Source organism: Capricornis sumatraensis, chromosome 19 (assembly GCF_032405125.1).
Source record: "Capricornis sumatraensis isolate serow.1 chromosome 19, serow.2, whole genome shotgun sequence".
Taxonomy (NCBI): domain Eukaryota; kingdom Metazoa; phylum Chordata; class Mammalia; order Artiodactyla; family Bovidae; genus Capricornis; species Capricornis sumatraensis.
Window position 1 is genome coordinate 37112148 of NC_091087.1, and position 72089 is coordinate 37184236.

The 72089-nt window shown below is 42.6% G+C and overlaps 2 pseudogenes; both read left to right on the plus strand.

Annotated features, from left to right (window-relative positions):
• Positions 1-2288: 2288 nt before the first annotated feature.
• Positions 2289-4082, plus strand: LOC138094968 (wee1-like protein kinase 2; annotated as a pseudogene).
• A 14486-nt stretch (positions 4083-18568) lies between these two features.
• Positions 18569-52636, plus strand: LOC138094970 (transcriptional adapter 2-beta-like; annotated as a pseudogene).
• The last annotated feature ends 19453 nt before the right edge of the window (positions 52637-72089 follow it).

Below are 72089 nucleotides of genomic sequence, written 5' to 3' on the forward strand. Positions count from 1 at the left end.
AGGTCATCTGAATATATCTACAATCATTAAAGGGATTGAGTCTGCAATTTAGAATCTCTAGAAAAAGAAATTGCCAGGTTCATATGGTTTAACTGAAGAGTTCTAAAAAAGCATTTGAAAAAAAAAAGTCAATATTATGCAATCCATTTCAGAAAAAAACAGAGGAAGGGCTTCCCAACTCATTTTTTGAGGCTAGTATTACCCTGATTCTGAAGCTAGGCAAAAATAGTATAAGAGAAAAGAAAATTACAGACCACTATCTCCCATGAATTTAGATGCAAAAATCTTCAAAAAAAAAATTAGCAGCTGGATCTATCAAAGTGTAGAACGAACTATACACCATGAACAAGTGAGATGCACTCCAGGATGCAGTCTTAGCACAACATTTGAAATCAGCTGATGCAATCCATCATGTCAACAAGTTAAGGGGGGAAAGTCATATGATTTTATCAAGTGATGCATAGGAAATACACTTTACAAAATCTGTCTCTCATTTATGATTTAAGAATTCTTTTTAGCAATTGAGAACTTGGAGGAATTGTCTGAATTTGATAAAAAGCATTTACAGAAAAAAAAAGCCCCACAACTATAGCTAATATTATACTTAATGCTTCTTTACTCCCCTAGGATTAGGAACAGGACAAAAATACCAGCTCTCACCACTCTTATTAACACAGTACTGAAAGTTGTAGCCATTTAATAAATCAACAAGGACCTACTGTATAGCACAGAGAACTCTACTCAATATTCTGTAATAATATACCTGGGAAAAGAATGGATATATGTATATGTATAACTGAGTCATTTGATTATATACCTGAAACTGATCATTCCAACCAGTCCATCCTAAAGGAAATCAGTGCTGAATATTCATTGGAAGGACTGATGCTGAAGCTGAGACTCCAATACTTTGACCACCTGATGCGAAGAACTGACTCACTGGAAAAGACCCTGATGCTGGGAAAGACTGAAGGCATGAGGAGAAGGGGATGACAGACAATGAGATGGTTGGATGGCATCACCAACTCGATGGACATGAGTTTGAGTAAGCTCCAGGAGTTGGTGATGGACAGGAAAGCCTGGTGTGCTGCAGTCCACGGGGTTGCAAACAGTTGGACACAACTGAGTGACTGAACTGAACTGAACACAACATTGTTAATCAACTATACTCCAATATAAAATAAAAATTAATTTTGTTAAAAAGGCAAGAAAAAGAAATAAGCACACTAATCAGAAAAAGGAAGCTATAAAACTATTTCTGTTTGTAAATGATCTGATTATCTATGTAAAAATCCCAACATTCTCTTAAAAACACTCCTAGAATGAATTAGGTCAACAAGGTCCCAGTTTACAAGGTCAACACACAAATATCAATCACATTTTTATATACCAACAATTGTAGAAACCACAATAACACTGACAATCACTCCAAATAGAATGAAATGTTAGGCATGCACATAACAAAACCTGTGTCCTATCTATATGCCTAAAATGACAAAACACTGCTGAAAGATATAGAGAAGACCTACGTTAATGGAGACATGTATCACATTTATGTGTTGAAAAACTGAGCATAGTAAAAATGTCAATTTTCCCAAAATTGATCTATATGTTTAATCCAATTCCTATAAAAACCCTAGCAAGAATTTGTGTAGATATAAACAACTTATTTTAAAATTGATGTAAATAGGCATAGGCTTTAGAATAGCTGAAACAACCTTGAAAAGAGGAATAAAATGAGAGGAAACATTGTACTTGATATTAAGGTTCACTACATAGTAATCAAGACATTGTGTTATTGGGGAGAGATGAACATAGGTCAATAGAACAGAATAGAGAATCCAGAAACAGACCCTCAAAAATATGCTTAACCAACTGTGGCAACAGTGCAAAAGCAGCTCAGTGGAAGAAGGATCACTTCTTCAACAAATGGTGTTGGAGCAATGAGAAATCCATGGGAGAAGAAATGGACCTTTACCTAAACCCAGACCTTACACCTTATACCAAAATTAACTCAAAATTGAATGTAAAACGTTAACTATAAAGGTTTTGGAATAATACAGGAGAAAAACTTCTGAATCTAAGGCTAGGCAAAGTTTTCTTTGACTTGACACCAAAACATTGATAATTCAGAGCTTGTCAAAATTAAATACATTTGATGTAGCTGTTAGTTGGAAGAAGGAAAGCCAGGCTAGCACTGGGGAACTTGACAGCTTACATACTTTTCTTCTCGTTTCTGCAGTTCTGTAGTGTTTGCTTCTGATAGGTTGTGAAGCTCTTTGGCTGAGATGAGTGACAACCAGGAGAACAAAGAACTGAAGCAGAGATTAAACTTCTATCGTGAAGAGGAGCATGAGAACAAAGGGCAGAAGGAGACACAAGAGAGAAAGGAGGTGCCAAGTCAGACCCCAGGGGAATCTGGAGTTTAGTATTCAGAGGCAAAGCTTATACCTCCAGAACTCCCCCTTAGTAAAGCATGTGACTTCCATATATTTCAGGGAAAAGACCAAGTGAGTCCAGGTCAGGGTCTGACGACTCCCGTGCCACACTCTCTCACACGTCCTGAAGCACCAGCCCCACCAGACAAGGGCAAGCCACCACTCTGTGAGAACCTCTTCACTCCCAAAGGCCAGGTGAGCCAGCCTATGCTTTCTTCAACAGGGAAGCTCCCCTCCTGAAGCTCTAAGCATCTGAAGCTCACACCTGGCCCCTTCACTGGTGAGATGACCTCACTGGCTCTGGTCAACATTAATCCCTTCCCTGGAGTCTAGAAAACAATTCCTTAAGTCCAATGGCAAGAGGAAAACCCAAGGTGATCTAGAGAAGCTGGTCGAGAGAAGAGAAGACAAGATAGAACAAGTGTTCCCTGCCAAGAGACGTGTTGTGTGAGAAACCAACATGGCTTCCTGCTATGAAAATGATTTCTTGGAGGTAGAAAAAAATGGGGCTGGGGAATTTGGAACAGTCTCCTAGTGCGTTAAGAGGCTGGATGGATGTGTTTATGCAATAAAATGCTCCATGAAAACTTTGGGAGGATTATCAGATGAGAATTTGGCTATGCATGAAGTTTATGCCCATGTGGTGCTGGGGCATCACTCCTATATGGTACCTTACTACTCTGCGTGGGCACAAGATGACCATATGATCATTCGGAATGAATACTGCAATGCTGGGAGCTTGCAGGCTGCTATATCTGAAAATCCAGAGTCTGGCAATCATTTCCAAGAGCCCAAACTCCAGGATATCCTTCTATAGATTTCCCTTGGGCTTCAGTACATCCACAACACTGGCATGGTGCACCTGAACATCAAACCTCGTAACAACTTCCTTTGTCATAAGATGCAAAGTGACTTTCTCATAGTCCCATAAAAAGGTTGAAAATGAAGCTGATTGGTTTCTCTCTGCCAAAGTGATGTATAGAATTGGTGACTTGGGTCATGTGACTTCAATAAGTAAATCCAAAGTGGAAGAGGGACACAATCACTTCCTGGATAATGAGATTTTGCAAAAGAATTATCAGCACCTTCCTAAAGCAGAAATATTTGTCTTGGGATTGACCATTGTAGTGGCTGCAGAAGCAGTCATTACCCACCAATGGCATCACATCCATGAGGGGAATCTTCTGGACATTTCTCAGGAGCTCTGCAAAGAATTTCACAAAGTACTTAAGAACATGATCCACTCCGATCCATCAGAGAGAACCTCTGCAGCAAAGGTCAAGTTCTCTGTCTCTCTCTGGGGGAAAACAGAAGAGCTTCAGTAGCAGTTGAGCTTGGAAAGGTTCAAGAGTCACACTGGAAAGGGGACTGAAAGAAGCCCAGCTGGCCTGGTCCCTCAAGAAATGCCACAGAGTCCCAGGGGTCACTGGGACCCCCACAGGATCAAGAAGCACCATATGCCTTCTGGGAGAAAAGAGTGCCAAATCAAGTTTCACTGGGGCAGGCTTCCTCATAAGAACTCCTTTCACACCAACTCTCCTTTTCCCCCCACAAATAGATACTGACTGTGTCAACCTTTCTCTTGTAAAGGGAGAAAACAATGGTCTTGAGTGCCAGAGATTTCAAAAGCCACTCCTAATTTAGCATTTTCAGCCAAGATCAGCTCTTCCTAGCAGCACTGGTCACAGGTATTATCACTGGCAGCCATTTCTCTTCTCTCTTGCTACATTCCTAATACCACCTGTCAACGGTTCACTCCTCAGATTTGTTGCTGCACAACAAGAAAGCATGGGTTTCTGGATTGAAAGAAACCCCCTGTGCAGGATTACAAGGCTGCTTACCTACCTACCAAGGATCCCAGGGACACTCCTGGCAAACAGAAAGGAATTCAGTTTTGTTTGAGTTGAGGTAACATCTGACTTTCACGTGCCTGGATATCGACAATGCTTCCTAGGTTAGATGATTTTATTCCTCAAAGAATTTTCAGTCACTTTGAGCAAGTGGTTCTCCTACTGTATTCTCTGAGTGGAGACAATCCCTTTCTCTGATATTAAATAAATGACTTCACCATTATGTGAGGTGGGTAGAAATGACTCTGCATAACTTGAAATTTATGAGCTGTCTATTAACTTATGGAACAAAAACACCAGGTGGAGGGTTTGAGGGAAATTTGATGTGGTTTGTTGTCCCGATATCTATTTGCTTTGACCCTCTTGTAACTGCTATAATTGGTTTTGATTTTCTGAATGTCACCAATTTCTCCTCTATTGTATCAGAATTTGGCTTTGCTTCCTGTGATTTTATCATATCTTATCCAAACCCTTTACTCTGTATATATTTTTAAAGGACTAGAATGTTTTTAAATAAAGGTTTCTATCTCATCCTAAGCCAAAACAAAAAAGGGCAAGATAAATACCCCTGTGAAGAGAATGCATATACAAGCAACAGGCTGATAAAACATTTCCAAATCACATATCTATCAACAGATTAGTAGCTAGAAGATATAAGTTCACCAGTCAAAAGAAAATCCAATTAGAGAATTGGCAAACTATATAAACAGACATGGCAATGAAGCCTCACCAGCCATCAGAGAAATGCCAATTAAAACCACAATGAAATATCACTATAGAACCACAAAATATCTAAAATTTAAAAATGTGATACCACAAAATACCATTGAGAGTGCAGAGAAAATGCTTCACTCATACTTGGCTGGTGGGAATATAAATGGTACAGCCACTCTGAAACACCGTTTAGCAGTTTCTCAGAATACTAGACGTGCAATTTACATATGACCCAGAAATTGAGCTTTTATCTCAGAAAAATGGAAATTAGTGTTCACACAAAAACCTGTCCTCTAATAATTAGAGCAGCTTTATTTACAGCAGCTAAAAAGTGGAATCAGCTCAGATGCCCTTCATCAGGTTAAATAAACTGTGGCTGATATAAGTATACCAGGGAACACTACTTGCTAATAAAGAGGAATTGACTATTAGCACATACAGCAATTTGGAAACTGTAGGAAATTATGCTGAATATAAAAAAAAATCCCCATAGATTATGTACTGTATGGTTACATTTATATAACTTTTAAAACATGATACATTTTAGAAATGAAGGACCTGTTAGTTGTTGCCAGAATTTAGAGATGAAAGTAGGGTGTGAGGAAATAAGTGGGTTTTAAAAGATCAACAGAAGGCATCTTTGTTGTGTTGTAATTTCTTAGTGTGTTGATGAAGGCAGTGGATAAAGAACATACGGGGGTGATAAAATTCCCCTGAATTTAACACACACTCATACAAATGAGAATAAGTAAGATGGGAAATCAAAATAATGTCAGTGGTTTGTATGAAGGTGAATATCCTAGTTGTGATACTATACTATAGTTTTGCAAAATGTTACCATGTTGGAAACTCCTGCAAACATATGAGAGATATCTCTTTATTATTTATTACTACTGCATGTGAATCTATGTTTATCTCAATGAAAATTTCAATAAAAATGATCAAATAAACCTGTCACATCTTTCCCAAAGTGGCTGTATCATTTTTGCATTTTCACCCACAGTATGTATGAGTTTCAGTTGCTCTCCATCCTTGTCAGCACAGAGTATAGCCATCTTTTTGAGTGTGTGATTTTATAGTCATCCCTCGGTATCCACAGGGGTTTGATTCCAGGACCTCCAAAGATACCACCATCCCTGCGTGCTCGAATCCCTTACAGTTGGTGCTTGATTCTTCATGGGCAGATTCAACCAACCACAGATTGCAAAGCATTTTCCATCTTCTTGAATTCTCAGATAGGGAGGCTTGGTTGTAATTTCAATTTCGCTAGTGGATAAAGATAGTAAACATCACATCTGTTTATATGTTTACTTGCCACCCTCACATCTTCTTTAGTGAAATATCTCTTCAGAACTTTTGTCAACTAATATTGTTTGTTTTCTTATTGTTGTGTTTTGATAGTTCTTTCTATTCTGAATGCAAGTCTGTTGTCAGAGATGTGGTTAGTGAATATTTTTCTCCTACTCTGTGCTTTTATTTTCACTATCTGAACAGCTTTATTTAATAGAAATATGTGAGTGAAGATATATCTTTTTTGCATATGGACATAAAATTTTTATAAAACCCATGTGTAAGATGTCTATCTTTTCTACATTGAATTGCCCTTTATATTTTTAAGAATCAGGTGACTGTATTCGTCTGGCTTTATTTCTGATATCTTTGTCTACTGTATTTCGTATCTTTATCCTATTTATCTATATGTCCATCCTTTTACCAATATCCACTATTTTGAATATTGTAATTTTATAGTAATCCTTGAAATATAGTAGTATGAGTAGTCTATGTTCTCCCCCCTCCAATTGAATTAACTAGTTACTTTGCCTTCTGTATAAACTTTAGAATAAGCTTGTTAATATCCTTCCCAAAAACTTACTTTAATTTTTGTTTGTAATTTCATTGAATATATGCTTCAAATTTGGAAAATTGACATCTTAAACAATATTATGTTTCCCAACCCATGAACATGGTATGTCTTTCCATTTGTTTGGGTCTTCATTGATTGCTTTCATCAACATTTTGTAGTTTTCAAATGCAGATCTTGCACATATTTTGTTAGATTCATATTAAAATATTCTATTATTGGTGTTATTTTACATGGTATTGATTTTTAAATTTCAAATTTCAATCGTTCATTGCTTTTATATAGAAACACAACTGACTTTTTAAGGTTGACTTTTTGTACTGTGCACTTGGGAAGCTAATTTATTAGTTTTAGGCGACTTTTCTTGATTCTTTGGGATTTTTCTATGCATATATCCCTATGAAAAGGAATAGCTTTGTTCCTCTCCTCCATCCTTATCCCTTTTTGTTGCTTTATTACATTCGCTAAAACTTTTCATGTTGACTATGTGTGCTCAGTGATGTCCGATTCTTTGTGACCCCATGAACTGCCCACCAGGCTCCTCTGTCCATGAGATTCTCCAGCCAAAAATACTAGAGTAGGTTGCCATTTCCTTCTCCATTCATGTTGACTAGGAACGGTGAAAGAGGCCATCTAAGCATTGTACCCAGTCCAAGGGAAAGGACGTTTTTTTCTTTCACTTTTAAATATGATGCTCGCTGTTTTGTTGTTTGTTTGTTTATTTGTCGATGGTGATCTTTATCTGGTTAAAGAAGTATCCTTTTTTTTATTTTTTAAAATAGATATTAAAGTTTATTGTATATACATATTAGATCCTTTGTATTCTTAGTTAGCTGAGCGTTTTTATGGATGTCATTGTGGATACACTATAGAAAGGAGATAGATCCCAACCAAAATTTGGTTCAGGTGATACAAGACATGTATCAAAAGAGTAAGAAAAATTTATTAATTGCATAATGAAGGCTTTCTGGGTAGAGCAGAGCAGGCTCCCAAGCAGGTCTTTAAGTGGTGGGATTTTTATTGTGCTTAGGGCATGGGGCTATGGTGGGAATTCACACTTAACTAGCCCGTGCTTGCATTGTTTGGACTTTTCACTGACACCAATGGGAGGAACATACAGGCTTTTCTATCAGCTTTCGAAGATGTGAATCAGAAGGAAAAGGGGAAACGATGGAGTCAAAAAGAGTAAATATCAAACACTGTAAATGGAGTCAGACAGTATTACATATGTTTAATTTGTCAAATGCTGTTACTAAATCTATTGAGAAGATCAAATACTGTTCTTATTTAGTCTGTTAATAAAGTGAAATATTTTCATAGATATTTTTAAATGGTGATGACCTTGCATATTGGGATAAAATCCACTTGGCTGTGAGGTATTATTTTTATATATTGCTAGTCTTTTGGAGAAGGCAATGGCAACCCATTCCAGTACTCTTGCCTGGAAAATCCCATGGACGGAGGAGCCTGGTAGGCTGCAGTCCATGGGGTCCCTAGGAGTCGGACACGACTGAGCGACTTCACTTTCACTTTCATGCATTGGAGAAGGAAATGGCAACCCACTCCAGTGTTCTTGCCTTGAGAATCCCAGGGACGGAGGAGCCTGGTGGGCTGCGCAGAGCCCACAGAGCCCCCACAGAGCCTGGGGTCGCACAGCGTCAGACATGACTGAAGCGACTTAGCAGCAGCAGCAGCAGTCTTTATTTGCTAGCATTTTCTTGAGGATTTCACATCTATGTTCATTAGGGAAACTGATCAGTTCAGTTCAGTTGCTCAGTCATGTCCGACTCTTTGCGACCCCATGAATCGCAGCATGCCAGGCCTCCCTGTCCATCACCATCTCCCGGAGTTCACTCAGACTCACATCCATCGAGTCTGTGATGCCATCCAGCCATCTCATCCTCTGTCATCCTCTTCTCCTCCTGCCCCCAATCCCTCCCAGCATCAGAGTCTTTTCCAATGAGTCAACTCTTCGCATGAGGTGGCCAAAGGACTGGAGCTTCAGCTTTAGCATCATTCCTTCCACAGAAATCCCAGGGCTGATCTCCTTCAGAATGGACTGGTTGGATCAGCAGTGCTTTTTTCTTGTAATGTCTTTGTCTGGTTTTGTTATTAGGATAATGCTGGCATCATTAAGTGTTTGGAAGTAATAATAGTTTTATTCTTGAGAAAATTCTATACAACTCATATCACTTTTTCTTTAAATATTTGGTAGAATTCATCCAAGAGAAATCATCTGGGCCTAGTGTTTCTCTTTGGGAAGATTTTAAACTATGAATTTTATTTTTAAATTAAGCATAGAACTACTTGGGTTGTATAGAACTATGGGAGTTGGTGATGGACAGGGAGGCCTGGCGTGCTGCAGTCCATGGGGTTGCAAAGAGTCAGACACGACTGAGAGACTGTACTGAATTGAACTGATTTGGGTTTCATATTACTGATAATCATTCATTTTATGAAATCTGCTTTTCTTGAAATTAATATAACTATGCTGGCTTTCATTGATTTAGTGTTTTCTCTGGGCAGTGCTGCTTGTATATCTTTCTCCATTCTTTTCATTTTTATCTATCTATGTAGCTATTTTTAAGGTATGTTTCTAGGAAAACAACATGTACTTAGGTCTTTATTTTATATCTATTCTGACAATCACTATGTTATTAATTAGTGGTTTTAGACTTTTCACATTTAGTATCATTCTTTGTGTTTGGGAATTATAATCTATCTTGTTTGCTATTTTCTACTTGATCCAACTGTTCTTTGTTTTTGTTTTTCTCTTTTTCTATCTTCTGTCTTGTTAATTCAGAGCATTATATGATTTCAATTTACCATCTCTATTAATTTATTTACACCTCTTTAAAATCTCAGCATTGCCTTAGGCTTTATGTTTGAGTTAATCAGTCTACCTTAAAGTAATATTATATTGCTCCACAAATAGTATAAGAACCTTACAGCAGTATATTACCAATTCCTTCATGCTATTCATTGCAATATTGTCTTACTGTTTAGTTTGGCATATGTTATAAACTCATTCTGCACTGTTATTCTTTGACTTAGACCAGGGGTTGACACACTACAGGCTAAAGGATCGCATTGTGGGTAAAGTTGTATTGTAACATAACCATGCCCACTCATTTATGTATTTTTTATGGATGTAGTATAGCAGCAGAGCTAAGTTTAGCTGAGCCTTGAACAACATGAGGCTCAGGGACACTGACCCTCTATGCAGTTGAAAATCCATCCATTTATAGTCATTCCTCCGTATAAGCAGTTCCTCTGCATCCACAGATTCAATCATACATTCAACATACGGATGATGTAAATACTTTAGCATTACTATTTTTTAAAAATCTGCATATAAGGAAATGCTCACACTTCAAACCTTTGTTGTTCAAGGGTCAAATACAGTTTCAACACACACCGTAGAACTCACAAGCCGTTAAAAATGTGACCCTTTAAAAAAAGTGTCCCAACCCTGCTTTAGCCACTTATCTCTTATTCAATTAAACTTTTTAAAATATACATATTTTCAATTTACCTTCAATCATTCCATTTACAGAAGTCCTCATTTCTGCATAGATTCCACGTTTAGATATGTGGTCATATTCTTTTGCTTGATCACTTTTTTTCCTTTGTAGTGCGAATATGTTGGTAGTAAATTCTCTCAGCTTTACTTTGAGCATATCTTTATTTTTTCTTCATTTTTGAAAGGTATTTTCACTTTGTATAGAACTTTGGGTTGACGGTATTTTTCCCAGCTCTTTAAAGATGTCACTCTCTAGCCTCCTAACTTGCTTTGTTGCTGATGAGTCCACTGTTATTCTTGACTTTGTTCCACTTCTTTATTTTGTTCCTTACACTTGGTGTTTCTTTTCTGCAGCTACCTTTTATAATTTATTTTTCTTTTGTTTTCAGTAGTTTTGGTGTAATATGAACAGAGACATGTTTGTGTGTGCATGTGCACTGATATTTATCCTTCTTGAGATTCTCTGAGCTTCTTGTATCTATGTTTTGGTGTCTGTAATTAATTTTGGAAAATTCTTGGTTACTATTAATTAAAACATTTTTTATTTCTCCATTTTCTCTCCCTTCTTCTGGGATTCCAATAGCATGTATTTTAGAAAGTTCAATTGTCCCAACTTTTTCACTCCCTCCCTTCAGTCTGGAAAATTTCTATTGACCTATCTACAAGTTATTTAATTCTTTTCTCAGCATGGATGGTTCATTAAAGGCTTTCTTTATCCTGTTACTGTTTTCTGTTTTTTCTACTATTTCCATTAATTTTTTTTAGCTTCAATCTTTCTGCTCAAATAACTCATCTTATCTTGTATAGTGTCCACCTTAAATATATTAATCATAATTATACTAAATTACCTTTCAGATAGTCTCAACATCTGTGCCATACTCGTCAGGCTCTGGTGATTTTTGTATGTCTTCAAGTATTATTTTCTCACCTTTTCATTACCTCAAAAAATTTTACCAAAAGATGAACATCTTATGTTCAGTAGTTTTCATGCCTGGATACAAGTAAGTATTTTATTTGATACACTTTTGTGTGGGGATTTGGGTTAGTCTAGATTTGGCTTGATTTAAGATTTGGGGTTGTTGTGGTTACTCTCAGTGAAACCCAAGCTTCAAATTCCAGTAAAGATTCCTTTTGTATAAGGGAAATCATTTTTTTTTTTCCCAGAACAGTGTCTGATTCAGAGTTCAAGTTCTTCCTCTTGAACTTTGATTCACGAAGTGTCTTAACACACATTCTCCTGGAGCGTTTTGCTATCACTTCTCATTTAAACATTGTCATCATAGCAGTGGAAAGGGAGTTAAAGTCTCTGTTGTTCTGATTAAGCCTCTGTCGTGGGCTTGCACTGGGACCCTGGGTCTCAGATGTGTGGCTCTCCTGGTTTTCTTGCACCACCACACTCACCCCCTGAATTAAGTGGCACCTGACTCCCTATTCCCTTCCTACCAGTGTTCTAGAAGAAGCATTTGTTGCCCTTCTGCCCACAAATGAAGGATCTTTTCCAGGATGCTGATGGAGGAGGAAGATTCAGGTGGAATTTCTTGCCCCCTCACATGGTTGCTCATCCGCTGGCTCACTGCGTAACAATAGGTACTTCGGATCTTCTTCTGATCTTTTCTCTGAGTGCCTGGTAGTCTTTACAAAGAGCCCACAGACAGACCCTGGTCTCCCAATTTCTGTGGCCTCTTAGGGATTCCACACTGTCTCATCAGCCCCCGTTTGGTGGTAACTAATTTGTCAATGATACTAGCTGAAGTTTTCTTATCAGGGCCCAGTTGAATAGACCCCAGGGGAGTGAATACCTGCATCACATCTTCCCTTGCAGGCACTGACCCTCCTTAGATTTGGGGTAGTTAGTTGTTCCTTGACCACAGATTTCCAAAGGGTTCAAAATACGCCGTCAATTTGAAGTCATTCTGCCTCTCTTTTGCTGTAAGTGCTGTAGCAGCACTGTTTTTACCGCTCACTTTAGAAGGATTTTACTTGCTTCTGCAGCATCAGCTGGGAGCAATGGGCCTTACAAATAAGAGGTGGCGAGATCCTGACTCCGAGATTATCCAAGCAGCTTGACAACTAGATCTGCTATGTGTTCACATTCACACTGCAGGCCTCACAAGGCTGATGTAAAAGTTAAAGTGAAATCGATTCCTGGGAAGCATGTAGGGTGGAACCAGCCACATCCTCATATTTGAGCAAGCAGCTTAGTTGCATGGCCTTGACTCTTGGGCTGAATCTACATAGGATAATTTAACTGCTAATACTTTACTCATGCGTGCACGCTTAGTCACTCAGTCATGTCCGATTCTTTGTGACCCCATGGACTGCAGCCCATCAGGCTCCTCTGTCCACAGGGATTCTCCAAGCAAGAATACTAGAGTGGGTTGCCATGCCCTCCTCCAGGGGATCTTCCTAACCTGCAGATCCAACCTAGGTCTCCCGCATTGCAGGCAGATTCTTTACCATCTGAGCCATCAGGAAGCCCAAGAATACTGAAGTGGGTAGCCTATCTCTTCTCCAGGGGATCTTCCTGACCCACGAATTGAACTGAGGTCTCCTGCATTATAGGTAGATTCTTTACCAGCTGAACTACCAAGGAAGCCCTATAAAAATAAATTTAAAAATTAACTCCTTAAAATTAAAACTTAATAATACCTATTCCTTCCCATGCCAGTTAAAATAATAGTTCTCGGTATTATAGAAGAAAAATGTTTCCTAAGCAAAACAAAAATGAACAAAAAAAACCATGAGTTGTTTAGTTTCATTTTGTATTAATTCTATCTTTTTTATATTGGAGTATAGTTGATTTACAATATTGTGTTAGTTTCAAGTGTACAGGCAAAGTGATTCAGTTATACATATACATGTATCTAATTCTTTTTAAGTACAGAGTTCCCTGTGCTATTGCTTGGTCCTTGTTGCTTCTCTATTTTATATATAGTAGTGTGTATATATTCATCCCAAGCTCCTAATTTATCCCTCCTCACCCTTTTCCCCTTTAGTTACCATAAATTTGTTTTCTATGTTTGTGGGTCTATTTCCGTTTTGTATATAAGTTCATTTGTATCATTGTTTTTTAGATTCCACATACAAGTGATAGCATATGGCATGTGAATTTCTTTTTATGCCTTACCTCACTTAGTATGATAATCTCTAGGTCCATCCATGTTGCTGCAATAGCCAAGATTTTAATCCACATTTCTGATAGTCTTGCTTTTGTCGAGTAAAATTAATGCCCAAAGAACAACCAGAAACCATAGCAATTTTTTTGAATTTTAACAAGAGAGAAACTAAAAACTCTGTGCCAGCCAATGTCAGAGATGCTCTAGAGTGTCTATGAGCCTTGGGAGGAATACGTGGAGAAGAGAGAGTGTAAAATTTAGACAATCTGTGGGTCACGAGGAAAGGTAACAATACCAGGTCTCAGAAAATCCACCACTTCCATACAGTTCCTGAGGGGTAAAAAAAAAAAAAAAAACAACTTTGAAGGTTTATTCCAGCAGAGCAAGAGAAACATGAAAATAGAAAAAGCATGAAAACAAAGAATTAAAATGTCATAGAAGAGTTGGAAGTTGAACACTGAAACAGTTTGAACATATGGATTTGGGTATAAATAAATGTTGTAAGTATGGTAACAAAGCTGCATGCAAAATTCTTTTTAAAAAAATTAACATTTAAATACTAGCATGTGAATGTTATTAAATATTAACATTTAAATATTAATCAGTCTTGCAACTTTAAAGCAGGGTTGACAGACTGAAAGTATGTCAAGGGAGCAAAATTCTTCCTTGAATATGAGGGATAAAAGTAATTTTGTTTATGATTTTGCTAGAAAAATCTGATCAGATAAATATAGGCATAAGCATGTCCTTTCATTTCTTCAAGAAATATATTGAGGGCCTGGGATTTTGAATGAGAAGAAGTGATATCTTCTTTCTTGGACTAAGTGATAAGCAGGGGAGTTAAACTAACAGCAAAGTAGGAAATTGCAAACTGTGTAGCAGTCAGGGCTTTAAGAGCAAAGAATGCTGTGAGACAAACTCCTGTGTGTCTGTGTGCTTGGTCAGCAAGGTCTTTCTGAAAGGGTGGCGTGTACACTGCACCGTGAAATCTGAGAAAACCCAGATGCACGAAAAGGGTAATGTGTGTTTCAGGCAGGCCCTGAATTTTGAAGAGAACTGAGGTCGGTGGAGAACTGAGCAGCTGGTACAGGGGAAGCCCATCCCATAGCAGAGTGGAAGAAGAGGGGGAAATCTGATCATGCCTGTGCTAGGGGGTATTGGTCTCCACTGGATGCCAGGAGAGTCACTGCAGGAAGTGAGTGTGTGTGTACATGTGTGTGTCAATAATATATTCAAGAAGTTTCAAAAATCAAAACACTTTAATACTTAACCCAATGAAGTGTCTCACTTCGACCCTTGTTCTGGTCTACCCCACCAACCTCAACCTCAAGCAAACATAAATTCTTTTTTCTCCTTCTTTCTTATATAAAAGATGACATACTACAAAATATTATTTTTAACTTGCTTTTTTCATGCAACAGGATTTTCTGGAGATATTTTTATAGCAGCATATGGGACCTTCCTCAATCTTTTTTTCTTTTGCTGCTTCAAGGAATTCTGTTGTAGTGATAGACCACAGCTTATGTATCCAGTTTCCTCCTGGTGGGCTTTTGAGTGGTTTGCCATACTTTGCTGTTTCAATGTAGCTGAGGATAAGCTTGTATTTATTATGTATATCACTGCCCATATGTAAAAACCCATGCAGTAGACAAATTCCCAGAAGGTACTGCTGAATCAAAAGCTAAGTTAAGCATTGTATCGTTTTGATATAAATTCACAATTGCCCTGCTTTCTGTAATGTAACATTCTGCACTCCTGATGTCAACAGATAAAGCCTATGCTTCTTTAAGCAAGGAAGTGACATAATTTGGCTTGCAATTACAAGAGCCCAGTCCACCCTCTGAGTAGAGAATGTTTTGAAAAGTGAATGAGATCATTTGGAAGGCTTTTATAATTGTTCAGAAAAAGAGTGATGAGAAATCAGAGAGATATGAACAAGTGATAGGTAGACATAGAATTTACAGGATTTGTGGATGATTTGGTTGTGACAAGTAAAGAAAAGGCAAACAAGAGGAATGGCCACAAGCAGTGAGGGCCAGGAGAGCAGTGGGGATCCTGAGTGCGTTAGGCATCTGTTAAGTCTGGGTTCCCTGTGGGACATCCAAGCTGAGCTCTCTAGTCAACTACGAAAGTCTGAACCTCAGAAGAGAGATCTCAGCTGGGGATGCGGGTGGGAAATGGAACTCCGAGCATAGAATGAAGCAGGTCACTGGGACAGATGCAGAGAGAGACAAGGAAACATCCCAGGCCTGAGGCAATCTAACCTCAGAGTGAAGCAGGAGAGGGGCACGGCCAGGGGAGCAGTGCGTATGTGTGTCCTGAGAAGTGTCATATGGAGAGAGTCTTGGAAAGACAGGTGGACTGAGCGCCACAGGAGTTCCCTGGGTGGGACAGCATGGAGACCTTCAGTGAGAACCGGCAGGAGACTTCCATCAACCTAAAGGCAACCACTAGGAGCTCAAAGAGAATGTCTCCTTGAACACCACTAAGTATTAGTATTAGTAGCTCACACTAACTCTAAAGAGTTGTGCCCAACTCTTTGTGACCCCATGGACTGTAGCCCGCCAGACTCCTCTGTCTATGGAATTCTCCAGGCAAGAATACTGGAGTGGGTTACCATTCCCTGCTCCAGCGGATCTTCTCGACCCAGGAATTGAACCCCGGTCTCCTGCATTGCAGGCAGATTCTTTACTGAGAAAAAGAGCACATGATAACATTGCACAGAAAAAAAAAATAGAGAAACCAAAAGAGACAGTAAGGAAGGCAATGACAGAAAGCATAACAAGATGCTTGTGTATGGGCAGACAGTCAGAAGCGGGACTTGGCATTCACACTTGGCTCGTGGCTGGAGGACTCAGCTCAGCAGGCCTCACCTTGAGCTGGTGCCTCTTCCTGCAGGGCTGATGGAGCAGACAGTGCCATGGGGCCGCGTAGTGATGTTAGGTCGCTGACACTTCTAGGGCAGTTCTTACAATGCAGGTAAGGGGACGGAAGTCTTGCAAGTAAAAATGATTCTGAGACAAGTGAAGCGGAGGGAGACATACCATTCAATATGGCATATGCATATATATTGTATATATGTGTAGACATATGTAAAATAAAATGTCATTGAGGGCATTGAAAAATAAGTAGTATAAAGAGCATAGTGACCAAAAAGGCAAAGTACAGAACACTCATGGAAAAAGAAAACAAAGATGTTATTATTCATGTTACTCTGCTGAATAATAGACAAGGTTTATCTGTTAACACCTCAACTCAGAAAACCCAAAAAACCAGGCACAACGGCTGATAAAATTTCTGTGACATCTGTAGCTCAATTAATGGTATTGTGTCCATGTTCACGTTCTATTTTTGATAATTGTACCATTATCAACAATTAGGGGAAACTGGGTGAAGTGTTTATAAGAATTTTTGGCACTGCTTTTTCCACATTTCTAATTATAGGATAATTAGAATAAGTCTAATTATTCTAAAAAAAAAAGTGAAAAATAACTGAGAGTATCCTTTTTCTCCCTGAACCTGTCACCTCTGCCAAGTGCCCTGTGTCACCAAGAGGTGCCATCCTTCTCCAGTGTCCAAGCTGTGGAGCTCAGCTGTGAACCAAGTCCTCCTTCTCTCAGCTCCACCCCCCAGTCCCGTCCACTCTGCGCTAGACAGGTCCATGCTCCTGTCTCTCCCCTCCTCCACAGAGCCAGGCTCAGTCCCATGTCATCCACACAAAGACCCCAGCACCTCTGCAATGACAGCAGCGCTGCCCCATCCTCCTGCTGCTGCTGCTGCTGTGAAGTCGTGTCAGTCGTGTCCGACTCTGTGCGACCCCATAGACAGCAGCCCACCAAGCTTCCCCGTCTCTGGGATTCTCCAGGCAAGAACACTGGAGTGGGTTGCCATTTCCTTCTCCAATGCATGAAAGTGAAAAGTGAAAGTGCAGTCGCTCAGTCGTGTCCGACTCTTAGTGACCCCATGGACTGCAGCCCACCAGGCTCTTCTGTCCATGGGATTTTGCAGGCTCTTGCCTGGAGTGGGGGGGCCATTGCCTTCTGCTGTCCAAGTCACTGTTCTGAAACAGACCACATCCTTCCTCTTCCTACCTTACACCGCACATCCTTCAAAGCACTGTGCTCCTGGAGACCCACCTGCCAGTCCACCTTTAAGTCCAGCCACCTCCACCAGGCAGGCGGCCTTCCAGGGGCAGGTGCCAAGACCCTGGTTGCCTAAACAAGCCCCAGGATTCATGGCCATCTGCCGCATTTGTCCTGGACCCCGACCTGGTCTGCCTCAAGCTTCACTCAAATTCTGCCTCACCCCTACAGCTTTCCTCCAGTTCATCCCCCTCCTGGAAGTGTCCATGGCTCTCTCTTCTGTGTTCTCACAACACCAGGGGTCTGTTTTGTTTGCACTGAGACTGGAAGATGGCCCAAGCCTAACTCAGCTTTATATCCCAAGAGCACAGCTCTGACCTGGGGCAGAATAGATTTGCAGAGGAATGTTGTCACAGTGAACATGCGCCAAGGCTTTGTTTGCGTGCGTGCATGCTCAGTCACTCAGTTGTGTCCAACTCTTTGGGACCCCATGGGCTATAGCCCACCAGGCTCCTCTGTGCATGGAATTCTCAGGCAAGAATACTGGAGTGGGTTGCCATACCCTCCTCTAGGGGCTCTTTCTGACCCAGGGATCGTACCCGAGTCTCCTGTATCTCCTGCATTGGCAGGCAGATTCTTTACCACTTGAGCCACCTGGAAAGCCCCAAGGCTTTGTTTACACCATGTTTAATCATATTTCAGAAGTCATGGAGCTTTCTATGAGCCAGAAACAAGCCATTTTCCGCCCTAGGAAGCGACTCTATTATTCACTTCCTCCAATCCCTCTACCAGCCAACAGAAAACGGCCAAGAATATAAAATTGTAATCTACTTAAATATTCTTTACTTTGGAAAAGGACTCAATTCAACATAACTTCGAGTTATCTTCTGCTTCCTTAACAAAATTGGAATCAGTTAAGTTCGCGTTGGCAGGCTGGGGGATTGTGCACATTGATGGCAGCCCAATCACCCTGCTCAGCGGCCCATGCAGAATTCATCCGGGAAGAAGCAAAGCAGCAGAGGAAATGCCACCGTGCAGAATGCAGAGTGGATGGTGGCCCTGTCAGGATCTGCATCCCCAGGACGTGCAGTGGCAAGAGGTGCTGCGGGATCCAGGGGGCTGGAATGTGAGTCCTGTGACTTTCTCTGGATTCTCAGTGTCCCCTCTGCTCCCCACTTCCTGGGTAAAGTCCGGGGAGTGAGCTTGGAGATCCCTCTTCTGATCCTGTTAATCCTGGTGCTCATCATTCATAGTAGATAATCAGAGAAAAAAGGAAGCTTTGTCTCAATCCTGCTTCCATTCTGTCTCTTCCTCCCTGTGCACACCACCCCTTCCCCCAGGAACCCACACACATATGCACATGTCAGCCTTATAACAAGCAGCTTTGCAGTATGCTTCAGCTATTTGATTTGACACAAAATGTGTTTGGTTTACATACCTTTCCAGGGAGGAGTTGTTCTCTGGGGTGATCGACAGGGCTGGCCACACTTGATTTCCTGGGATCTGCTCTGGCCATTCTTGTCCTTTTGTTAACACATGTGGCCACTAGGGGAACAACTGTGGGGGGAAGGACTGACCGAATAGCTTCACAACTGCTGTAGAAACTGCGCTGAGGCTGACCTGAGCGGGTGGAGGGCAGGCGCCCCCGACACTCACACAGACAGTGTCTTGCCTGTCGCTTGGACACATCTATCTTTTTTTTTAAATTTCATTTTATTTTTAATTGGAGGTTGATTACTTTACAATATTGTGATGGTTTACGTTATATATCAACATGAATCAGCCATAATTATACATATATCCCCTCCCTACTGAAGCTCCCTCCCACTCCCTCCCCATCGCACCCCTCTAGGTTGTCGCAGAACACCAGTTTTGGGTTCCCTGCATCACACAGAAAATTCCCAGTGGCTATCTATTTTATGTATGGTAATGTATATGTTTTAATGCTACTCTCCCACATCATCCCACTTTCTCCTTCTCCCATTTCTTTATGTCTGTATCTCCTTTGCTGAACTGCTAATAGGATCATCAGAACCATCTTTCTAGATTCCATACATATGCATTAATATATGTTTGTCTTTCTCTTTCTGACTTACTTCACTCTGTAATAGGCTCTAGGTGCATCTGCCTCATTAGAACTGATGCACATGCATTCCTTTCTATAGCTGAGTAATATTCCATTGTGTGTATGTACCACAACTTCTTTATCTATTCATCTGTCGATGGACATCTAGTTTGCTTCTATGTTGTAGCAACTGTAAACAGTGCTGTAATGAACATTGGGGTACATGTGTCTTTTTGAGTTCTGGTTTTCTCAGAAAATGTGCCCAGTAGTGGTATTGTTGGGTCATATGATAGGTTTACTCCTAGTTTTTAAAGGAATCTCCATACTGTTCTCCACAGTAGTTGCATCAAATTTGCATTCCCACCAATAGTCCAGAAGGGTTCCCTTTTCTCCACATCTTCTCCAGGATTTATTGCTTATAGATGTTTTGATGAGGGCCATTCTTACAGGTGTGAGACAGTACCTTATTGCAGTTTTGATTTGCATTTCTCTAATAATGAGCAATGCTGAGCATTTTTCATGTGTTTATCAGCCATCTGCATGTCTTCTTTGGAGAAGTGTCTGTTTAGTTCTTCTGTCCACTTTTTGATTGGGTTGTTTTTCTGGCACTGAGCTTCATGAGCTGATTATATATTTTGGAAATTAATCCTTTGTTGTTTCATTTGCTATTCATTTCTCTCATTTTCAGGGTTGTCTTTTAATCTTGTTTATTGTTTCCTTTGCTGTGCAAAAGATTTTCAGTTTAACGAAATTCATTTATTTACTTCTGTTTTTATTTCCATTACTCTAGGAGGTGGGTCAAAGAGGATCTTGCTGTGATGTATGTCAGAGTGTTCTGCCTATGTTTTCCTCTAAGAGTTTTATAGTTTCTGGCCTTACAGTTCAGTCTTTAATCCATTTTGAGTTTATTTTTGTGTATGGTATTAGGAAGTGTTCTAGTTCCATTCTTTTACATGTAACTGTCCAGTTTTCCCAACATCACTTATTGAAGAGGATGTCTTTTCTTCATTGTATATTATTGCCTCCTTTGTCAAAGATAAGTGCCCATAGGTGTGTGGAGTTATCTTTAGGCTTTCTATCTCATTCCATTGGTTTATATTTCTATTTTTGTGCCAGTATCATACTGTCTAGAGGACTGTAGCTTTGTAGTATAGTCTGAAGTCAGGAAGGTTGATTCTTCCAACTCCCTTTTTCTTTCTCAAGATTGCTTTGGCTATTTGGGGTCTTTTCCATCTCCATACAAAATGGGAACTTTTTTGTTCTAGTTCTGTGAAAAAGACCATTGGTAGTTTGATAGGGATTGTGTTGCATCTGTAGATTACTTTGGGTAGTATAGTTATTTTCACAGAATTGATTCTTCCAATCCAAGAACATGGTATATCTCTCCATATGTTTGTGGCTTGGGCACATCTTAAGAAAGAAGAGCTTCTGGTTAAAAGAAAGAAGTCTTGAACATAGAGGAAAGAGCACAGAGCATTTAGCAATAAAGCTGGAGTTAGGATCACTCCAGCCTTTACCAAGAGGCAGCCTCTGCTTTGGGGCAGAGATGTTTAGGGGGCGCCTGGCAGAAGGCCTGGGAAACACAGCATCATGCACTCTGCTCAGATTTTCTATCATCCTGTGCTAACCTGAAGCCTCATTTGTAGCCACTGTACTGGCAGGGAAATTTTCTGTTGGCAGATATAAGTAGAGTTCCCTAGACAGAGTGAAGGCTCCCCCCCTGGGGATGTAGCTAAGCAGCTAGACCAGTCCTTCCTGGGCACAAGGATGGAGGCCCAAAGCAGTGTTTATGACTGATTTGCACACCCATGTTTGCAGCCCTCTAAGTGAGCTGTTGCATGTTTTCTTCTGCCCACTGTGAATTAGCTGGATATATGCACCTGGATTCTCAGCTGACCACAAACGTGCAGTGGAAAAGGAAAGGTATCCAGGAAGGCTACATGTTTGGCAAGTTGGCGTCCTTCTCACGGGCTGTTTGCAGGGGCTGCTCTCAGGGCCCAATTTCGTCTCTGCCACACTAGTGTGCCATCCTTCAAAGACCTTTCTGAGCAGACAGCTAGAAAAATGCCTCTTTGTGCGCTCACACTGACTTCATTCAATTTTCTGCCTTTTCTCAGCTAATCTTCAGCCTGTAATTTCCTAATGACTTTCCCAGGGCTATTCTGTTGATCGCTAAAAGGCATAGCTGGCCAAGATCCACTGTGTGTCTATAGTTGGAATTCTGTCAGCATTTCCTTCCTAATTATGAGCCAGTGTCAGGATGTCCCTGGGCATGCAGCATTCTCTAACAAAGAATAGGGCTTGGTAGGGACCCCAGGCAACAGACTACAGCGAAAACTTGGGGCACCCAACCCTGAAGAGTCCCCAGGGCCTTTGCGCTCCCTCCACAGCACTCAGAGAAGCAGGCTTGCCTCTGGACCATCTTTATTCCCTACTCAATCTTAACCTGCACAGAAGAGCTTGGAAGCAATTTGCCAAAGCGAGGCCCACCGAAGTCTTCACTTATATCTGCATACTTGATACCCACTGGCATGTCTTTCCCCTTGACCCTTCCTAAGCAAGACAGCCAGGTCAAAATGCTAAGTAAATGTTTCCTGATTACATTTAGCAATGTCAAGCTATGAAATGTACAAGTGGCTTCACATTGCACTTTGTCCATATGGCAATATTTCCAAGTTAATAATATTACAAGCCTTAGGCTGACATACCATGTCCTAAAGGTAGCCATTAAGGAAAGCTGTTAAAAAAAAAACCTTATTATTAATATTATTTTCATCTAATTGGGAAAAGGTCCTCTTGCTCCTCACACACAGGTGAAACATGTGACGAAATACATGAATCCAAGATGAACCACGGAACAGAGGAGCCAGCCACACTCTCAAGCTCTGAGTAGCTACTTGATCCTGCGTGGGAGCCCAGGAGCCCCGACCCCTCTTCCACTACCTGACCGACCAGGAAGCAGGTTTCATGGAGCCCTCACATCCCATGTGCTCTCCACGCCTGCTTCACAGCAGCCTCACCTCCCTCTAGGACTGACGCATGGTGATGGCTCTACAGTCTGTCCCCACTTGGATTGCTGTGTGTAGGACAAAAAATCAAGCAGGCTACTGAAAGACTTAAACCCTTCTGTGATCTCAGGTCTTCAGGATCTGGCTCCTGCCCACCTTTTCTAATCCTACCTGTGTCATTCCCATCAGCACTAGGAATCCTACACCACCCACTAAAATCCAGGGCTGGCCCCACCTCCATCCTCAACACATGTGTCTACTGTAGCCTGAAAAGAAAACCTTCCTTCTGTGAACGAGGTCCCATCTGTGAGTCCCCAAGCCCATTCAAGATTCAAATGGATCCCATTTCCTCTATAAACTCCCCAAGAGAAGCAAGATACTTTGCACCCATGACCCATGAATTCCCTGCTGCCCAATAAACAGACTAGAGAATCATGGTAGGCTTCATGTGTGTCTCTGCCAAAAATCAAACAGAAACCACATCAGACATGTCCTAAAATGCCTGATTGGATACCAGAGTCACAGCCTGGCACTAGTGGGATCACAAAAACTGACGGCTATTACTCAGCTCACTCTCCTTTCTGAGAACGTGGAGAACTGTTTGGAATGAAATAAAGATTAAGAAATGGCCCAGACCGGGACATAAAAAGAGTGTCAAAGAGCAAACAGTCTGAGACTCTCAGACTCACAGGCACTCTCCACGGCCCAACCCTGCCCTCCACAATAGCCTCAGACAAAGACCCCAGCATGAAGGTCCCTGTCCTCACACAAGCTGAGTCTCAGGGCAGATAATCATGGAAGGCTGGTGGCAGTGACCTTGCCATAAACTGGCTGTCACTCTCTTCATCTCTTAGTTGAACACCCTCTATTCGACCACTTTCCACTCATTCTGTGTTAAAACACACAATTTCAGAGCCTGAGTATATTCAGATATCAAATAACTACTTTTAAATGTAAATTTAAAAATTCAAAAGGCTGTTTTCCAAAACGTCCTTTCCAGAAGATGCAGCAAGGGGGATGGATCGTAGAGTGAGTTCCCCCAAGGCAGCAGGGACTCTGGAGGACTTTGGTCATTTAAGCTGAACCAGATAAGATAGGGCATGGACATAATTAGCTGCAAAATGCAATGTGAGATTTAGTTTCTGACACATTTCAGAACAGACACGCAAGTCCCCACCCTCGCTCTCTAGGAGAGGCTCTTTCCTGGACTCCCCAGAGCCAAGGGTGGCACAGGGCTGAGGGGTGTGTGCTCCCTGGGTTCTGGGTCATGAGCGTCGCTGGGGGTCCCCCTGGGAGTGTATCCCGGAACAGAGGGCACTGTCCTGGGCCTGACAGGGTGGGTGTTGGTCAGCGATGATCCTAACACACATCTTTGGATCCCATGGGGTTCTTATACCCTTAGAAAGGAGAAGAAAATAGATATATAAGAACACTGACGAGAAGAATAACATCAGCATCTCAGGAACTGCAGGGCACCTGTGAGCCAGGGCAGGACCATAGCACAGCCAGCCAGCAGGAAGGACTGTGGTCTGGATGCTGCAGGACCCAGAGAAGTGAGTTCCAGACAACAGCACCTCCGTCAGGTTTGCTTCGCATCTGAACTGTCCTGGAGTTGCAGGAGGGGATGTCTCTGGTTGGCTTCCTTTCAGTCAGAGGGTCCCAGAGAATCCAGCTCCTCAGCCCCCTCCCACACAGACCCTTGTCCTAAAGGAGACAAACAGAGATGGAGCACTGGACACCTCTGCTGGCCAGCAGGGAAACAAGGGCAAGTCCTGATTTAACTCAAAACAACAAGTTAAAATTAAAGCATCTACAGCCCAAGTTAGCTGTTTTGCTCTGTAATCATGTGATAGCACACACACACACACATGCACACACAAAAGTTTTGTAAATGCTTGTTGTATAGTTGGGTTTGCACTTTTCTGTACATTTTAAAACTCTCCCTGCTTTTTTTGAAGTATAGTTGATTTACAATGTTGTGTTAGTTTTAGGTGTACAGCAAAGGAATATATATATATATATATATATATTCAGATTCTTTTTCCTTATAGGTTAGTACAAAATACTGAGTATAGTTCCCTATACAGTAAGTGATTATTGTTTATCAAGTTTTATACATGGTGCAAAATATATGTTTTATACATAGTAGTTTGTGTCTGTTAATCCCAAACTCCTAATTTATCCTTCCCCTTTCCCTATTGGTAACCATAGGTTTGTTTCCTGTGGGGTCTATTTCTGTTTTATGGATAAGTTTATCTGTATCATTTTTTTAGATTCCACATGTAAGCAAAATCACACATCTGTTTTTCTCTGTCTGGCTTATCTCACTGAGTATGATAATCTCCCTGTTTTTAATGATGTTCATGCCTTCCGCTTGTCTGGAGATCTAGGTCAATGAGTAACTGGTGGCTACACCTCCATCTCTATTCAGAAGGGATCCAAGATGAGACAGGCTCTTGCAACAGGCAATAGTCCCTATCTAGCAAGGCGATAGCACCGCACTCCAGTACTCTTGCCTGGAAAATCTCATGGACGGAGGAGCCTGGTGCGCTGCAGTCCATGGGGTCGCTAAGAGTTGGACACGACTGAGCGACTTCACTTTGACTTTTCACTTTCATGCATTGGAGAAGGAAATGGCAATCTACTCCAGTGTTCTTGCCCGGAGAATCCCAGGGACGGCGGAGCCTGGTGGGCTGCCTTCTATGGGGTCGCACAGAGTCGGACACGACTGAAGCAACTTAGCAGCAGCAGCAGCTGTGGAAGAGGTGACAAAGGGCCTGCTTTCCTGGACAGAGGGAGCTCTGCCACCTGGTGGCTGAGTCAGGAGATGCTGTGCTCAGCCAGGAGACCTGGGAACCGAGCTCAGTCAAGGCGGGAGGGGAAGCCACAGGGCAGGAGGGGACTGCTGCTACTGCTAAGTCACTTCAGTCATGTCTGACTCTGTGCCACCCCATAGACGGCAGCCCACCAGGCTCCCCGTCCCTGGGATTCTCCAGGCAAGAACACTGGAGTGGGTAAGCTGCTTGCTTTTTTTATTGATGAGATATTTTTGTTACAAATTCACATTTTAAAATAAAAGTTTCATGGGTGGGAAACAGGTTGCTAGTAGGCAGATAGTGCTTCTAATCCCTCATCTTAATCATGATCCCTGTCACAGCTGGTGCTTAATAAAATTAATGGCCCTGACTTTCAGACAACTAACCTTTTTACACCGCCCCTCTCATGACTCTCAATGTAGCAACAGCTCATTTTTTTGGCCACCTGATGTGAAGAGCCGACTCCTTAGAAAAGACCCTGGCGCTAGGAAAGATTGAAGGCAGAAGGAGAAGGGAACGACAGAGAATGAGATGGTTGGATGGCATCACTGACTCTGTGGACATGAGTTTGAGCAAGTTCTGGGAGCTGGTAATGGACAGGGAAGCCTGGCGTGCTGCAGGCCATGGGGTTGCAGAGTCAGACATGACTGAGAGACTGAACAACAAAATAGTTGGGAAAAATTAAAAAGAAAACAATATGATTGAGGTGAAGCATTCAGACATATTGACTGCACAGGAAGCTACAGAATTTCAAGGCCCGACACCCGACGTGCTGGCACAGTCTGTCCTTAGCCTTGGTCTTGGATTTGTTGCTGTTCCGGGTGGCTGGGCCTGCGGGACTAGACCCCCAGGGAGTTGGTGAACCTACACAGGGTGGACACCCTGCACGCGGGTTTTTGGCAGGACGAACATCACACTTGGAAACTGGAGGCCCGTCCAAGCCCACGTCTGTGTGGGAAGATGGGGTCAGGGAGGAGGCTGGGAGGAGAGCAGGGATCTACCCCCAAGGAGGCCCCGGGAGCTCTGTCTGGGCCCCACAGGGAAAGGGAAGCAGATGAAGGGGCAGTTTTAGTGGCGATCTGTGAGATGTGAGCTGGGAGTCGTGCTGCTTTGGGGACAACATTGAATTGGAGGAACAACTCTCCTCCACATTCAGGCTTGGATGGCAGCGCCCGACAGGGCCTGCCGCCTCCCCAGGATCTTGGCTTTGTCTGAAGCCTCCGCAGGCCCAGGAGACGAGGCCTGCTTGGGATGCCTTACCCTGCTGGGACTCCCCACATGAAAAGGGTGTCTTTGAGGTGGGGGTTGATCCCTCAGAGAGGCTAAACTCAGGAATCTTCCAGCACAAGTGTGCTAACAGGGCCATGAGCTCATAGAGATGGAGGGAATGCAGGGACCCTTAAGGGGCCAAGACCAGGATGGGGCCTGAATCCCACTCTGCAGAGGGAGGGCACCCCCACACCGGTGCCCCCAGCAGGTGTAAGTCAAGGCTGCTGGGTGCCATGCACACAATGCTATGTACATGTACCAGGCTGGGCACACAACACTGGGCACGTTTGCCAGTGCCCAGGCTGTGAACACACACTGGGAAACACAAGGTGTACATCACAGGGCGTGCGTCACCAGGACACAGCACTGGGCACATACACTGGGCAGGAAATACTGGCCACACACTTACAGGCCCACACTCCAGGCACGGGAGAGTGGACATATGTGCCAAGAACACATTGCCAAACAGGCAGCACCAGCAACACAACACTGGCACACAGCTCTTGGCAAACAAGGCCTACAGTGGCAGCCTGGCAAGCTGGGCACACATGCCAGGGACACACACCTGCACACACACCAGGGTCATGCCTGGCACCCACAGCAGGAACAGAAGCTGATACACACCCCAGGGACACGAAGCGAACACACAATGCCAGGTATACGTGGCAAGAGCATATGCTAATAACACAAACCAGACATGCCGAAACACAATGGTGTCGGGGGCACAAAACATTGACACACACACAAGTGTGTGTCAGGCACACACTTGGGGCACACAGGCCTGGCACATGCTCAGAGTATGCCAGAAAATCAAATAGGGTACATATGCCATGCACACACAGTTAGCACACTGTCTGGCACTACGCACAAGACCCCAGGGGATAGACACACACATCAGACACCCCCTGGGAGGCACCCCAGATCAGGCCCGATCTCTGGGACCACAATACTGAGCTCATAAGACGGCAGTTCATGCCAGGTGCACACATCTGATGCACACAGCAGGACCCAAATTCTGGGAACACAGAGCTGGGCATCCGATGCTGGGCACACACTCTCAGCTCAAAATGCCAGGTCCAGACTCTGGGAACACAATGCCAGACATGCAACGTCAGGCAATACCATGCTGTATATAAGGCTGGGCACACTAACCTAGACACACAGCGCCAGTCAGAGACTCTGAGAACACAACACCAGGCACACAGCCCATGGCACACAACAGTGAATACACAACCCTGGGCATACACACACACCATCAGCAAAATGCTGAGCACACATGCCAGATACACACCCTGGATATACGACATGTGTCAGATGGATAATACTGAGCACACAACTTGGCACACAGAACCACACACACACACTGCCAGGCATATGGAGCTGGGCAAACAACAACCAGCATGCAGCGCTGTAAACACAAAGTCAGACACACAGGGCCCAGTGCCAAATGCCAGGTGCATTGTATATAAGGCTGGGCACACTAACCTAGACACACAGCGCCAGTCAGAGACTCCGAGAACACACCAGGCACACAGCCCATGGCACACAACAGTGAATACACAACCCTGGGCATACACACACACCATCAGCAAAATGCTGAGCACACATGCCAGATACACACCCTGGATATACGACATGTGTCAGATGGATAATACTGAGCACACAACTTGGCACACAGAACCACACACACACACTGCCAGGCATATGGAGCTGGGCAAACAACAACCAGCATGCAGCGCTGTGAACACAAAGTCAGACACACAGGGCCCAGTGCCAAATGCCAGGTGCATTGTATGAGCACAGCAAGTCAGCCACACAGAATCAGGATGCATGGTGGGCGCTCAGCAGGAACACACTGGCCACAGATGCAGGAGACACAATGGTGGGCACACTACACTGGCACTCAAAGCTGGCTATGAGGAATGAGGTGTACGGAGAAGGCTCACTGTTCACCCAGAGCTCTGGGCAAGCCTTGCTCTCCTTCCCCACTACCCCAGGGCCCAGCCCCACTGCCGCCTGGGATCTGAGTGTCATTTGTCACCACTGCAGAGCCTGGACAACTGGTTGGAATTCTTTGTGTGGATGTATGTTATCAGGCTCCTGTGATGAGAATGTGAGTCATTCTGAGTCCTTTGTTATAACGAAAAATCACGCAGTGCCTAGTATGTCTATGATGGGGATTTAGTCACTAAGTCATGTCCGATTGTGACTCCACGGACTGTAGCCTGCCAGGCTCCTCTATCCATGGGATTCTCTGGGCAAGAATACTGGAGTGGGTTGCCATTTCCTTCTTCATAGTATGTCTATATATTATTATCATTTTGCCAGAGAATTTTTGGCTTGGTTCCCTAGAATACCAGGGCAAAGGACAAAAGCACATGATTCTGGGGCTTCCCTGGTGGCTCAGTGGTAGAGAATCCACCTGCCAGTGCAGGAAACACAGGTTTGATCTCTGATTCTGGAAGATTCCACATGCTGCAGAGCAGCTGAGCCCATGCGGCACAACTGTTGAGCCTGTACTCTGGAGCCCGGGAGCTGCAACTGCTGAGTCCATGTGCTGCAAATACGGAAGCCTGCCTGCCCTAGAGCCCTGCTCAGCAATAGGAGAGGCCACCACAGTGAGAAGCTCACACACGGCAACTAGAGAGTAGCCCCTGCTTGCCACGACTAGAGAAAAGCCCATGCAGCAACGAAGACCCAGCGCAGCAAAAATTAAAATAAGTAAAATTATAAAAAGCACACGTGATTTTGCTCGATATTGCCGCTTATCTCCATTGAAAGTCAGAACATGCCCAGTAAAACGGCCTACAATTGTAGTGACATTCAGAGCTTGTACTCTTCCCAGGTCCCAAATCCCAAATCCCAGAAGCCACCTATCCCTCCCACCTCTCCGCCTCCCCTTCCTCTCCGCATTTCTATCCCTCCCTACCCCTAACTCCCCTGGACCTTGAGATGAGCAGTTTGGACCTTTTGCCATTAGGTGGCGCCCCAAAGTAACAGTTTAAGCAATGTGATGCCTTTGACCTTCCTCTCCAGAGATTTTTTTTTCCTCCTGAAGATTCTGAAATTTAGCCCGAAGGAAAACTGCACCTCCAGAATCTGGCAAGTATGGCAACATCTTCAAGCAACTCTAAATGCTTTGTATACAAGTCTTTGCTTTCCCTGATGGGAAATGCAATAACATAGACTCCTCTGCAGATCAACATTCACCCTTCAGGGCCAGGTGACCTTGTTTCCTACCCAGCACCTGTGTAAAGGAGAACTAGTGGTTGGCAAATGTTTACTAAATCCATGAGCAAAAGGGTAAAACTGTTTAAAACGTCCTTTCCTGAGCAACTCCCCCGGCATGCAGCTGCTTCTTGGCAAAGCAGCCATGGGCCTGCAGGGTTTCAGGGTGGACAGTCCAGGCTTGCTGTGCTCTGGGGCAGGCACTGGGCATCACGGCCTTATCTCTGTGCCCTCCTCAGCTCTGGAAGCACCAACAACATCCTCAGTGAGTCCCTGAGGGACCTCTCTACGTGACTTCAGAGAGAGCAGGAAAGCCAGACCCCTGGCAGGCCAAAGCCGGACTGCAAAACTTGAAATTCCCTTCCTTAGGCCCAGGCTGCTCGTTGCTTGATCTGCATGACCTGCTGGAGTTTCCCAGAACAGATGACAGGGGGCAGTGCTGAACACCCGCAGCCACACCCTTCTCAGATGTGAGAAGGCTGCCAGGGCCTGAGTACCAGCCCCTAACCGCTCCCCACAGGACAGGGCAGCTCTGGAATTGCTCAGGTATTGATGACAGGGGCCTAAAAAATTCTTAGTGGGGGTGTTGCAGACCTCACACTCTACGGAACTATCTGGTAGTTTTTGGTCTGGCCTTTGTCTTTCAGCCCTGCAAATTTAACAGCACAGGGAGGGAGGCAACGGCCAAGGGCACAGGCCCACTTGAGGGAGCAGGAGCCTTGAACCAGAAAACTGGGCAGCTGGACTTCAGCCCGTGGGCCTCAGCTTCCTCGTGGGTGAAAAGATAAAAGCAATTTCCCGAACAAGGAGAAAGTTCCTGGCTCAGCCCAGGTACTTAAGTAAGGTCCTGCAAGCCCAGCAGAAGGGCACAGGGCAGAGGGTGCCCCCAGAGCTGAGCCTTCCTGCCGAGCCTCTGCTCCCTCCTTCCTTCTTCTGGGTGATGTTGGCATCGTCCTCTCCTCCATCTTGTTGATTGTTCAGGTGCTTGGCCCACAGTGAGTGCAGAGGGCTGTTTCAATCAAGAAGGTGACAACCTCAGCTACACAGCACTTCTCCGTCTGGGGAAAGTGTCTTGACTCCCCACAGCCCTCTCTGCCTTCCCCAATCCCCAGATCTTTTGTAGATGATTCCAAGAAGGGCTCAGGGCACTGAGAGTCCATCATCTCACTTAATCTACTTCCATAAAGCATTTTAAGGGGAGGAAATATTGTTCTTTCTGAGCACCTGCTATGCTCTAGACCATGCAACATTTAAGTTAATTTTGATCCTTTATAACAGTTCTGCTGTGTCAATGGCACCAGCCCTTTTTAAATCTTTCTAAAAACTCTGCACAACCCACTGTGACTTATAAGAGGAAATATATATTTGGTGTCATTGTGAATTATGATAAGAAATATGTATTTGGTCTCCATCTCTGTTTTGGGCACAGAGGTTCTAAAACCTTTGGAATTTCTTAAGTGATAAGAGCTATAGAGATCTCTTGATATTCATAACAAAACCTTTCAACACACATGTGTTTATGTTAATGAAGTGACTTTTGGAAAGCCCCTAGAGATGGAGGTGGGGAACCATCCCTGTGATTAGAAGGTTGGGACTTTCAGCTCCACCCACTAGGGAGGGGAGGGAGCCTGGGGATTGAATCAGTCTCCAATAACCAGTGATTTTAATCATGCCTATGTAATGAAGCCTCCATAAAAACCCAAAGGGCTGGGTTTGGGGAGCTTCCAGTGTGGTGACTGTGTGGAGATTCTAGGAGTATTGAAGGCTCAAAAAAGGCATTGGACCCTCGGTGCTTTCTCAGCACCTCACCCTGGGCCATCTGGCTGTTTCTGAGTTATATCCTTTTATAACAAACTAATAATCTAGTAAGTAACTATTTCTCTGCATTTTCTAAGCCACTCTAGCAAATTAGTTGAATCCAGGGTGGGGAGCCTTCTGGACCTCTGATCTATAGCCAATGGAGCAGAAGCAGAGCTGACAACTTGGTCTTGACTGGCATCTGAAATGTGTGTCTGAGCAGGGGGAGGGCAGACTTGCAGGACTGAGCCCTCTTCCTGTGGGACCGGATGCCTTCTCTAGGTAAAGAGTATCAGAACTGAACTGAATTGTAGGACACCCAGCTGTACAGAATTGCTTTGTGGTGTGGGGGTAAAACCCACACACAGGAATTGGTGTCACGATAATAAACTGAATTCATTGCTGGGATGAATAACAAGACAACAGAAGCAGGTAGATACGAAGGCAAAGTACCTTTACCCAGGCTCCATGGCACATTTTGCATCTGCTCCTAAACAGGTGTGGGTACAAGAGGAGCATCATTCCTGGACAGTTTTATATAATCAGTCATCTTCTGTCTGGAGGAAATTCTGCTTGGTTTTTTAATGCAGGAGGAAGACACTGTTTTTCTTTACTGAAAATGTGGCTGTGGGGTCCAGATTTTTGAACCCCAGCCCAGCCCTTCTGGGAACAGGAGTCACTTTTCTTAGTAGCTCAGTGTCACTGGGACAGAGCATTGATCACCTGTCCAATGAGGGTCAAAGAAGTGTCCAGTGCAGGGCTATTGAGGGCCAGTGGAGACAGTGGTATGGAGACGAAACGAAGAGGGTAGATGGTAAGCTCTCAAGCTCTGTGAATTTTGATGACCAGCAGGCCAATCCCCAGCCTCTCCATCTGCTACAAAAACACACATCAGGATGTCCCCATCCTCATTCCTCCCTGGCATCCTCATCACCTGAGGGCTGGCGGGGGTGCGGGGGGGTGCGGGGTTGTCTCTGCTCTGGCAGTTTATCCACACAGGTGTCACCGCTGCCAGGACACCGTGTAATGTCTGGGTCTGGGATCTCCTGGGGAGTTTGGAGAGACATTGCAGGTCATCACCAGCCCAGCAGGGCCATCACAACATCAGGCTCTGGAGCCAAACCAGCTAGGTTCCAGTTCCCACCTGGAGCCAAACTTGCTGGGTTCAAGTCTGCACCATCACTTGGAAGCTGATTAAATGTGGGAAGCTATCTTACTTCTCCTCCCCACAGTATCCGCACCTGTAAAATCTGTGAAGGAAACAGCAGCTCCCGCCTCAGAGGGTGGTAGAAAGGATCAGGTGAGTCATAATGCCTGCCATACTGGGAAATGGACCCAACATGCAGTCCAAGTGGGCCAAGATTTGTTGCCCGGTTACTTGTAAACATTTGATGAACATTAGCTTATTCCAGTTTTTTTTAAAAATCTATTTCTGAAAGGTCGGGCAAGGTCAGGCATGTTGAGGCATGCTCAGACATGTTGAGGCATGCCCCGGAAAAGTGCCGCAGACAAGTCCTGGAGGCGGGCTGACAACCAAGCCGTCCAATCAGGTGCTGACACGGAGCCCTTGGACACCAATCACCGCTGTAGCCCGCGCTTTCTTCCTTATATGGGAGCCGGGCCCTAGCTATAAAACCTTTCCCCACCCCTCATACCTCCCAGACTCCCTTCGCTTCCTTGCTCACCCACCCCCCGGGAGTTCTGCCTGAGAGCGACCGCCCAATAAAGGCCTCCATCAACGGTCCATAGAGGTGGCTCTTTCCTCCCGTGGTGTTTCTTACAATTTCCTCAATCAATTTTGGGCACTTAAAATTTATTAATATTTATAAAACCAGTTTTGTATAAATTCACATTTGTTGAAATAACACCTATGTATTGTATACCTTTAATATATTTCCTTTTATCTATAGGTATATTTCCTTTTCTCCAGTGTGGTCATTGTTGCAGTATTATTGTTGTTGTTGTTGTAGTTGTTATTAGTTTGGATCGAGGTTGCCAGGGTCTAGTTTAATTTTGGGGGGAGGGGGGAAGAATCCTTCCAAGAACCAGTTTTTGGTCTTATTGACTACTTTTTTTTTTAATTTCATGTTTCTACTTTAATTTTTAAAAATTTGTATTCTATTATATTGACACAAGCCAAAGACTATATTTAACATTTATGTAGCTACAACAAATGATAATCAAACCAATACTGAACTGTGAACCAACCTGACAACTTAAGAAACAAGGCAGACGAAGTACACTTGGTTCCTCCTTGTCTCCTGCACCCTCGTTCCAAACAGAGGAAAGGACCGTCATTACCATTTTAATCCTTTGTTCCTTGAAAGAGTGCTCACCGTAAAGCATGTATCTCTAGCCCATATGCCATTCAGTGTTAGTTCTTTGTTGTTGCTTAGTTGTTGCTAAGTCGCTTCAGTTGTGTCTGACTCTGTGCGACCCCATAGACGGCAGCCCACCAGGCTCCCCCGTCCCTGGGATTCTCCAGGCAAGAACACTGGACTGGGTTGCCATTTCCTTCTCCAATGCATGAAAGTGAAAAGTGAAAGGGAAGTCACTCAGTCGTGTCCGACCCCCAGCAACTCTGTGGACTGCAGCCCACCAGGCTCCCCCGTCCATGGGATTTTCCAGGCAAGAGTACTGTAGTGGGGTGCCACCGCCCTCTCCAACTTCATTGTAGCTTTGCCTAAGTACTCCTCTGTGTGTGCATGCTCAGTTTTGTCCAACTCTTTGCAACCCCATGAACTGTAAGCCCTCTAGGAATTTACATTTAAGAATCCAGGCTTCTCTGGCCGTGGGATTTCCCAGGCAAGAATACTGGAGTGGGTTACCATTTCCCCTTCCAGAGGATCTTCCTGATCCAGGGATTGAATTCCACATCTGCACTGGCAAGCAGAATCTTTACTACTTGAGCCACCTGGGAAGCCTTTAAGTATCCCTCTACTGGAAACTATCTTCTTATTTTCACTTACCATTATGTTTCTGAGATTTGTGTATATTGTTTCATGTAATTCTAGTACATTAATTTTAACTGCTGTGTAAAATTAATGTGTTGTTGTGGATGTGTCTGGTGATGAAAGTAAAGTCCAGTGCTGTAAGAACCATATTGCATAGAAACCTGGAATGTTAGGTCCATAAATCAAGGTAAATTGGATGACAATATACAGCCTTGATGTACTCCTTTCCCAATTTTGAACCAGTCTGTTGTTCCATGTCTGGTTCTAACTGTTGCTTCTTGACCTGCATACAGATTTCTCAGGAGGCAGGTAATGTTGTCTGGTATTCCCATGTCATTAAGAATATTCCACAGTTTATTGTGATCTACACAGTCAAAGGCTTTAGCATCGTAAGCAGATGATTTTTTGAATTCTCTTCCTTTTTCTATGATCTAGTGTATGTTGGATCTGAATGCAGAGTTTCTGAGAATACCAAGGAGAGATAAGGTCTTCTGAAGCGGACAATGCAAAGAAATAGAGGAATACAATAGAATGGGAAAGGCTAGAGATCTTTTAAAGAAAATTGGAGATACTAAGGGAATATTTCATGAAAAATAGTCACAGTAAAGGACAAAAACAGCAATGACCTAACAGAAGCAGAAGAAATTAAGAAAAGGTGGTAAGAACACAGGGAAGAACTGTACAAAAAAAGATCTTAATGACTCAGATATCTTAAAGAGATGGGATCACCTTAGCTGCCTCCTGAGAAACCTGTATGCAGGTCAAGAAGCAACAGTTAGAACCAGACTTAGAACAACGGATTCATTCCAAGTCGAGAAAGGAGTACATCAAGGCTGTATATTGTCATCCTGCTTATTTAACTCATATGCAGAGTACATCATGTGAAATGCCAGACTGGATGAAGCACAAGCTGGAATCAGGATTTCAGGGAGAAATATCAATAACCTCAGATATGCAGATAACACTACCCTAATGGCAGAAAGTGAAGAGGAACTAAAGAGCCTCTTGATGAAAGTGAAAGAAGAGTGTAAAATCTGGCTTAAAACTCAACATTCAAAAAACAAACATCATGGCATCCATTCCTATCACTCCAAGACAAACAGATGGGGAAAATGAGGAAACAGTGTCAGATTTCATTTTCTATGGGTTCCAAAATCCATGTAGACTCAGACTGAAGCTACAAAATTAAAAGACACTTGCTCCTTAGAAGAATAGCTATGAGGAAACTAGGCAGTGTATTAAAAAACAGAGAAATCACTTTACCAACAAAGGTCCATATGATCAAAGGTATGGTTTTTCTAGTAGTAATGTAAGGATGTGAGACTTGAACTATAAAGAAGGCTGAGCGTTGAAGAACTGATGCTTTTGATGGTGCCGAGAAGACTCTTGAGAATCCCTTGGACAGCAAGGAGATCAAACCAGTCAATCCTAAAGAAAATCAACCCTGAATATTCATTGGAAGGACTGATGCTGAAGCTGAAGCTCCAATATGTTGGCCACCTGATTGGAAGAGCAGACCCATTGGAAAAGACTCTGATGCTGGGAAAGATTAAGGGCAAGAGGAGAAGGGGGCAACAGAGGATGAAATGTTGGATGGCATCACTGACTCAACTGACATGAATTTGAGCAAACTCTGTGAGACAGTGAAGGACAGGGAAGCCTGGCATTCTGTAGTTTATGGGGTCACAGAGTCTTGGTAACTGAACAAAAACAGCAAAATTCTATTGTGTGAAAGTTGTAATACATCTTCTGTTGTTTTGTTCATAAACGTTTGGATTGTGTGCACATAATCACAACCAATGCTGCAATGCACATCTTTGTGTATGCTTTCTAGAACAAAGTCTTAAAGACACGACCTAGGAGTGGAGTCTGATGGTCGTAAGTCAGTGTGTGCAAAGCAGAGTCAACAGAGGAATAGTCTTGTTCTATAGATACTAGAACAAGAGGACCTGCATTTGGATGCTGGCTCTGCCACTTATTTGATGTATCTCGGGCAAAATAGTTGATGCTTCTGTTCCTCAATGTCTTCAACTGTGAAGTAGCACTGTAAGCAGCAAGTACTTCAGAGGATTGGAGGAATTAAATGAGTCAGACTCTGGAAAGCACTTAGAACAGTGAATAGCACAAAATAGCGCTTTATTCATGTGGTCAGATCAATTTAAATATAATTTAGGCATGTAAAAGGTAATGCCAGCTATTCTCTAAATTGGTTGAACCAATGCGAGCTGCAATAGAAGTTCTATCTACTATGTTCTTAACCATTCTTAGCATTGTCACACTTTTTAAAGATTTACATTATAAATACAATAGTACAATGTATTGAATTCACAAAAAGTCAAAATATGTGAAGCAAGAAACAGAAGTTTTTCTTCAAATTCAGTTAGATGTATAAATTACATGTCTGGCATATTTGTGTACAGTGTTAGTAACTTTGTAATTTTTTTAGTTTTCAGTATAAGTCCTGCCTGTGCTCTGTTAGCTTCGCATCTAAGTACTTCATTTTTTTTTTCAATGACCATAACTGGTATTTGACTTTCAATTTCAGTTTCCACATGTTCATTGCTAGTATATAGAAACACAATCTTTTTGGTGTGTATTAACTTTCTTTCCTGCAAACTTGCTAAACTCTCTTACTCTAGAAGGGTTTTGGGGTATTTTTTTGGCAAATCCCTTAGAATTTTCTACCTTATCCATCATGTCATCTGAATTATAGACACAGGTTTCTTTCTTTATGGTGTACATGCCTTTTATTTCCTCCATGTGCCTGACTATATCAGCTGGTGCTTCCAGGACTACTGAGTAACCATGGTGAGAGAAGATCTTCCTTCTCCTCAGTCTAAGGGGGAAGCATTCACTCCTCTATCCTGAAATGTGCTATTGACTGGAGGGGTTTTGTATATAGTCTTTATCATGTTGAGGAACTTCCTTCTTTCCCTAGATTGCTGAGAGTTTTATCATAGAGTGTTGAATTTTTTCACTTGGTTTTTTCTGCATGATTTAATATGATCATGTAATTCTTTTTCTTTTTTAGCCTGTGAAAATGGCATTAATTGATTTTTTTTAGTATTAATTGACTTTGATTATGGAACCAGCCTTGCAACTCTAATCTAGATTCCCCATGGTTATGCTGTATAATATGTTTTATACATTGATTCTATTTCTAATGTTTTTTAAGGACACTTGTGTTCATATTCATGATTGATGTTGGTCTGTAGTTTTCTCTTTTTTTGTACTGCCATGGTCTAGATGATATCAGGGTAATACTGATCTGGTAAAATTAGTTGGAAAATCTAATTCTTCCCAAACTTTAGATAAAATTCTCCCAGTGAAACCACCTGGACCGAAAGATTTTGGGAGGGAGAGCTTCAAATTACAAAATAAACTGCCCTAATATTTATGGGACTATTTAAATATGTTTCATTTTGGGTAGATTGTAGTAATTTGTGCTTTTCAAGGAGTTTGTCCATTTTATCTAAGGTCAAGTTTATGGATGTAGAACTGTTTATAATATTTCCTTATTATCTTTAAGACACTTGTTTGGTCCATATTGATATCCCTCATTTCATTCCTGATGTTGGTAATTCTTTTTTCATTCAAGGTGTTTTTATGATGGCTGCTTTAAAATCCTCATTAGAAAATTCTAACGTCTTTGTCATCTCTGTGTTGATGTCTACTGATCATTTTTACTCTTTCAAGTTGAGACTTTCCTAGCCCTTGGTATGATGGGTGAATAAACCTGAATATTTGAAATATTATATTGTGAAATTGGATCTTTTCTAAATCTTTTGTTTAGAGGTTTCTTCTGACATCACTTCTATGGATGGAGAGGGTTCAGCCTCGCTAGTGCCAAGTAGGGGTTGAAGTTCAGGTTCCCACCTGGCCAATCGTCACTCCTGGAAGGGAGGATTCTTCATTACTGCTAAGTAGTGGTGGAGGCTCAGCTTCTCATGATGCCCGCTGTTATCACCATGGCAGAGAGGCAAGGTGCCTTGTTATGAACCCATGTGATCTCCACTGGCACCTCAAGGGGACCGGACCTAATTAGCACTGGTCAGGGACTGAAGTCCTGACCTCCCACTTGGCCTTCTCCAATACAACCCAGGTGTAGGGGAGCAGGTGTGTCATCTTGTTGCAGCTGGGCAAGCATGGAAGGCTAGGCCCAGAACCTGGCCCTTGCCTTCAAGGGTTACCTGGACCTTCAAGTCTTTCTGTAAAGTTGTGCTGAAGTAGGGTGGTTATTGTCTAGACCTTTCTGTCTTGCTAGACTGACCCTTTCCTGGTGAATACTCATTGGAAGGAATGATGCTAGCGCTGAAGCTCCAATACTTTGGCTACCTGATGCAAAGAGCTGACTCATTAGAAAAGACTCTGATGCTGGGAAAGATTGAAGGCGGGAGGAGAAGCGGATGACAGAGGATGAGATGGTCGGATGGCATCACTGACTCGATGGACATGAGTTTGAGCAAGCTCCGGGTATTGGTGAACGACAGGAAAGCCTGGAATGCTGCAGTCCATGGTGTCGCAAAGAGTCGGACATGATTGAGCAACTGAACAACTGGATACAGAAAGCAAGTGTTTTTTCGTTGGTGTTTGTCTTTTATCTGTGATTTCCTGTTGGCAGGTTTCTGGCTTCTATAGCACTAGCTGTGGGATATAGAGGGCTTTCCTGGTGGCTCAGATGGTGAAAAATGGGCCTGCAATGCAGGAGACTTGGGTTCAATCCCTGGGTCGGGAAGATCCCCTGGAGAAGGGAATAGCTACTCACTTCAGTATTCTTGCCTGGAGAATTTCATGGAATAGGTGAGGCTGAAAGAAAAATCCAGGGAACTCATCACTGTCATTTCTCCAGATCCAAGATCCCTTACTGATCTGTTTTCTTCTTTCCACCTTTCAGAGTCATTTTTATGTTAGTTTTATGTATAATGTTTAAGGGTTTTAGTTGAACTTAGTGGGAGGAATAAGGAAAAGTACATTTATTCCACCTTTCTAGAAGTCTCTATCCCAGAACTTAACTATATATTGTATTTTCATTCAGTTCAGTGTACTTTTTAAACTACCTTTGAGACTTCTTCTTTGAGGCATGGACTAGAAGAATGTTGTGTAGTTTCTAAAAGCATGGAGATGTTTCTGTTATTTTTCTGTTATCAGTGCCTAGTTTGAGTCCACTGTGGTCATAGAACAAATTCCAAGTGATTTCAATTACTTTATATCTGTTGAAATTCACCTAATGGCTCATGAGATGTTTGATTTTGGTAAATATTCCATGGGGGTTTGAAAAGAATGTGTATTCCACTGCTGTTGGGTGGAGTGCCCTCTGAAGGTTGATTATATCCTGCAGGTTGATGCTGGGCTCTATCAGTTGTAGAGAGAGGAAGGGGTATTATAGTCTCCAACAATAATTGTGCTGATTTTGCCTTTTATCAGTTTCTCTTCACATATTTTGCAACCATGTTGATTGGTGCAGATGTATTTAGAGTTGCTCTCTGCTTTTATCATTATGAAATATCCCTTTTGGTCCTTGGTAATTTCCTTTACCTTAAGGTCTGTTCTATGTGATAATATGTCCACTTCAACTTTCTTTTGATTAATGTTTAATATTGTCCCATCATTTTTCAACCTAACTATATCATTATATTTAAAGTGAGTTTCTTATAGCTGTCATATAGTTCAGTTCAGTTCAGTTCATTTCAGTTGCTCAGTCGTGTCTGACTCTGCGACCCCATGAATCGCAGCATGCCAGGCCTCCCTGTCCATCACTATCTCCCGGAGTTCACTCAGACTCACATCCATCGAGTCAGTGATGCCATCCAGTCATCTCATCCTCCTCCTCCTCCCCCTTCTCCTCCTGCCCCCAATCCCTCCCAGCATCAGAGTCTTTTCCAATGAGTCAACTCTTCTCATGAGATGGCCAAAGTACTGGAGTTGCAGCTTTAGCATCATTCCTTCCAAAGAAATCCCAGGGCTGATCTCCTTCAGAATGGACTGGTTGGATCTCTTTGCAGCCCAAGGGACTCTCAAGAGTCTTCTCCAACACCACAGTTCAAAAGCATCAATTCCTTGGTGATCAGCCTTCTTCATAGTCCAACTCTCACATCCATACATACATGACCACAGGAAAAACCATAGCCTTGACTAGACGGACCTTAGTCAGCAAAGTAATGTCTCTTCTTTTGAATATACTATCTAGGTTGGTCATAACTTTTCTTCCAAGGAGTAAGTGTCTTTTCATTTCATGGCTGCAATCACCATCTGCAGTGATTTTCAAGCCCAGAAAAATAAAGTCTGACACTGTTTCTACTGTTTCCCCATCTATTTCCCATGAAGTGATGGCACCAGTTGCCATGATCTTCATTTTCTGAATGTTGAGCTTTAAGCCAACTTTTTTGCTCTCCTCTTTCACTTTCATCAAGAGGCTTTTTAGTTCCTCTTCACTTTCTGCCATAAGAGTGGTGTCATCTGCATATCTGAGGTTATTGATATTTCTCCCGGCAATCTTGATTCTAGCTTGTGTTTCTTCCAGTCCAGCGTTTCTCATGATGTACTCTGCATATAAGTTAAATAAGCAGGGTGACAATATACAGCCTTGACATACTCCGTTTCCTATTTGGAACCAGTCTGTTGTTCCATGTTTAGTTCTAACTGTTGCTTCCTGACCTGCATACAGATTTCTCAAGAGGCAGGTCAGGTGGTCTGGTATTCCCATCTCTTTCAGAATTTTCCACAGTTTATTGTGATCCACACAGTCAAAGGCTTTGGCATTGTCAATAAAGCAGAAATAGATGTTTTTCTGGAACTCTCTTGCTTTTTCCATGATCCAGCCAATGTTGGCCATTTGATCTCTGGTTCCTCTGCCTTTTGGAAAACCAGCTTGAACATCAGGGAGTTCACGGTTCACGTATTGCTGAAGCCTGGCTTGGAGAATTTTGAGCATTACTTTACTAGCATGTGAGATGAGTGCAATTGTGTGGTAGTTTGAACATTTTTGGCATTGCCTTTCTTTGGAATTGGAATGAAAACTGACCTTTTCCAGTCCTGTGGCCACTGCTGAGTTTTCCAAATTTGCTGGCATATTGAGCACAGCACTTTCACAGCATCATCTTTCAGGATTTGAAATAGCTCAACTGGGATTCCATCACCTCCAATAGCTTTGTTCATAGTGATGCTTTCTAAGGCCCTCTTGACTTCACATTCCAAGATGTCTGGCTCTAGATTAGTGATCACATCATCATGATTATCTGGGTCATGAAGATTTTTTTGTACAGTTCTTTTGTGTATTCTTGCCACCTCTTCTTAATATCTTCTGCTTCTGTTAGGTCCATACCATTTCTGTCCTCTATCGAGCCCATCTTTGCATGAAATGTTCCCTTGGTATCTCTAATTTTCTTGAAGAGCTCTCTAGTCTTTCCCATTCTGTTGTTTTCCTCTATTTCTTTGCATTGATCATTGAAGAAGGCTTTCTTATCTCTTCTTGCTCTTCTTTGGAACTTTGCATTCAGATGCTTATATCTTTCCTTTTCTCCTTTGCTTTTTGCCTCTCTTATTTTCATAGCTATTTGTAAGGCCTCCCCAGACAGCCATTTTGCTTTTTTGCATTTCTTTTCCTTGGGGATGGTCTTGATTCCTGTCTCCTGTACAATGTCACGAACCTCCGTCCATAGTTCATCAGGCACTCTCTCTATCAGATCTAGGCCCTTAAATCTATTTCTAACTTCTACTGTATAATCATAAGGGATTTGATTTAGGTCATACCCGAATGGTCTAGCAGTTTTCCCTACTTTCTTCAATTTGAGTCTGAATTTGGTAATAAGGAGTTCATGATCTGAGCCACAGTCAGCTCCTGGTCTTGTTTTTGTTGACTGTATAGAGCTTCTCCATCTTTGGCTGCAAAGAATGCAATATATCTGATTTCGGTGTTGACCATCTGGTGATGTCCATGTGTAGAGTCTTCTCTTGTGTTGTTGGAAGAGGGTGTTTGCTATGACCAGTGCATTTTCTTGGCAAAACTCTATTAGTCTTTGCCCTGCTTCATTCCAGATTTCATATAGTTAGGTCACTTTAAAATCAACTCTGTAAATTACTGTCTTTTGACTGGCATTATTTAGACATTTATATTTAATATAATTTCTGGTGTGTTAGGAATGAAGTCTGCCTACTTATATTTTGTTTTCTATTTGTTTTCTCTGGTTCTTTTTTCTGTTTTCTTTATTTTGCCTTCTGGGTCTCTTGAACATTACTTAGGAATTTCATTTTATCCGCAATTTTAATGTATCTCTTTGTATAGATTCTTTATTGGTTGTTCCTAGGTATTATATTCCAGTGTAGATGTTTATATAACAGAGGGATTTCTGATGTGTGTGCATTCTACATTAGTCATTACAATGAAGAAGCTGGCATTCTAATATTCATTTATGCTACCTTTACTGTTATCTTGAATGGTGGGATTGAAATGAATGAAAACACTGAGACTAAGGTTTTCTATGTAATCAACATACTGGAGTAAATACACCTTGTAAGTCTTTGGTAAGTAGCCAACCTGGCCACTTCCCAGACTCACTGGATTCTTTATTTCATATGAACCTGGCCACTTCCCAGACTCACTGGATTCTTTATTTCATATGTGAATGTGGTGTCTTCCCCCATGGTACCCTCTATTCAAAGTGCAAGCAGCAGAAACATGAAGTTTGACTTCCATGTTTAAATTGTCAAAATAATAGGGGCCGTATGGTTCCAGAGGAAATTGTCCCCCTTAGTTCTCATGGACCTTGAAAAAAGCATGAGGAAGTTATAATGCCACAGCAAGCACCAAATCATATCATGAACCATATCTGAAACTCAGCAAACAAATTTTGTTGAAATACTGAGTGTACACACAGCCAGCTTTGTGCTTTGAAATCACCTTAATAATGAAGAGAAGAAAAAAACTTGCCAAAATATTGGTTTTCTTATCAGAGAGTAGGAAAAAAAATGCAGCATTTTCTGACCTCAAGCAAATTCTGGATAAATGGCAAAGAATTCAGACTTTGTGGACTCAGAAAGCTTTTTTCAGGGAGTATTGTACTAATTTTTCTCAAACATGCAAAAGGTGATGTAGCATGATGGCAATTAAATTCAAAGAGTTCTAAAAAGAGAGATTAAACTTTAAAGAATGCCATGACTCATCCTGTTGATTTTGTTAAAAATCAAACTAAGTGTTTTTCTTGATATGTGGAAAAAAGAGTCAGCATCTGTCACTAGTAAAAAGCATCAGAAAAATAGAATGGGGAGGATTGATGGATCAATATGGTAAGCCCGAAAGTTTAGAAACACTCAGATATTATGTCTGTTCTATAAATCATGTACCACAAAACAAACCACAGGATGTTTGAGGAAAAACCAACAGCATCAAATGCAGTAAACAGATACTTCAGTAGTATTTATTGTATGTTGCAAGATTATTAGAAGTTGGGGGGAAAACAACCTGAAATCTAACGGAAATGTTTATACATAGTGGGATGGTTTCATAATGAGTAAATTAAGATGTCTAGATAGTCTGATTCCTTGCATTCTGGTTATCTATTGATTTGCAGCAAACCTCCACAAGACCAAGTGGTTTAAAACAATGAGAATTACTCATTTTGCTCATGAATGAGCAGTTTGAATGGGGCATGGCAAAAACAGCCATTCTCTGCCCTGGGCAACATCAGCTGGTCCAGATCTTCTGATGCTGGAAGAGGAAACACTTTGTAGACTCACTCTCACTCATAAGACTGAGGAGTTGGTTCTGGCTCTCGGTGGATGCTTAGCCAGCATATGCCTGGGATCTTCTCCAAATGGGTCACTCCATGGGGTCTCTGAATGGAGCTGTTTGGCCTTCCTCACAGCATAGTTCCCAGGTTCCAAGGGACAAAGGTGAAAGCTTTAAATAACATGGCTTCTGTCTCCATCTGTTGATTAGGCAAGTAAGTCACCAAGTCCAGCCCAAAGTTAAGGAGAGGGACTTTAGATTCTACCACTCAGTGGAAGGATTAGCAAAGAATCGGTGGCATTCTTTAATCTGCCACATTGTAAAATATGTTTTTTAAAATTAATTAATTTTATGTGCACAAACCCATGATTAAATAGGTTGACATGTAAGTAGCTGATTTAATCCCATTTGTATAAAAAATGGGATAGAGAGGACCATACATGTATATTTATTTTTGCCTATTTGACAATAAAGAAGAGTACAGAAGAATGGGTGATCACACATAGGAGTGAGACGGAAGGAGAATTATTAGCTTTTCTTTTTAAATTTCTGTGCTTTATCTTAAAAATCCAATGTAGTAAAAAACTATTGATTAGAATTTTTACCAACTCAAGAACTAGACAATTTTTAAAATACTTAATTAAAATAGCAACAAAAGATAAATATTCCTAGTATCTATCTTAAACTCAACAACAGTGAAGCTTATTTAGAGTGCTTTGCATTTAGCAGCAGTTTTGAGGTTCTTAAATCCTGGAAATTTCTTACCACCTTGATACTAGCTTGGTTATTCCTATGGTGGGGCTGGGGGTGATGAAGAGGGCTTATAATATGTAATTCATGAAATTAGTATATTTAAAAAAAACAATATACCTAAACTATGACACAAGTCAACATATTTACAAAACAGAAACAGATGTAGAAAACAAACTTACGGTTACCAAAAGGGGAAGGGGTTGGGGAGGGATAGAGGAGTTTGGGATTAACACACACACACTACTGTATATAAAATAGATAATCAACAAGATCCCACTGTATAGCATGGGGAACTACATTCAATATCCTGTAATAAATTGTAATGAAAATTAATAATTGAATCACTTGGTTGTACATCAGAAACTAACAAAACATTGTAAATCAACTAGAATAAAAAAAAATTTAAGTCGATGTATTTTAGATAAGCTTTTTATTGCAGTATAACATATGTACAGAAAAGCAGGCAAATCCATTTTAGAGTTCAGAAGACTTTCACAAATTGAACATGTCCAGGTAATCGACACACATTTGAAGAAATAAAACATTATCAACACACCAGAAGCTCTCTGGTATCCAATCCTTCTGCCCACCCTACAAAGGTATCCATCACTAATCTACCAGCAAAAAATTAGCCTTACCAATTTTGAACTTAATATAAATGGAGTCAAATAGTATCTATTCTCTGTGTCCGGATTCTTTCAATCAGCACTACATTTGGGAACCTCATCTGTGTAGTTATATATAGCAGTTTATTACTTTTTATGGATTCAAAGTATTCTACCATATAACTTTACCAGAATGTATTTCATTTCCTTGGATATTTGGATTTATTCCAGTGTTTAGTTTTTATGAATAATTTTCCTATTCAGTTCAGTCACTCAGTCGCGTCCAATGTGACCCCATGAATTGCAGCACGCCAGGCCTCCCTGTCCATTAACATTTGCATAAACTCCTTTTGGTGTACCCATATGGGGTATATATATACCTACACATGTGATTACTTGTTTTCAGGTCTAGCAAATGCTGCCAGAGAGTAACATTCCTAAAGGGGTGTGTGAGAGTTTCCATCAGCACCTCCTAAATACTCAGCCATTTTGGCGGTGGGGGGAGTAGAGACTTTTCACCGTGGCTTTAATTTGCATTTCCCTGATGATTAATATAACTGATCACCTTTTCACATGTTTTTGAGCATTTGGATAGACTTTTTCATGAAGGGCATATTCCAGTCTATTGCCCACTTCTCTAAAATTAGGCTTTCTGTCTTTTACTAACAAACCTACAGAGGTTCTTTAGAAATTTTAGGGTGTTAGATATATACTGCAAAAATCTTACATTCTGACATTTCTACTACATATGTTTTTGCTTTTCTTTTACAGATTTTCAATTCTTGAATTTAGTATATTAAAATTGTCTTAATTTTCTTTGTGGTATCTTTTTAAAGAAATCTTTGCTTTCCTTAATTAATGTCATGAATAAATCTTCCATGCTATTCTGAGAAATTTTATGCTTTTGCTTTCACATTTAGATCTAACATCAATTTAGGATTGTGTGTGTGTGTGTGTGTGTGTGTGTGTGTGTGTGTACATTTATGAGACACAAGGGTCAAGATTAATTTTTTCCATGTGTGCTGTGTATGGTTATACAATCATCCAAATTTACCGTTATGGTTCTATGTTATCTTCTGATCTATTTGCATATCTGCATTCCTTTATCTGTTACAGAATTCTGGCCACCATCCTCTCTAGCCTGTTTCTCCACAATAGCCTTCTCACTGGGCATCTGACCTTCAGCCTCAGATGCTCAGCTGGCCTCAGAGGGATCTTTATAAAAACATAAATCTCATTATTTCACTCTCTTACCGATATTCAGTTGTCTGCTTCCTTTGAGTCTCATAATATAGAAAATATTTTCTGTGGTTCACATGCCATTTGTGGTTTTCCCCTCCTGACCCCCATCTCCATCTCACTGATTCCCCTGCGCATTTTATACACAAACATTTCAGAAACACTTTCTGTGTTAGTTTCCTAGGGCTCTGTAACAAACTGCCACAAGTGATGGAGTTTAAGAAACACCAGAAATTTATTGTCTCAAGTCAGGAGGCAAAGTCTGAGATCAAGGGGTTATCAGGGTTGATTCTTTCTGGAGACTCCAAGGCCGAATCTGGTTCTCCTGTGCATGGTGGTTGCTGGCAGTCCGACTTTCCTGGGCTTGTAGCTGTGCCACTCCAGTCTCTGCCTCCATCTCCACATGCCTCCTCCCCCCTGTATGTGTCTGTGGGACTCCACATCTCCTCGTCCATTTAAGAATATTAGCCATTGGGTTTGCTGGATGACCTCATTTTAACTAGTTACATCTGTAAAGACCTCTATTCAATATAGTCACCTTTTGAGTTTCTGGGTGAACGTGAATTTTGGTGAATACTATTCAAATGGCTACACCTCCTTTTCACCTACTGGATTATGTTCACTCAGCCCTTAAGTTATTCGCATTATTGGCTCCCTCTCCACTCCTGTTGACCTTCAGCTTTTCTTAATCTGCTCATCCTTGAGACTCCTCTTGTTTTACAGTGACTTTACCTGCTTGGATGGATAATCTGTGTCAACTTCACCAAGTCATGAATTATTCAGGTATCTGTCAAACAACATTCTGAGTGTGTCTGTGAGGGTGTTTCTGGGTGAGATTAACATTTGATTTGGTATTCATATACTTGTTCTCTACATGTGTCTTCTTTCTCCTTTGCAAATAATATTATCTTAAACATTTTTCTAGGTAACACATATATTATTATACAGGATATTTTCCTCTTTCTGACTTACTGCATTCTGTATGATGGCCTCTTGGTCCTACCAAGGAGGAAAGGGGCGGGGGGTTGGATAAATTCAGAGAGTGGGGTTGATGTATATACACTACTATGTATAAAGCAGATAAGTAATGAGAACCTACTGCATAACACAGGGAACTCTATTTGGTGCTAAATGGGAAGGAAATCCATAAAAGAGGATATATAGGTATATATATATGGGCTTCCCAGGTGGTGCTAGTGGTAAAACACCTGCCTGCCAATGCAGGAGACGTAAGAGATGCAGCTTCGATCCCTGGGTCAGGGAGACGCCTGGAGGAGGGCATGGCAACCCACTCCAGTATTCTTGCCTGGAGAATCCCATTGACAGAGGAGCCTGGCGGCCTACGGGGTCGAAAGAGTTGGGCACAACTGAAGCGACTGAGCTCACATGCACATATGTGTATGGCTAGTTTACTTTGCTATGCAGTAGAAACTGACACCACAGTTCAAAGCAACTACACTTCAATTTTTAAAAATTACTATTTTCCCTGATTAATATATTTTCTTGCACAATATAAGTACATAGAAAGCAAATTAAAATAATCAAATCATTCACAATCCTAAAAAAATTTTAAAATTTGACTTGGTAGATTAAGTAAAGCAGACTGCCCGCCCCAGTGTGGGTTCAGTTCAGTTCAGTTGCTCAGTCGTGTCTGACTCTTTGAGACCCCATGAATAGCACCACGCCAGGCCTCCCTGTCCATCACCAACTCCCAGAGTTCACTCAAACTCACGTCCATCAAGTCAGTGATGCCATCCAGCCATCTCATCCTCTGTTGTCCCCTTCTCCTCCTGCCCCCAATCCCTCCCAGCATCAGAGTCTTTTCCAATGAGTCAACTCTTCGCATGAGGTGGCCAAAGTACTGGAGTTTCAGCTTTAGCATCATTCCCTCCAAAGAAATCCCAGGGCTGATCTCCTTCTGAATGGACTGGTTGGATCTCCTTGCAGTCCAAGGGACTCTCAAGAGTCTTCTCCAACACCACAGTTCAAAAGCATCAATTCTTTGGCGCTCAGCCTTCTTCACAGTCCAACTCTCACATCCATACATGACCACTGGAAAAACCATAGCCTTGACTAGACGGACCTTTGTTGGCAAAGTAATGTCTCTGCTTTTGAATATACTATCTAGGTTGGTCATAACTTTTCTTCCAAGGAGTAAGCATCTTTTAATTTCATGAGTAGGCCTCATCTAATCAGTGAAAACCTGAACAGAACAAAAAAGCTGACTCTTCCTCTAGTGAGAGGAAGATTCTCCTACCTGCTGCTGCTAAGTCGCTTCAGTTGTGTCCAATTCTGTGTGACCCCATAGACGGCAGCCCACCAGGCTCCCCCGTCCCTGGGATTCTCCAGGCAAGAACACTGGAGTGGGTTGCCATTTCCTTCTGCAGTGCATGAAAATGAAAAGTGAAAGTGAAGTCGCTCAGTTGTGTCTGACTCTTAGCAACCCCATGGACTGAGGCCCACCAGGCTCCTCCGTCCATGGGATTTTCCAGGCAAGAGTACTGGAGTGGGGTGCCATTGCCTTCTCTGTTCTCCTACCTGACCGCCATGAAATGGGAAATCAGTCTTTTTCCTGCCTTCTGACTTAACAAACATCAGCTCTTAGAACCACACCATTGACCCTCCTGGGGCTCCAGCTTGTCAGTTCTGGACTTGACTTCTCAGCCTCCATAATTGTGTGAGCCAGTGTTTTATAATTTAGATAGATAGACTAGATAGATATTTCATTGAAGAAAGCTGACTAATACACTTAGAAAAACTTCCCTTACTCTCAAGAGTTGCCTGGGTGTTGTTTCTGAGTGCAAAGCTGCTCAGGGAGAAGTTAACATCCTATACTGTCCTTCTGATTGTGGTCAGTAACCATCACCTAGACTGTAAGTCCCTAGCTGTAGTAATTTTTTCAGAGTCATATTATAATATTTTATATATAATATATATTATATTATATGCTGAATAAGGCTTCCTTTTCAAGATGACTCACTGAATAGACACTACAGTCCCTCTCCCATCCTACATTTCTAAAAATGAAGAAAAGATAAAAAGTGTTTTATAAAAGTGTGTAAAAACAGTCATGGTTGCAAGTGCTATTGGTAATAAGGAACAAGGTAATTTTCTGACTAATACTTCTGCTGGAGAAAATTATGAAACCTGGATGAAATATTTTCCTTTAAATCTGCTTGAGACTTCTACCTCTGGGAATGTAATAGGGAAGAACAAATCTCAGTCTATAATAAACCTGTTTCTTTTACTTTAACCTTTGTATTGTATTCCATTTGCTTTAAGAATATTGGCTATAACCTGAAATATACAGGATAGTCCAAGACTCCGACCTTTAAGGGTGTGACACTTTTCCATTCATATAGAGATTAAAAAATGTTGCAGAACAGAGAATAACATTGGTCTTGTTGGAGGTTTATAGGAACATCCATGACCTGACTTATGTGGCCGGCTGCAACAATAGAAGATTCCTGCAGTAAGCAGTTTGTAACAACCAACCAGCCCCTCCTCCCCTCCTTGCCTTTTAAAATGCTTTGCTGAAACCCTTCTGGGAGTTAGGGATTTTTTAAGAGTATAAACCACACAGCTACTTGCATAGCCCTATAATAAACCTTTCTATGCTCCAAAATTTGATCACATGGACCACAGCCTTGTCTAACTCATTGATACTACAAGCCATGTCGTGTAGGGCCACCCAAGACAGATGAGTCATGGTGGTGAGTTCTGACAAAATGTGGTCCACTGGAAAGGGAATGGCAAGTTCAGTATTCTTGCCTTGAGAATCCAATGAACAGTATGAAAAGGCAAAAAGATATGACACCGAAAGATGAACTCCTCAGGTCTGTAGGTGCCCAATATGCTACTGGAAAAGAGCAAAGAACTAGCTCCAGAAAGAATGAAGAGGCTGAGCCAAAGCAGAAACAATGCCCAGTCATAGCTGTGTCTGGTGGTGAACGTTAAGTCCCATGCTGTAAAGAACAATATTGCATAAAAACCTGGAATGCTAGATCCAAGAATCAAGGTAAATTGGAAGTGGTCAAACAGGAGCTAGCAAGAGTGACCATCAACATTTTAGGACTAAGTGAAGTAAAGTGGACCAGAATGGGTGAATTTAATTCAGACGATCATTACATCTACTACTGTGGGCAGTAGAATCCCTTAGAACAAATGGAGTAGCCCTCATAGTCAACAGAAGACTCCGAAATGGAGTACTTGGGTGCAATCTCTAAAATAACAGAATGATCTCTGTTCGTTTCCAAGTCAAATCATTCAGTATCACCGGAATCCAAGTCTATGCCCAATCACTAACGCCAAAGAAGCTGAAGCTGAACGGTTCTATAAAGATCTACAAGACTCCCAGGATTATCACCAAAAAAAAAAAAATGTCAGCAGCGGGCGCCTGAGGCGGGGCGGCCGAGGTGGTGGCGGCCCCGCGGTTTCGCTGGAGCGCCGGGCGGCGGGGCTGGCGGCGGAAGATGGCGAGCTCGGCAAGAAGTACTGCGTGTACTGCCTGGCCGAGGTGAGCCCGCTGCGCTTCCGCTGCACCGAGTGCCAGGACATCGAGCTGTGCCCCTGCCCCGGGTGCTTCTCCCCCGGCGCCGAGATCCGCCACCACCACCGCCGCTACCACGGCTACCAGCTGATGGACGGCGGGCGCTTCACGCTCTGGGGGCCGGAGGCAACGGGGGCTGGACCAGCCGCGAGGAGCAGCTGCTGCTGGATGCCATCGAGCAGTTCGGCTTCGGGAACTGAGTGGACATGGCAACTCACGTCGGCGCTTCCCGGACCCCCCAGGAAGTGATGGAGCATTACACATCTCGGTGGCCGAGCAGCAGCCCCTGGACTACATGCCTCTGCCGGACGACTACGAGATCGACTAAGACCAGAACGCCAAGACGCTCATTAGCAGGCTCTCCGTCAACTAGGCAACGACGTGGAGATCGAGCTGAAGCGCGCGCACGTGGACATGTCCGTGTTCAAGTTCCGCGAGCAGCAGCGGTGCAAGAACATCGCGCGCGACTACAACCTGGTGCCCGCCTTCCTGGGCAAGGAGAAGGAGCGGGCGGCGCGGTGCAAGGTCACCAAGGAGAAGAAGCTGCGGCTGAAGCTGCGGCCTGTCTACCAGTTCATGTCGTGCAAGGAGTTCGACGACCTGTTCGAGTACATGCACAAGGAGAAGATGCTGCGCGCCAAGATCCGCAAGCTGCAGCGCTACGGGCGCAAGGCATCACCAAGATGGAGGAGTTGGCAGAGTAGAGGCAGCCCGGCACAAGCGGGAAAAGCGCAAGAACAAGGCGGCGGCGGCGGGGGGCGCCAAGCGCGGCAAGGAGGACGGCCTGGACGGCGAGTTCGCGGACATCGAGCGCCTGCCGGGCTTCGAGCTCCTGTCAGACCGCGAGAAGGTGCTGTGCAGCTCGCTGAACCTGAGCCCCAAGCACTTCGTGACCGTGAAGACCATCATCATTAAGGACCACCTGCTGAAGCGCTAGGGCATCCCCTCCAAGAGCCGCCTGCCCAGCTACCTGGATAAAATCCTCAAGAAGTGGATCCTGAACTTCCTCACCGACAGCAGGTGGATATCCAGAGACGCCTCCTGAAGCCCGCCGCTTGGAACTGACGGAGGGACGGATGGCTGGATGGTGGCCGCGAGAGCCGCACCGACAGCGAAGAGGGGGAGAAAAAAAAAAAAAAAACAACTTTGTGAGCCAAAAGGAAACGGGGTGGGCGGGAGTGGGAGAGGGCACGCATTTCCGGCTCCACCCCCACCCCGTATTGTTGCTTTTTTTTTTTTTTTAAACAAATCGAGTTCTTATTTTAGGGTATCAGTTCTTTTTCTTGTCCTCAGAAGAAGCAATAGCAACAATCGGATCAAGGAGAAGACAAAACCCGTGTATATTTTAACTGAATCCCTAAACGTAGTACTTTAAGATGATGATTTGCCTTTAAGTGTTCAGTGTGGGGCATATGATGAAGAGATTGGGCAATTTCCTTTTTTTGTTGTTGCTTCCCAGTGGTACAGGACTGTGAGATGGGTGGAGAGGAGCCCTTTCCTGCTGGCCACCAGCTCACCCTGGTGACCTGAGCTCTGCGCGGCTGCCCTCAGTGTTGGGCAGGTGGCACTTTAGGCAGAGGGTGTAGGGCCAGACAGAAGAGGCCAGGGGAGGGCGGGATGGGCATCCGTAGGGAATCCCCGGGAGGAATCTGGTGTTGAATGGTTTGGCCAAACAGCTTCCCCACGACGACATGCAGTGGCACTTTGAGGGAGCTCACCACGGTGTCTTGGGGGGATGCAGGGCCCAGCACAGACTGGCAGAACGTGGAGCCACCTCCCCTAGGGCTGCTGCTTGCTGCACTTAGAACTTGGCCATGCATTTTACTTGGAAGAACTCATTTTAAATGAAGTTCACCGAGAGTTGAGAGTTCTGGGTTTTGGGTCAGCCTCTTCTAGGGTTCTCACCCCAGTGGCAAGCCCCTCTGTCTCTGAGATTGGCCACGTGTCTTGTCTTGTGTGGTGTCAGGCGCTGGGCTAGACGAGAGGGACCCCTGTGGCCTGGAGGCCCTGGCACTGCTTCTCTGGGCTGCCTCCTTGAGCCAGACTCTGGTGTGGCTCTGCCCAGCCTGGTTCAGAGAGGCTATCAGGGGTGCCCCTTTGTGACGGGCACGGTGCCTTCACGTGGGAACCTAAGGATTCGTGTGTCTTCCAGCTGCCTGGGGCTCTCGTGTCCAAGGCCCAGCTGTAGAGTCACTGGAGTGGCCAGACCCCAGTGGTCCAACGGTCGTACTGGGGCACATCCTGCCTCTCATCCCTCGTAGCTACCAGACTGTTTACCTCCCAGAATGCTTGGGTTTGAAGTTACTTTAAATTGAAGGTATTTGGGAGGGAAAAAAAACCACCTCATTTCCAAGGACAGCTCAGTTATGGTGCCTTTTCCTTTCACACCCTCTGTCTGTCCCTTAGGGTGAATTTCCAGCATTAAATACACACGTCAAGTATATTGGGGGCTTCCCTGGTGACTCAGATGGTAAAGAACCCAGCTACAATGCAGGAGACCTGGGTTCAGTCCCTGGGTCGGGAAGATCTCCTGGAGAAGGGAATGGCAACCCATTCCAGTATTCTTGCCTTGGAGAACCCCCACAGACAGAGGAGCCTCGGCGGGCCACCATCCACGGAGTCGCAAAGAGTCGGACACGACTGAGTGCCTGACGCTCAAACACGTCGTCCGTGGCTTTAGTTGTAAACCGCATAGCATGCTGGCAGAGCAGCACTCCCTGACCGCAAGCCCAGGCCGCCCTCTCTGACCATAAAGCATCGGCGGTGGTGTCACTCCCGAGCACAGCCTCCCGCCTTCGCCTGCAGGGTAACCACCGCTGACGAGAGCCCGGACACGGCCTTCTGTCTTCCCCAAGCAGAGGCGGAGACAGTGCTCGTCCTTCCAGGGGTTCTCAGTCAGGGTTCCTGGAGCAGCAGCGCAGCGTCCCCAGGGGAACAGGCTGGGCCTTCAGGGACTGGGCCCCCCACTAGGCCTCAGACACGCGGGGCAGGGTCTCGCAGGTCACTGGGACTCCGGCTGAAGTTTGAGAACTACAGGCTTTAGCCGCTCTGGTGTCACCGATTTTCTACATCAGATTCCTAGTTTGGTGAGGTTTTTAATTTAAGTCTTATTTTTATACAAAATGATTGCCAGACTTTCACTAAGCTTGAGAAGCAAAAGCTCCCTGTAAAATGTGCATGGCCCTGGCCAAGAGTTCTCAAAGGAGATGTTCTGTGCTTAAGCAGGTTGTCAGTGTGTGTATATTTCTTCTCGATGGTATGAAGAATTTATTTAGGCTTGACTGTTTTTAAACACCGTAATGAATGTATTAAGTGAAGTGAAGAAGTGAAGTCGCTCAGTCATGTCTGACTCTTTGCGACCCCATGGACTGTAGCCTACCAGGCTCCTCTGTCCATGGGATTTTCCAGGCAAGAGTACTGGAGTGGGTTGCCATTTCCTTCTCCAGGGGATCTTCCCAACCCAGGGATCGAACCTGGGTCTCCTGCATTGCAAGCAGACGCTTTAGCATCTGAGCCACCAGGTTTGTTTATATAATGAATGTATAATTTATGTTAAAAGTGTGAACCCTTTGTTACAAGAGAAAAGAAATTTTATGATTGGTTGCCTCTTGCCCCATCAACTCCAGCTATTACTGTCACATTAGTTCCGCCCCTGCTGTTTGCTCGGAGCATTTAAATTTCTGTATTTAATTCTTAATGATTAATGAGTCACCATAATCCCATGAAATTCAGTTCAGTTCAGTTCAGTTGCTCAGTCGTGTCTGATTCTTTGAGACCCCATGAATCGCAGCACGCCAGAGCTTCCTGTCCATCACCAACTCCCGGAGTTCACTCAGACTCACGTCTATCGAGTCAGTGATGCCATCCAGCCATCTCATCCTCGGTCGTCCCCTTTTCCTCCTGCCCTCAATCCCTCCCAGCATCAGAGTCTTTTCCAATGAGTCAACTCTTAGCATGAGGTGGCCAAAGTACTGGAGTTGCAGCTTTAGCATCATTCCTTCCAAAGAAATCCCAGGGCTGATCTCCTTCAGAATGGACTGGTTGGATCTTCTTGCAGTCCATGGAATTAGGTCTTTTCAAAACTGAAACTCTCTCCAGTCACAGAAGATAATCAGCTGTTCAGAATGATGCTTTGGATGGCCAGCATTCTGAGAATGTATTCAGACCGAAAGTCTGCTTACCGCCTTTTCTCCCCCTTTACACATTAACCAGGTTGAGAACCAAAAAAAAAAAAAAAAAAAAGAGTCATTTTCATCCTAGGAGAATAGAATGCAAAAGTAGGAAGTCAAGAGATACCTGGAGTAACAGGCAAGTTTGTTCTTAGAGTACAAAGTGAAACACGGCAAAGGGTAACAGAGTTTTGCCAAGAGAACACACTGGTCATAGCAAATACCCTCTTCCAACAACACAAGAGACAACTCTACACGTGGACATCACCAGGTGGTCAATACCAAATCAGATTGATTATATTCTTTGCAGGCAAAAATGGAGAAGCTCTATACAGTTAGCAAAAACAAGATTGGGAGCTGACTGTAGCTCAGTTCATGAACTCTCTTATGGCCAAATTCAGACTTAAATTGAATAAAGCAGGGAAAATGACTAGGCCATTCAGGTCTGACCTAAATCAAATCCCTTACAATTATACAGTGGAAGTGACAAATAGATTCAAGGAATTAGATCTGATTGACAGAGTGCCTGAAGAACTATGGACAGAGGTGTGTAACAATGGATAGGAGGCAGTGATCAAGACCACCCCCAAGAAAGAGAAATGCAAAAAGGCAAAATGGTTATCTGAGGATGACTTACAAATAGCTGAGGAAAGAAGAGACACGAAAGGCAAAGGAGAAAAGGAAAGATGTACCCATCTGAATGCAGAGTTCCATAGAATAGCAAGGAGAGATACGAAAGCCTTCCTAAGTGATCAATACAAAGAAACAGAGGAAAGCAATAGAATTGGGAAAGACTAAAGCTCTCAAGAAAATTAGAGATACCAAGGGAACATTTCATGTAAAGATGGGCTCAATAAAGGGCAGAAATGGTATGGGCCTAACAGAAGCAGAAGATATTAAGAAGAGGTGGCAAGAATACACAGAAGAACTATATAAAAAGATCTTAATGACCCAGATAACCACGATGGTGTGATTACTCACCTAGAGTCAGACATCTTGGAGTGCGAAGTCAAGTGGGCCTTAGGAGGCATCACTGTGAACAAAGCTAGTGGAGGTGATGGAATTCCAGCTGAGCTATTTCAAATCCTAAAAGATGATGTTGTTTAAGTGCTGCACTCAATATGGCAGCAAATTTGGAAAACAGCAGGGGTCACAGGACTGGAAAAAGTCAGTTTTTATTCCATTCCCAAAGAAAGGCAATGCCCAAGAGTGTTCAAATGGCTGTACAATTGCACTCATTTCATACACTAGCCAAATAATGCTCAAAATTTTCCAAACTAGGCTTCAAAAGTATGTGAACTGAGAACTTCCAGATGTTCAAAGGCATACGCACCAGAGATCAAATTGCCAACATCCATTGGATCATAGAATAAGTCAGAGAATTCCAGAAAAACATCTACTACTGTTTCATTGACTACTCTAAACCCTTTATGTGGATCACAACAAACTGGAAAATTCTTAAGAGATGGGAATACCAGGCTACCCACTTCTTCCTGAGAAACCTATATGCAGGTCAAGAAGCAATAGTTAGAATCCAATATGGAACAATGGGCTGGTTCAAAATTGGGAAAGGAGTATGTCAAGACTGTATATTGTAACCCTGCTTATTTAACTTATCTGCAGAGTACATCATGTGAAATGCCAGACTGGATGAAGCACAAGCTGGAATCAAGGTTGCCGGGAGAAATATCAGTAACAGATATGCAGATGACACCACCCTTATGGCAGAAAGTGAAGAGGAACTAAAGAGCCTCTTGATGAAAGTGAAAGAGGAGAGTGAAAAAGCAGGCTTAAAACTCAACATTCAAAAAATGAAGATTATGATATCTGGTCCCATCACTTCATGGCAAATAGATGGAGAAACAATGGAAACAGTGACAGACTTTATTTTCTTGGGCTCGCAAATCACTGCAGATGGTGACTGAAGCCATGAAATTAAAAGATGCTTGCTCCTTGGAAGAAAAGCTATGACAAACCTAGACAACATATTAAAAAGCAGAGACATTACTTTGCTGACAAAGGTCCATCTAGTCAAAGCTATTATTTTCCAGTAGTCATGTATGGATGTGAGAATTGGATCATAAAGAAGCTGAGCACTGAAGAATTGATGCTTTTGAACTGTGGTGTTGGAGAAGAATCTTGAGAGTCCTGTGGACTGAAAGGAGATCAAACCAGTCATTCCTAAAGGAAATCAACCCTGAATATTTATTGGAAGTGTGGATTCTGAAGCTCAAGCTCCAATACTTTGGCCACCTAATGCAAAGAGCTGACTCATTAGAAAAGACCCTGATGCTGGGAAAGACTGAAGGCAGGAGAAGAAGGGGACAATAGAGGATGAGATCATTGGATGGACATTGGATGGACATGAATTTGAGCACTGTCGGTGTTGGTGATGGACAGGGAAGACTGGCATGCTGCAATCCATGGGGTTGCAAAGCGTCAGATCCAACTGAGCGATTAAACTTACCTCCATCTTTGCATCAACCAATTTTAGCAAGAATCCTGCTAAGGGGCTTAATTAAACCCCTTGATCACCCTTGATGTGTGATGACTCTTAGATGTAACTGGGTTCTGCACCCTGCACTACCCACTAGGTGACATCTAATTAGCCTGGCCTGTCTTCAGCAAAGAATCTTCCCAAGTCAGTTTAGCCAGAATCCCCCTTGCCCTTGATGTATCCCTTTATTAATTTTGCCTCTGTTTACCCCCACCCTGCTTCTTGGTTTAAATTCCCGCTTGTCTTTGTGTTTGGAGTTGAGCCCCATGCCTTTCCCCTACTGCACAGCCCCAGCTGCAGTAGTGCTTATACCTGTCACAATAGTGTGTACATGCTAAGTCACTTCAGTCATGTCTGACTTTGAGACCTTGCGGACTGTAGCCCACCAGGCTCTTCATGAATGGGACTCTCCAGGCAAGAATACTGGAGTAGGTTGCCATGCCCTCCTCCAGGGGATCTTCCCAAACTAGGGGTCAAATCTGTGTCTCTTATGTCTTCTGCACTGGCAGGCATGTTCTTTACCACTAACGCCACTTGGGAAGCACAACGCAGTTGGCACCTCTGCATGAAGTTTGCCTTAACATTTTAATAATTGTCATGAATTTTTATTCCTTAACAAGGGAGACTCTGGAATGGAAATAGTAACCAGAAGGTATCCTTTGAGGAGACATGTGCTGGGCTTTCATGCTCCTGTACCTGGCAGTCCTGAGCTGAGGGCTATCAAGGGGAATGTCCTCTGAGTGTAAGAGTAGAATGGGTGCAGGAGCCTGGGGGACATCTTCTGAAGGCATATGAAAGACTCCTGCTACCAGAGGAGAGGTAGAGAGATGATCACAGGTATCCCCAAGGGATGCAACAGTGACAAGCTGACCTCATCTGTGCTATCTGGATCATGTGAGCTTTTAACCTCTGCTATGCCTGTGTTCAATACCCTCCTTTCTGATCCTATACTAAATCCCTAGGGGGTAGAATTTCTCACCTGATAGTCTCCCAATGTCCATTTAAGTCAATGGACCACAGAAAGATGAAGGGGCACAGGGAGTGTCCCACTCAACAGATGTCTATCTGCAAAGCCTGGGTTCTCATCTAACACTTCTGACTGTGGCTAATAGAGCTTGCTGTGGTGTTGGTCCTTAGGGAGCCCTCCCTGTGTATCTTGCTGAATGTACCAGGGCAGAAAGGTATACAGTGGCATGAGTGAGCCAAAAGTTGTTTTATTATAGAATTCTAAGAGAAATGAAAGCCCCAAAGCAGACAGTCATCCAAACATCCCCAGGCATACATGTGCTCAGTTGCTTCAGTGGTGTCTGACTCTTTGCAACGCTATGGACTGTGGCCCACTAGGCTCCTCTGTCCATGGGATTCTCCAGGCAAGAATATTGGAATGGATTGCCATTTTCTACCCCAGATATTATAACATAGGATCCTTTCTTACTGCCAACTTCTATTGCTTCTCTTATAATCTGTTAAGTGCTTTCTCTGTGCCAGGACCTGGGCTGAATTCTTTACTGAATTAATACCCACAGAAGCCTGAAAAGTAGAGTATGACCCTCTACTCTAGTGAAAAGCCGAGATCTGCCAGTTGATCAGAGGTTTACTGGCAGTGACTCAGAGGGAGTGCAGGCCGAAGGGGTTCACCATGGCTTAATCCCACACTCCACTGGCCTCCTCGCCCTTTCACCCTCTCTTGCACTGAGGTCTGAAGCTTGTATTTCTCCCTCCTCCTGGAGCCTGTCTTCAGGCTTGGCTCTGCCTTCACTGGAGAAACCTTCCTCATTTCCAGAGGTGTTTCTGCCTTCTTTGGAATGTCACTGGCACTCCCCACAGTAGTTGTAAGCACCCCATCTCCCCTACTGGTTACCCCCAATTCAAGGGTAGAGCTCACAGTGTATTCACTTTCTACTCCCCAGGATGCACAGCACAGCCTGGACGGGTTTTAAGTCTGCAGATGCATGTGCTGGATGTTACATGTTCAGTGCTTAGGTATTAAGAGGCAGGCAGTCTGATCCTCCATTTTAAAATCTTGTGCGTGGTTTAGAGCCTTGTACTGTTGAAAATGTATTGGAGGGCTTAATAAAAACTGGAAGATGGCTTTGATATCTAAAGTTGTGTCATTATTAAAAAGCTTTAAAAATTAGCATTTCCATGGGTAGGATATTTTTCTATCCATATTTTTGTCTCGTCATCAAGCCATCTGCTTGCATAATTTCATTTCAATTCCACAGACACCCACGGGTGGCCCTGCTCTGGTATCCAAATCCTGGCTAGTCTTGCCCTAATTCTTCAGGAAACATCAAATGAGAAGCCTGAAGCTCTCCCTCATTTAATCATCATGACCATCTCTAAGATTCACTGTATTGTCTAAAGTGAGATGCCCAGGGACAAGGTGTGACCTGTTGTTAGGAGCTGGCGAGAGCCAGCCAGAACCCCGACCACTGCACCACTCTCTGTGGAGCCCACTCACTCTGCTCTCCTGGCCTTGCTGGGGCCTCCAGGGCCTCAGCCTCTACCTGCGTGTAGGGTCCTAAGCTGCCCTCTTCCCTCACTGGGTTACTGTGACAGAATCTTTGAGCCTTGGAAATTCCTCCTGAAAGTTGCTATGGAAACTCACAGTGGAGGTGTTGGGTAGGATGTGGTGTGAAGCCTCCCGGCTGATGCAGGAAGCCTGGAGCAGGGCGCTGGCAGCTCTGCTTCAAGCAGCCCCAGTGTTTCTCACCCAACATGTGTGTCCCAGCGCGCGGAGGAGGCAGCCACCCTGCTCCTTTTCTGTTTAACTCCAGCGTGAACTTGGGGGAAGCGGAGAGCTCCTGGAGCCCAACCACTATGAGTAAGAACTAGTGGAACTGCAGCCCTAGAAGCCAGATGTCAGGGTGGCAGAGATTAGACCAACAGCCAAAGATGGACAGAGCGCCAACTCCCCCCCAGAGTGCCCACAGCGTGTGCTCTCTCCCTTGGCAGGATGGTGTGTAACAGGGAGGAGCTTGCCTCCAGCTGGGTTTTGGATGGTAACCTCCAGCATCCCACATCCCTTCAGAGACCTCTGGTTCTTGACGAGCAGCTATTTGGTTCCACCTGCTCCAAACTCAGTGAAGGCTTGCTGCAGCCAATGCCAGATCACCAGCCAGCTCAGTCTACCGAACTGAACCTTGTACATGGAGACCACTGGCCTGAGTTCAAAGCCCAGCTCCAGCTCATTCCAGCTGTCTACTCAGTCTTCCCTTCTGCCATGGAGTCAGAGTGATGTCCAAGGTGGCGCTGAGGACTCAGGGAGATGACATGCCTGGTCGTCAGCCTCATTGTTCAAGAGAGTTTACAGCTCACCCTGCCCAGGAGCTGTGGAGAGCAGGGAAGGCAGAGGTGTCCTCATCAACCACAGCTTCCTGGCAGACTCAGAACCTGCAGTTATGATGCCAGTCTATGAGAACCGCACTGCCAAGGGGGCCCCACGGTGGGCAGGGCCAGAAGCAGCCAGACGGGTACTCAAGGCACTTGATCCCACATGTTAACAAAGGACCAGATTTTCACAGGGTTGCCTGTGAAATTTTCTCTTTTCACACAGTTCTTAAAATAAATCTTGCTGAAGGGAGGATTTCACAAAGAAGTGACAGATATATCCTGTTCTACATAAGATGACTAATAGCCCACAAATGTTCCCAAGAAGCATAAGCCGGAGAATGTAGGAGACACAAAAGCCCTGGTGACCCAGGGGCCTTATGGCCCGTGTGAGGAAGGGGTGGGCCACAGCAATCCAGCTTTGCCAACAAACAAAAACTACCTTAATCTGAGCACATAGTGAATACCCACTGTGTGTGAGTCTTCACTGGGAATAAGACGGGCTTGGAGATAGAAATAAGGGATGGTCCCTTGTTCCTTGGGCATTATAGTACAATTAGGAGGTTAAGACACAAGCTAGTGCAAAATTGGGCAGCCTGGTAAGAAATACTAAAAGAGATACAAAATATGGGCTCCTGAAGACTGAAGGATTGATTTCTCTACTTTGATGGGTGGAGAGGGATATGGAGGTGGGGAAGAGAGAGAAGAGGATAATCTGAAAGGGCTTCAGGGAAGTTGTGGGTTCCTGAGATTGAACAATTCAGTGGTAGTTGTCCTTCAGTGTTCATGGTCTGTTGGCTCCAGGAGCCCTGAAAATACCAAAATCTGGGACTTCTTAGATTACTTATATGAAATGGCACAGGCCATGTATACAGTTGGCCCTCCCTATCCACAGGTCTTGCATCCATGGATGCAAACTAACATTTCAACTCACGGTTGGTTGAATCCACAGATGCTGAACCTGTGGAAGTGGAGGCTCCACTATGTATTTATAAGAATCCAGGAATTATGTAAAGGAAATACAAATCAAGTTTTAAGGAAAAGAAAGCCTGTCTGAACATTATTAAAGAGTGGATAAATGTATAACTGATTCACTTTGCTGTACACCTGAGACTGATACAACATTGTAAATCAACTATACTCCAATAAATTTTTAAAGTAATTAATTTATTTTAATTGGAGGCTAATTACTTTAAAATATTGTGGTGGTTTTTGCCATACATTGACATGAATTCACCACGGGTATACATGTGTCCCCCATCCCGAAACCCCCCCCACCTCCCTCCCCATCCCATCCCTCTGGGTTGTCCCAATGCACTGACTGAGTGCCCTGTTTCATGCATTGAACTTGGACTGGTCATCTACATTTTTTTTTTAAATTAAACTTTAAAAAAAATTTATTTTTACTTTATTTTGCTTTACAATACTGTATTACTGTATTGGTTTTGCCATACATTGACATGAATCAGCCACGGGTATACATGAGTTCCCAATCCTGAACCCCCCTCCACCTCCCACTCCATATCATCTGTCTGGATCATCCCCATGCACCAGCCCCAAGCATCCTGTATCCTGTATTAAACATAGACTGGCGATTCGTTTCTTACATGATAGTATACATGTTTCAATGCCATTCTCCCAAATCATCCCACCCTCTTCCTCTCCCACAGAGTCCAAAAGTCCATTCTATACATCTGTGTCTCTTTTGCTCTCTTGCACACAGGGTTATCATTACCATCTTTCTAAATTCCATATATATGTGTTAGTATACTGTATTGGTGTTTTTCTTTCTGGTCATCTACATTTTTAAAAAATATATTGAAAATTGAGGTTAAGAGAGAAATTTGAAAAACAATGTGTTATGGGAGATTATGTAACTATGTTTTCAAGGAATATTTACTTATATCAGATGAAACTGGAGGGGCCCCGAATAGCCTCCTATCTTTGAAAGTGATGCTCAAGGGGGAAATAAGAACTACTGGTAGAAAACAGAAGCCAAGTAGACTTGTGGTCTTTTTGAACATTCAGTGTGTTCCCCCAACTCAGACATAGATGACAGTATAAATGTGCCATTTCCTTTTTCTGTCTTAACTCATTTAAACACATTTACACAAAAATAATGATAATCCTATATTTTTTGTGGAATTTTAACCTATGTGTATATAATGTCATTGATAATAGCACAAAGGAGAGGGGTAGAAATGGAGCTTTATTGGAAGAAAATATCTATATTTTACTGGGATTACATTAATATTGATTTGAAATTAGTTTTGATAAATTAAGATACATAATCTCTAATCTCTCTTGTAATCTCTAGAGAACTATTAAGAAAATAACATCTAAAATATAGTAAAAACAGCAATGATAACAAAGGAATTAAAATGGTGAAATAGGAAGTATCTACTTAGTGCTTAAAAAAAAGTAAAGCAACAGAGGAAATAAAAAAGTATGAGGTATAAAAATTAATTAGCAAAATGGCATACATAAGTACAATCATATCAATAATTACATTAAATGTAAATGGATTGAACTCTCCAATCATGTCAAATATTTTCAAATTCAATTAAAATAATAAGATCTAAGATACACAATTTTGATCCAAAGGCATACACAGGTTCAAAGCAAAAGAACAGAGAAAGATATGCCATGTAAACAGTAGCCATAAGAGTGCTGGAGTGGTTGTACTAATATCAGACAGAATGGAACTAAGGCATATCAAAAATTTAGAAATCCACCAGGCTTACCAAATACCTATGGGGGAAAAAATGATGCTAATCTTACACCTTTTCAGAGCACATAAGAAGTTATACGGGCAGACCTTGTTATATTGCACTTCACTTTTGTTGTACTTTGCAAATATTGTGTTTTGTTTTGAAATTGAAGCTTTATGGCACTCCTCCTCTGAGCAAGACTATTAGCACCATTTTCCCCAACAGTATGTGTTCACTTGGTATCTCTGTGTCACATTTTGGTAATTCTAGCGATATTTCAAACTTTTTTCATAACTATATTTGTTATGGGGCTCTGCAATCAGTGATCCTTCCTATTGTAATTGTTTGGGGCTCCATAAGCCACACCCATGTAAGACTGTTGTTGTGTGTTGAATTTAATGTTGTGTGAGTTCTGTCTGCTCCACCAACTGGCCACTCCCCATCCCTCTTTTGGTGCCTCCTTATTCCCTGAGACACAGTTTTAAAATTAGGCCAATTAATAACACTTCAATGGCCTCAAAATGTTCAAGGAAAGGAAGAGGTGCATGTTTCACTCTAAATAAAAAACTAGAATTAATTCAGCTTAGTGATGAAGGCATGTCAAAAGCCAAGATAGGCAGAGAATTTCGACTCTTGTGCCAAACAGTTAGCCAAGTTGTGAATGCAGAGGTAACATTACTTAAAAAAATGCTGCTCCAGTAAACACACAAATGATTAGAAAGCCTAACTGCCTTATCACTGATATGGAGAAAGTACTAATGGTCTGGATAGACGATCAAACCAGCCATGACATTCCCTTAAGTCACAGCTTAATCCAGAGCAAGGCCTTGCTGCTAAGTCGCTTCAGTCGTGTCCGACTCTGTGTGACCCCATGGATGGCAGCCCACCAGCCTCCCCCATCCCTGGGATTCTCCAGGCAAGAACGCTGGAGTGGGTTGCCATTTCCTTCTCCAATGCATGAAAGGGAAAAGGGAAAGCTAAGTCACTTAGTTGTGTCCGACTCTTAGCGACCCTATGGACTGCTGCCTACCAGAGCAAGGCCTTGAGTTGAATTGAAGTCGCTCAGTCGTGTCCGAATCTTGGCGACCCCATGGGCTGTAGCCTATCAGGCTCCTCCGTCCGTGGGATTCTCCAGGCAAGAGTACTGCAGTAGGTTGCCATTTCCTTCTCCAGGGGATCTTCCCGACCCAGGGATCGAACCCAGGTCTCCCACATTCCAGGCAGACGCTTTAACCTCTGAGCCACCAGGGAAGCCCTTAATTGTCTTCAATTCTACGAAACGGGGGTATTGCAACTGGTGATTTGAAGTTGAAGCCATTGTTCATTTTCCATCCTGAAAATCACAGGACCCTTAAGAATTATGCTTAATCTACTCTTATGCTCTCAGTGGAATACCAAAGCCTAGATGACAGCACATCTGTTTACAACATGGTTTACTGAATATTTTAAGTGCACTACTGAGGTGTTAGAATATAGAATGGATATATGTATACCTGAGTCATTTGATTATATACCTGAAACTAACACAACATTCCAACCAGTCAATCCTAAAGGAAATCAGTCCTGAATATTCATTGGAAGGACTGATGCTGAAGCTGAAAACTCCAATACTTTGCCCACCTGATTTGAAGAGTTGACTCATTGGAAAAGACTCTGATGGTGGCAAAGATTGAAGGCAGGAGGAGAAGGGGATGGCAGAGGATGAGATAGCTGGATGGCATCACCGACTCTATGGACATGAGTTTGAGCCAACTCCGGGAGTTGGTGATGGACAGGGAAGCCTGGCGTGCTGCTGTCCATGGAGTCGAAGAGAGTCAGACATGAATGAGCACTGAACTGAACTGATTGAGACCTGTTCCTCAAAAATAAAAAAAAAAAAAGAAAGAAAGAAAGAAAAAGATTCCTTTCAAAACATTGCTGCTCATTGAGAATGTCCCCCAAAACATTGAGAGTGTATCCAAGAGCTCTAATGAAGTTAATGCTGTTTTCATATCTGCTAACACAACATCCATTCTGCTGCCCATAGATCAAGGAGTAATTTTTATTTCAAGTCTTATTAATTAAGAAATATATATATATATATTTTTAAGAATACAACTGCCATAGAAAATGATTCCTTGTTTAGCTCTGCAAAGTTAATTGAAAAGGTTCTGGAAAAAATCCCCCCAACCTAGGTGCCATTAGAGGCTTTCCCAGTGGCTCAGTGGTAAAGAATCTGCCTGCAATGCGGGAGATGCGGGTTCAATCCCTAGGTTGGGAAGATCCCCTGGGGGAGGCAATGGCAACCCACTCCAGTATTCTTGCCTGGAGAAGCCCATGGATGGAGGAGCCTGGAGGGCTGCAGTCCACAGAGTCACAAAGAGACAAACACGATGGAAGCAACTGAGCATGCATGCACACACAGATGCCATTAAGCACATTTTCGATTCATTAGAAAAGGTCAAAATATCAACATTAACAGAGGTTTGGAAGAAGTTGATTACAACCTTCATGGATGACTTTCAAGGGTCCAAGACTTCAGCAGAGGAAGTAAGCACGCATGTAGTGGAAAGTATAAGAGAACTAGAAGTGGAGCCTGAAGATGTAACTGAACGGCTGCAACCTCACGACGAAACTTCAACAATTGAGGAGTTGCTTAGTATGGATAATCAGAGAAAGTAGTTTCCTGAGATAGAATCTGCTCCTAGTGAAGAAGCTGTGAAGACTGATGAAATGATACAAAGGAGTTAGAGTATTGCATACCCTTAGTTGATAAAGCAGTGACTGAGTTTGAAAGGATTGACTCCAATTTTCAAAATCCTACTGTGGGTAAAATGCTATCAGATAGCACTGCATATTACAGAGAAATTATTCATGAAAAGAAGAGTTAATTAATGAGGCAAACATCAATGTTGTCTTAAGTAGTTGGTGACTAACAATATTGTGTTAGTTTCAGGTATACAGCAAAGTGATTCAGTTATATATATATATATATATATATATCTTTAAAATTTTATATATAGAAAGAATTATATAATTTTAATATATATATTTCTTTCAATTTTTTTCTCATTTAAGTTATTACAGAATATTGAGTAGAGTTCCCTGTGCTGTATAGTAGGTCCTCACTGATAATCTATTTTATAGATAGTAGTATGTACTTGTTAATCCCAAGTGCCTAATTTATCCCTTCTCCGCCCCTTCCCCCTTGTAACCATAAGTTTGTTCTCTAAGCCTGTGAGTCTATTTCTGTTTTCGTGTGTAAGTTCATTCGTATTATTTTTTTTAGATTCTGCATATAAGCAATATCATATATTTGTCTTTGACTGACTTACATCACTTGGGATGATAATCTCCAGGTTTATCCATGTTCCTGCAAATGGCATTATTTCATTCTGAGTAATATTCCATTGTAAATATGTACTACTTCTGCTTTGTCTATTCATCTGTCAATGGACAGTCGTCAATTCAAATGTCAATGGACATTTAGGTTACTTCCATGCCTTGGCTATTGTAAACAATGCCCCAGTGAACACTGAGTTGTATGTATTCTTTTGAACCATGTTGTTCTCTGGATATATGCCCAGGAGTGGGATTGCTGGATCATATGGTAGCTCTATTTTTATTAGGTTGGTGCAAACATAATTATGGGTTCAGACCATGAATTTTAAATCATTATAACTAGGCTCAAACATATCTTTATTAATCAAAAGAGGAACCATTACCATCAACACATTTTTGCCAATGAAAACTACGTTTGCTTATTCCTATAGCGTAAAAATTTGTGCTTTGGGATTCGACCAACTATTGGAAAAGCATTTTCTGCATCCTGCTGGCTGTGGAAGAGTTTGTCTTGAATAAAGTTGTCAAGATGCTTGGAGAAGTGGTAGTCAGCTGGTGAGAGGTCAGGTGAATATGGCAGACAAGGTAAAATTTCATAGCCCAATTTATTCAACGTTTGAAGCACTGGTTGCACAACATGTGGTTGAGCATCGTCATGGAGAAGAATTGGGTCCTTTTTATTGACCGGTTCTGGCTGAAGGCATTGTAGTTTTTGGTGCATCTCATCAATTTGCTGAGTATACTTCTTAGATGTAATGGATTCACCAAGACACAGAAAGCTATAGTGGATCAGACTGGCCACAGACCACCAAGCAGGGACCATGAGCTATTTTTGGTGCAAGTTTGGCTTTGGAAAGTGCTTTGGAGCTTCTTCTCAGTTCAGCAACTGAGCTATTCATCACTGGTTGTTCTGTACAATCCACTTTTCTCATACATCACCATCCAATTGAGAAATGGTTTGTTGTTGTTATATAGAATAAGGGAAGACAACACTTCAAAATGACATTTTAAAAATTTCTGGTCAGCTCATGAGGCACCCACTTATTGAGCTTTTTTCCTTTCCAATTTTTTTCAAATGCCAAACAACTGTAGAGTGGTAGACATTGAGCTCTTGGGCAACTTCTCCTGTAGTTGTAAGAGGAGAAGCTTCAATGATGACTGTCAATTATTGTTGTCAACCTCCACTGGTTGGTCACTGTGCTCCTCATCTTCGGGGCTCTTGTCTCCTTTGCAAAGCTTCTTGAACCACCACTGCACCATATGTTCATTAGCAGTTCCGAAGCCAAATGTGTTGTTGATGTTGTGAGTTTTCTCTGCTGCTCTATGTCCAATTTTGAACTCAAGAAAATCCCCTGAATTTGCTTTTTGTCTAACATCATTTCCATAGTCTAAAATAAACATAAAAATAAACAGCAAATAATGTCATTAGCAATATATATATATACACACACATATGTATGTGTATATATATATATATATAAAGTGAGAAATGCACATTAAAATGATGTATTACATAACAACATTTATTTAGAATGTATTCCAAAATCAAACAGCAAATTTCAACAATGCAAAAATCACAGTTACTTTTGCACCAACCTAACAGATCCTTAAGGAACCTCCACACTGTTCTCCACAGTGGCTGTACCAATTTACATTCTTACCCACAGTACAGGAAGGGAAGTTTCCCTTTTCTCCACACCCTCTCCAGCATTTATTGTTTGTAGATTTTTTTGATCATGGCCATTCTAGCTGGTGTAATGTGATATCTCATTGTAGTTTTGATTTGCATTTCTCTAATAATTAGTGATGTTATGCATTTTTTCATGTGCCTATTGGCCATCTGCATGTCTCTTTGGAAAAATGTCTATTTACAACTTCTGCCACTTTTTTTTTGACTGGATTGTTTGTTTGTTTCTTGATATTGAGGCACATGAGCTGTTGGCAAAGTACGGAGAATAATCCCTCAACAATTACATCATTTGCAAATATTTTCTCTCATTCTATGGGTGTCTTTCATTTTGTTTCCTTGCTGTGCAAAACCTTTTGAGTTTAACAGAAATCAATTGCATTTCTATGCATCAATAAGAAAAGATCAGAGGGAGAAATTAAAGAAATAATCCCATTCACCACACATCAAAAATAATAATATACCTAGGAATAAACCTACCTAATGAGACAAAAGACCTGTACTCTAAAAACTATAACACTCTGATGAAAACATTGAAGGTGATACAAACAAATGGAAAGATCTACCATGTTCTTATGTTTGGGAGAATCAATATTGTCAGAATGACTATCCTACCCAAGGCAACTTAGAGATTTAATGTAATACCTATCAAATTACCCATGACATTTTCGCAGAACTGGGACAAAAAAAATCATAAAATTTGAATGGAAATACAAAAGTCCCCAAAGAGCAAAAGAAATCTTGAGAAACAAAAATGGAGCTGAAGGAATCAGATTCCCTGACTTCAAACTATACCACAAAACTACAGTCATCAACATAGCATGGTGCTGGCACAGAAATAGAGAGCAAAGGAGCAGGATAGAAAGCCCAGAAATAAACCCACACACCTATGATAAAAGAGGCAAGACAATACAATGGAAGGAAGACAGTCTCTTCAATAGTGCTGGGAAAACTGGACAGTTACATGTGAAAAAAGAAATTAGAACATTCTTTAACACCATACCCCAAGATATACTCAAAGTGGATTAAAGACCTAAATGTAAGACAATATACTATAAAACTTTTAGAAGAAAGCCGGCAGAACACTCTTCATAGCAATATCTTTTTTGAGTCATCTTCTAGAGTAATGGAAATAAAAACAAAAATAAACAAATATTTTATATACATTGGGAAACCAATTCATGTGACTCCCTCTATTGCAATGTTCTGACACCAAATCCACAATCTCCAAGTTATGCATGTAATGAATTTCTTTAACTCATCAGAGAACTGAGGTCTCAGGCTAAGTAACCAAATTGAAATCTACATAGACATAGGCAAACTATAGACAAATAGAGGGAAAAAAATAGAAGGGAAAGACTAGAGATCTCGTTAAGGAAACTGGAGATATCAAGAGAACATTTTATGAGAAGATGCGCACCATAAACAACAGAAAAGACAAGGACCTAACAGAAGAAAAGAATAAGAAGTTGTGGCAAGAATACACAGAAGAGCTATATAAGAAGGGTCTTAATGATCTGGATAACCACAATAATGTGGTCACTCACCTAGAGCCAGACATCCTGCAGTGTGAGGTCAAGTGGGCCTCAGGAAGCATTACTATGAACAAAGCAAGCGGAGGTGATGAAATGCCAGCTGAGCTATTTCAAATCCTAAAAGATGATGCTGTTAAAGTGCTGCACTCAATATGCCAGCAAATTTGGAAAACTCAGCAGTGGCCACAGGACTGAAAAAGTCCATTTTCACTCCCATCACAAAGAAAAGCAATGCCAAAGAATGTTCAAACTACTGTACAGTTGTGCTCATTTCACATGCTAGCAAGCTAATATTCAAAATTCTTCAAGCCAGGCTTCAATAGTACGTGAACCAAGAACTTCCAGCTGTACAAGCTGGGTGTATAAAGGCAGAGGAACCAAAGATCAAACTGTCAACATATGTAGAATCATAGAAAAAACAAGGGAATTCCAAAAAACATCTACTTCTGTTTCATTGACTACACTAAAGCCTTGATTGTGGGGATCACAACAAACTGTTCAGATGGGAATACCAGACCACCTTACCTGTCTCTTGAGAAACCTGTATACAGGATAAGAAGCAATAATTAGAACTGGACATGGAACAATGGATTGTCATTTCAAAATTGGAAAAGGAGTATGTCAAGGCTGTATGCTGTTACCCTACTTATTTAACTTATATGCAGAGTACATCATGCAAAATGCTGGGATGAATGAGTCACAAACTTGAATCAAGATTGCCAGAAGAAATATCAACAACCTCAGATATGCAGAAGACACCACTCTAATGGTAGTAAGCAAACAGGATGTAAAGAGCCTCCTGATGAGGGTGAAAGAGGAGAGTGAAAAAGTTGGCTTGAAACTCAACATTCAAAAAACTAAGATCATGGCATTCAGATCCATCATTTCATGGCCAATAAAAGGGGGGAAAATGGTTTTCTTGGTCTCCAAAATCACGGCAGACAGTGGACTTCAGCCACAAAATTAAAAGACACTTATTCCTTGGAAGTAAAGGTATGACAAACTTAGGCAGCATATTAAAAAGCAGAGACATCACTTTGCCAAAAAAGTTCTGTATGGTCAAAGCTATGGCTTTTCCAGCAGTCATGTATGGATGTGAGAGTTGGACCATAAAGAAGGCTGAGTACTGAACAAGTGATGGTTTTGAATTGTCATGCTGAAGAAAACTCTTGAGTTCCTTGGACAGCAAGGAGATCAAACCAGTCAATCCTAAAGGAAATCAACCTTGATATTCATTGGAAGGAC